This window comes from Mesoplodon densirostris, chromosome X, assembly GCF_025265405.1.
Source record: "Mesoplodon densirostris isolate mMesDen1 chromosome X, mMesDen1 primary haplotype, whole genome shotgun sequence".
Classification (NCBI taxonomy): Eukaryota; Metazoa; Chordata; class Mammalia; order Artiodactyla; family Ziphiidae; genus Mesoplodon; species Mesoplodon densirostris.
Genome location: NC_082681.1, coordinates 15,715,022 through 15,787,110, shown reverse-complemented (window position 1 = coordinate 15,787,110; position 72,089 = coordinate 15,715,022). Strand labels below are relative to the sequence as shown.

At 41.3% G+C, this 72,089-nt stretch overlaps 1 protein-coding gene and 1 non-coding gene across 3 annotated transcripts; both read left to right on the top strand.

Moving 5' to 3' along the window:
- Positions 1 to 39,507: 39,507 nt before the first annotated feature.
- Positions 39,508 to 68,007, top strand: F9 (coagulation factor IX). Of its 2 annotated transcripts, XM_060087266.1 has the most exons (8): positions 39,508 to 39,595; positions 44,810 to 44,973; positions 45,176 to 45,200; positions 50,052 to 50,165; positions 56,741 to 56,869; positions 59,096 to 59,301; positions 66,679 to 66,793; positions 67,460 to 68,007. In XM_060087266.1, the coding sequence occupies exons 1-8, from the start codon at positions 39,508 to 39,510 to the stop codon at positions 68,005 to 68,007; spliced, it is 1,389 nt and encodes a 462-aa protein (XP_059943249.1). The 2 variants fall into 2 exon arrangements, with proteins under 2 accessions (XP_059943249.1, XP_059943250.1); XM_060087267.1 differs by lacking the exon at positions 50,052 to 50,165.
- On the top strand, positions 58,531 to 58,603 carry TRNAK-CUU (transfer RNA lysine (anticodon CUU)). Its single transcript has one exon. It is a non-coding gene; the product is annotated as a tRNA-Lys (tRNA).
- Positions 68,008 to 72,089: the final 4,082 nt, after the last annotated feature.

Below are 72,089 nucleotides of genomic sequence, written 5' to 3'. Positions count from 1 at the left end.
CTACTGGACTTACTAGTATATAATCTGCCCTATGCTCTAGTTATTGATATATTGTGAACATCATCCCATGCCATTAAATCCCTTTTCTACAACACAGCCATCATATGGCTGCATCACAGTTTAATTAACCAGTTCTGTGCTGTTTGACGCTTGGGCTGTTCCCGAGTTTTCAGTGTTATAAGTAACACTGAGAGGAGAACATGCATGCCAGGGTGTTCATAAGAAGATCTGGGCTGTATGATACAAAAGGATATTGACTGTGTATACCCCACATTTTCTGAGCTTTATAGTAGAGTGTGCACTGGACTGCACTGAATCAGGCCAGAGTTAGGCCAAGGATTTGGCCCAGAGCTGAGAATCACTTTAACCACTCTTTCTCTTTCTCAGGAAAACACCTCATTATTCAGCTTCATCTCCTGCCACTCTCTGCCTCATGCTTTTTATTTTCAAGGGGGCGGGAGTGGTAACACAACTGCTGCCTCTTTTTAAATCTTATCTTTTATTAATGCTTACCATCTTATTTAGCCAAGCAACCTTCTTATTCAATGAAGTATAAATACAGCTTTTTATTTCAAGCTCCATGAATAGCACTGGAAAAATCGACCATGATTTTTTTTTTCTTTCTACACCTGCACTGAGCAATATTTGTATCTGGACTAGAATAAATGGAGGGTAGGAGAGGGGCCGTGGGTAAACTGAGTAAATATAGAGTTGTTTGAAAAAGCTATTCAGACTCCTGAGCAGCTAGAAAAGATAGCCCTCAGACTGATGTGAAGGGGAAGCCGATGTTTGAATTACAACAAAATCAATGCACAACCACCACAGAGTCTCATATAATAAGGAATACAAAGAGCCTGCAGACTGTTCATTAAAGAAAATTAGTGTTTGCTGAGGAAGCCCATTCTTCGACACAGCCAGCTGACTTTGTGAAATGACATAGGAACCAGCAAGTTACAATCTACCTACATTTGTGATTTCTAGGATTACTGCCATAGAATTTTGGCCCATAACGTGAATGCTCTTTCTGATTTGGCCTTCTGCATTCTTAAAGTGACAAACTGCTTTTTTTAAATGTCACTTTTGATGTTATCTCTGCATCTGAGTAGCACAAGTGAACAATTCTGATAATGAAATCACAGAAATGACAGCAATACCCAATCCTAGTGCACACAGTTCAAAAAGTATGTTGAAAGTGCGTTTTCATCACTCACTCAGGTTGACCCCAGTAGTGACCAAAAGTAATTTTTTTATACAGTCCTGGCAGGGGGTGCTGTTGAGAACTTGAGAAAAACACATTTCAGTGCAAACAATCAACGCATTAATAGCAGCTTCTGCCATCCTGCAGACTCATGTAGCTCACCGCTTTCCACGCAGAGCCTTAACACAATAGTACAAACACTTACCCTTGGATCGGCCAAGAATGCTTGTTTAGATTTGTCCCATTTAGTCATCTCTTCATTCCTGAAATATTTACTATGCCCACTATCAATGATCTCAGAATCTAATGAGAGAGGCAACACACCCATGAAAGTGCCCAACACCTATCCCGCTAAACTATCATCATGGTCTCGCTTCCAGGGTCCTACCATTTGGCTTGGTACCTTGGCTGCCCACTCAACCTCTAAGTTCTTCCCAGCCTGACTACAGAGCTAACATTTAGTTTTTATTTATATTGTGCTTAGTTGTAGGACACATATTTTACATGCATCATCTCATGTAATCTTCACAACCACCATATGAGTTAGATACAAATTCTATTTCATGGGTGTAGAGAAGGTGAATAAAATTACCCAAGCATTTGAGCCCAGCTTAGCCTAACTCAAGACCTCTGGTTTATTTCATCTCACCATCCTGACACTCAAATTTTGAAAAGGAAGGTGGCTAATGGGGCTAAAAAGTACAGACGGGTTGACCAGAGTAAGAAGGGGCCTTTGGCTTTGAGCCTTAGGAAATCATATTTGTGGCCATTGTGCTGGGGCTGCCATTAACAAAGTGCCACAAATTGGGTGGCTTAAACAACAGAAATTTATTGTCTCACAGTTCTGCAGTCTAGAAGTCAGAGATCAAGGTGTGGGAAGGGTTGGTTCTTTCTGAGGGCTGTGAGGGAAAATTTATTCCATTTCCCTTTCCAAGTTTCTGGTAGCCTCTAGTGTTTCTTGGCTTGTGGATGGTATTCCCCTGTATTTTCACATGGTCTTTCCTCTGTACATATCTGTCTCTGTGGTCTGTCTTTGGGTCCCCTGTTTATAAGGATACCAGTCATACTGGATTAGGACCCACCTTAATGATGTCATTTTAACTTGATTACCTCTATACTCTATTTCTCACGTTGAAATGTAGAGAAATAGCAAATTACTATGTTGTGTAACAGGAACTAACATAGTGTTGTAGATCAATTATACTTCAAAAACAAACAAACTCATAGAAAAAGAGATCAGATTTGTAGTGACCAGAGGCAGGGGGTAGGAGGAGGGGGAACTGGATGAAGGCAGTGAAAAGGTACAAACTTGCAGTTATCAGATAAATAAGTACTAGGGATGTAATGTATAACATGATAAATAGAATTAACACTGCTGTATGTTATATATGAAAGCTGTTAAGAGCAAATCCTAAGGGTTCTCATCACGAGGAAAAATATTTGTTTTTCTATTTCTTTAATTTTGTATCTATATGAGATGATGGATGCTCTCTAAACTTACTGTCATATCATTTCATGACATGCATGAATCAAATCATTATGCTGTATACCTTAAAGTTATACAGTGCTGTGTGTCTATTATAGCTCAGTAAAACTGGAAGAAAAAAAGACTTTCTAAAAACAAGACACCTTGGGGGGGCTTCCCTGGTGGCGCAGTGGTTGAGAGTCCGCCTGCCGATGCAGGGGACGTGGGTTCGTGCCCCAGTCCGGGAAGATCCCACATGCCACGGAGCGGCTGGGCCCGTGGGCCATGGCCGCTGAGCCTGCGCATCTGGAGCCTGTGCTCCGCAACAGGAGAGGCCACAACAGTGAGAGGCCCGCGTACCGCAAAAACAAACAAACAAACAAACAAAAAAACAAAACAAGTCACCTTCTGAGGTGCTGGGGTTAGGACTTCAACATACCTATTTTGGGGGAACACACTTCAACCCACAGCACCCACGGAAGGCGCACTTACAGCTCAGCAGTAAGTAAAGAAGGCAGACAGAAAGGGGATAAGGCCTGGGGCTTGGTGAGGTCACAGGAACTGGCTGGGAGCTGGAGGAGGCCTGAGACTCTCCTCCAGGTGAGAGCAAAGCCCCAGGAGAAAGGGGAACTTCCAGGACCATGGAGAGAGGATAACTGATGGGCAGAGTCAGGCAGGGAATGGGAGGGGGTGTGAGTCGTCAGAAAGAAGGTAGCCAGACACTTCGAAACAAAGGGGAAAGGGAGAGATTTAAACAACTGATATTTTTTTGAAGTATAGTTAATTTACAATGTTAAACAACTGATATTGATGTGCATTTCTGGAGACACCTTTATCACCTCAGCCCAAATTTCATCCCAGATTCTCCAGAAGCCTGCCTCATATTTCTTCAGTAACTTGCAGATACAGCTTTGTAGCTTAGACGCAGCTCTGTAATTCTCTGCTACTGCTTCCTACTTGATACAAAGTATCACAGGATCTTTCCCACAGTTATTTCTAGAAAGTGTTTGAATGATTACGGGAATAAATGAATGCATAAATATGAGGAGGAGACAGATGGTCTTGACTCTACTTACACCTGAACTCCGCCCAGCGTTCGGCATGACAGTTTAGCAGCGAGGCCCAGGCCCACGGGCGCAGGCAGGGAGGAAGCGCCCAGCCAGGGTGTGGACAAGGCCCATGTTCCAAGACACTGGGTGGGGGAACCTCCACGTGCAGCTGGCCACACAGCACTGGTGGGCACTCAGAGAACACAACCCTGACACTCTCCTCTTCAGGTCCTGCCAGAAGGAGCGGCAGTGAAGTGTGACCCCAAAGACCTTATCGTATAACAGGCAGCTTGAACAAAAAGGATGCCTTATTGCCTAAAACTCCAGTATTTCAACCTAGTTATCAGAATCTGAAGCTACTCAACAAAGGGCTAGTCCTACAAGTCGGTGCATGAAGGGCATTTTTGAAAATGGTGACCGACCAGCCCCCAAAGCTCCAGTGGTTCCAGCAGTGCTTCGTGGACTCGGCCCTGCTGCTGCTGACCTGGGACTTGGTAAAGCATGGCTCTCGCCATCTCGCCATGTTTCTGTCAGCAGATGAAGAAATCCCACTAGAGAATGCTGAAATGCACCCCCCAGAATCTTCCAGCAAATCAGTGCAAAGGGTGCAGGGTGTGACCCAAGAGCCCCCTGAGTGCCCAGCTGGTCTCCTAACCATGAACAACAGTGGCCCTCATTAAGTGGCCCTAACATTAAGAATAGAGTACAAGGCAAGTATGGCAGCATTATCAGTATTTCTCTCTCCTTTCACAATTTCTCTTGGACTCATACATCTAGTATATATTTATGGAAAGAGTTTATATATAGCCTACCCGCCTAAAAGCATGATTCCTTCCATATAAAAATGTGACATCTTATAATTGAGCACATACTGTACACTCTTCATTCTTTCACTGATTTGACAGTTCTCTTCTGAAATAAAAAGCTCTCATAAACCAGCACGCTTTGTGTGTGTGTGTGTGTGTGTGTGTGTGTGTGTGTGTGTGTGTAATAACCAAGAGAATATTTTGGTATTTAAAGCTACAGGAGCCTAAATTTGATAAGCCCATCTCAAAAAGAAAATTAAGGTTTCAGAAAACCTGACAGGTCTAAACATTAAGCCCACTCCCTTCGAGGTATGATTCACAGAAACAGATTTTTGAAATTTTATATCAAATTATAAAAATGATGATGGAGTCCAGCTACTACAGTACCTGTTTATAATTCAAACATTTTATTTTCAAAGTAGGGTTCACATGCAGAAACACACTGCAGAAACAATGTCCATGGACTAATTCAGTCAGGCCATTCACTGCTCTGCTTTCTCTTTTTCCCTTCCACCTCCTCCTCTGGGGAGCTAAGAGGCAATGAGAGCTGTCTCTACGTGCTCCGGTTAACCGAGGAAGAGCTCAATTCACAAAGTCCAAGTGTTGCTCACTCATGCTAATTAAAGGGCTCTGTGCTTAGATATGCTCCAGGCCATCTTTTAGAAATGAGTCTTTCTGACCAAAATTCTCCGATAGGGAAAGGCACTGAAAATTAATTAGTACTATTCCTAGGTACCAGCAAGGATGCTACAATGCCACTGTGCTTTAGGAAGGCTCACCTGGGACTTGAAGGGATGCTCAGAATTCATACCTGCTCACTAATTTTCTAAACTGATTCTTACAAATGACAGATGCTGGCAGGCAAGTTCAGGGAAAGTAAAATTCAGAGAGCAAAGAACCAAAAGTTGAGCTGAGCGTTCAATCCACAATACACATGGCCTTGACCTTCTGCCTCAGAAGAGATCTGTATCTCAAGGATGGCTGTTCAAACAAAGAGGAATATGGAATCAGCCTCCAACCTGTCACTGGTGACATGACATTTAATGGTCACAGAGGGGAAAAAGAGCTCCTGGGTCCTCTTTTGTGTGACCTGCTGCTGAATGTCATAATAAACAACATCAAATGTTCAAATGGTTAGTATCTCTTGCCTCATGCTGACCTTTCCATCTCTATCTTACCACACCCTACTCCCCAAATGAAAAATAAAGAAACTGACAAAGCACTAAATTGACCTGTCATGATGACAGAGGACAACAGTGTCTTCATTATCACACACTGCATTCGCTGTAACAAAGAGTGGTTCCATTACAATATTTGCTTTGACACATCTGTCACTGCCCAGTATCTTTGCCATCCTGTACCAAAATTATGAGGGGATTATATCCCGCCAAACTTTAAAAATAAGTGAGGGGCTTCCCTCGTGGCACAGTGGTTAAGAATCCACCTGCCAATGCAGGGGACATGGGTTCAAGCCCTGGTCCTGGAAGATCCCACATGCCACAGAGCAACTAAGCCCGTGCGCCACAACTACTGAGCCTGCGCTCTACAGCCTGTGAGCCACAACTACTGAGCCTGCAAGCCACAACTACTGAAGCCCGTGCGCCTAGAGCCCATGCTCCTCAACAAGAGAAGCCACCGCAATGAGAAGCCTGCGCACTGCAACGAAGAGTAGCCCCCGCTCGCTGCAACCCCGCACACAGCAATGAAGACCCAACGCAGCCAAAAATAAATTAATTCATTTTTTAAAAAAATAAAAAAATAAGTGAGAAGTCCCCTTACATACAGTTGACTCTGTCAAGTCCCTCCAGCTGAGGGAGGGTGCAAGGCCTAATAGGATGATGGGACTCTTGGAAACACATTTTTTTTTCTGCATTTGCTCGCACTGTCAGGCACACACTTGAGGTCTCTCAGATCACCTACCTGCATCTCTATTTTAGTCACCTTTACTAGCTCTTCCCCATCTCTCTGAGCTTTAGATGTTAGAGGGCCCCAGGGCCCAGTCTTTGGACATTTTTCTCTACACTTACTCCCTTGGTGATCTCATCATGTCCTTTTTTTTTTTTTTTTTTTTTTTTGCGGTACGTGGGCCTCTCACTGTTGCAGTCTCTCCCGTTGCAGAGCACAGGCTCCGGACGCACAGGCTCAGTGGCCATGGCCCATGGGCCCAGCCGCTCCGCGGCATGTGGGATCTTCCCGGACCAGGGCACGAACCTGTGTCCCCTGCATCGGCAGGCAGACTCTCAACCACTGCGTCACCAGGGAAGCCCATGTCCTATGCCTTTAAATTCCATCTGTATGCAGACAACTCCCCAATGCATATAAATGTACCTTCTGAAGCCCAGATGTATGTATTCAGCTGCCTCCTCAATAGCTCCCCCTGAATATCTAACAGGCATCTCAAATTTAACATGTCCAAAACCAAAGGCCAGACTTTCCCCTAAAGCCTGCTCCTCCTCAACTTTCCCCAACTAAGTTAGTAACAACCCCATCCTTCCTGCTGCTCAGGCAAAATTCTTCAAGTCATCCTGACTCCTCTTGTTCTCTCACACCCACACCCCATCTGTAAGAAAATCCTATTGGCAATACCTTCCAACTACGTCTAGAATCCCATCATCTCTCACCCTACCCCTGTTACCACCTGGTCTAGCCACCAGCATCTGTGCCCTAGGTCACTGCAACAGCCTCGTCACTGGTCCGCTCCCGCCCTTGGTGCTTTACATCGCTTTTCAACACAGCAGGCGGAGAGATCAGTGAATGCATGTCAGATCACCTCACTTCTCCGCTGGCTCCCAACAGCCCTCCATGGGATCTCCTACCAGGCTCTGCCTCCCATACTCAGTTCCAGTCACCTGGCTTTTCACAGACCTGGCTATGCACAGGTCCATCTCAGGGTCTTTGCACTTGGATGTTCTCCCTCTGCCTAGAATGTTTTTTCCCCAGATATCTGCAGGCATCATTCCCTCAACTCCTTCAAGTCTTCATTCAAATGGCACCTTGTCAATGAGGCCTCCCCTTGCCACTCAATTCCAAATGGCATCCTCTCCCATACACCACAGGACCCCTGTGCTCCGATTTTACTCCACAGCACTTATCACCAAGTTACTCTACATTTTATTTATTGTTTAATTCTGTCTCCCCTGACATGTGAGTGCATACTCTATGAGGTCAGAGATTTTTTTCTTGTCTTGTTCTCTGCTTCATCCATAGGACACAGAACAGTACCTAGCACACAGTGGGTGATCAATAAATATTCTCTGAATAAAGAATTAAAATCCCAAGGCAACCAGTCAATTCAGAATAAAAATAAGGCAAACGTATTGAAGTAGCTATACGCTGAATAAAATGTTCACTCCAGCTAATTATTTGGGGACTGTCCGTGTGTGTGTATAGACAGAGACAGAGACAGAGAACCTACACCAGTTACCAATGAAGCAATAGACACAGGAATTCGGGTGGGGTGGCTGAGCAGAGGTGCTCTCAGCCCCTAGGGCACGGCCAAGGCCAAGGCCAAGGCCAATTTTGTAGGCCTAATGCTTTATAAAAATAACTTCCAAAGCTTATGATGAAGTACTACTGACAATTCAATTAGCCACACAAAAAAGGCATATTCATCTAACCCCTGGCAGAAAACTTTTCATTTTGCTACATAAAATGGCCATACTCGGTTATAGATGTAAACAGAATTACTGAGTCTGATTACTTTTTTATCTGATAGTTCATCATCAATAGAAAAACAGAATAGACTCAATAGAAGGAAAATGACAGATGCTACAGGAGGAAAATGCGGTTTACTAATGAATTAATAATCATATTTGTCCTCTCTACTATAAAGTCTTCCCTGTCTCACCACTCATTTCTGTCATTTGAATGGGAAAGCTATCTTTGCAAGAATTTTTTTTTCAAGGCAGGCACTTCATCTCAACCTGCATTTTTTTTTTTTACCTTTTGATATTTTTCTTCCCAGATATATTTTACTGTGACAGGATTTCTCAGATGAAAGCAGAGTTCAAGGTAGGTTACTATATACAAGTCTAATTAAATATTTGAGAAAATAGGTCTTTTGATCCAGCAAGAATTCAAAAATATATTCATTTCCCTTCTAGTATACTAAAAACTGAAATATGGGGGGGGGTTAAGATGGCTGAACAAATAATAACTAATCTAGTCCCAACATAAACTTAGCTTCTGGGATGGCAGAGTGAAATAAAGGCAAGAACAGTGGCCAGGAACAGAGTCTTGGTTTCCTACCTATAAGACAGATATTAACTCTTTTCCCTGCCTAGTTCAAAGGATTACTGTGAGACCCAAATACGAAAATGAATGGGAGTGGGCTCTGCCAATTTTAAAATGCTGTCCCTGTGGAAGTCAAATGATTGGGAGAACTAGAAGGAACCTGCTTCTACCTTATGCCCAAGATGGGAGAGCAAATGGAATTGTTAAAATGCAGAAACTTTTGGCTCCTAAAGAAAATGAAATGCTTTAAAAAGCAAAAGAACACTGTTGTGTTGAACCACTCAGAAATTCCTTTTATGTTTCATCTGCTATGATGTATTATCTTTGGAGGCAATATGATGCTCCTCTTCTAAAAATGTCACAGCTTTGAGGATAATAATTTAAGAATTTCAGACAAGCCAATGAATTTCTCTTAGAACATCCTTTTTGAAAAATGACCAAGTATAAATCCTCTATTCACAATTTGTGTCATGACAATCGATAACCAGAGTGGCTGTCTGATGTATAATTGGCTATATCCTACCAATATGGCTCTTGATTCCAGAATGCAGGGGAGCAGCAACTACTTTTACAAGAACCTGAGATACACACTGAAAGCCAGATCCTTATATAACACTATTTTCTTTTTTTGTTCTCCCTACCCACCCTCCCACCACCCCCCACCCCCCAACCCCCACCCCGACCAGGACCCGTGCCATGCAGGATCTTAATTCCCGACCAGGGACCAAACCCATGCTGCCCCCTGCAGTGGAAGTGCAGAGTCTTAACCACTGGATCGCCAGGAAAGTCCCTAACACTATTTTCTTATATGTCAAAAACCTTGTTAATCTAACTTGGGTAGAATGGTGTCCTCCCTGCTGCCTTGCATCCATGTGGTCACATTATGTTGTACGATTGCACCTCATTTTCCCTGGGCTCCTTTGCTCATTTCCAGATTCTTACACAAAGAGGATGCTAAGTAATTATCATGGCATTCTCCAGTTGAATTCATAAATAGATTAAGTACAGCTTAACACACTTCTGCCACTGAAATATGACAGTGGTTACTTTACAAATCATTCACTGGTGTAACCCAAATCTCAAAACTATAGAATGAAAAAAGTCAAATCTTCATGCTGTCAACTACAAGCCTGAGCTCTAGTAAACCTGTATAAGTAGGTCAGCCAGTTGTGCCTCAACATCTCAGCTCTGTAGCCTTCCCTGATGCTTTCTCCTACTCCCTCTACTAAAAGGCAGGCAAAAATGTCTGATAATAGGTACAGATTTTAGCCTCCACCCTAGTATGATATAGAGTTGACAGGAATCAAAGAGTCAAGAGATAAAAGTACCATTAAGTTTATCAAGGACCTACAATGTGACCAGCTATTCAGAGATATTATCTCCCTTAATCATTCATTCATTTATTCACAAATAACCTATAAATGTCAGACAACCCAAAATCAGCAAAGCAGATAATGTTCCTACTTTCACGTAGCTTACAACTGAGTTCAAGAAAGAGACATTTAAAAATAATCACACAGGGGATTCCCTGGTGGCACAGTGGTTAAGAATCTGCCTGCCAATGAAGGGAACATGGGTTCAAGCTCTGGTCCGGGAAGATCCCACATACCACGGAGCAACTAAGCCCGTGTGCCACAACTACGGAGCCTGCACTCTAGAGCCCATGAGCCATAACTACTGAAGCCCGCGAGCCTAGAGCTCATGCTTCGCAACAAGAGAAGCCACCACAGTGAGAAGCCCGTGCACTGGAATGAAGAGCAGCCCCCACTCGACACAACTAGAGAAAGCCCTAGCACAGCAACGAAGACCCAACGCAGCCAAAAATAAATAAATAAATAAATAAAATTTAAAACAATAATAATAATAATCACACAACTTCTACTTCCAGGTAAAATGTAATAGATTGCAGCAAATAAATACTCCTGCTGTAATAACTAATTAAATATGGATACATTATTAAAAATCATATCTTAAATGTCTGAGAGAGCTTCGGTAACAATTAGGACTAGATGACCTAATATTCTAGAGAGTATACAAACATTCCAAGACCTGCACTACAACAAGAATAAGGGGAGTCCTTGCGACAGAAGAAAAGGATCCCAGACAGAAGCATGCAAATGCAGGAAGGAATGAAGAACCCAAGAATGAACTAATAAGTGGGTAAATGTAAATAAATATTGACTTCACAAAGTAATAATAACACTGCCTTGTAGAATTCACATTAAATGACAACAATACCAAAATAATAATAACAGAGAGGTGAATGAAGTTTATAGGTTCTAAGGGTCTACTGGTTATGAGGCCATGGCAAAACAATAATTTGTATTATAATAAAATAATTCATGAATGCATGTTATAATCTCTACAGTAACAACTAAAAGATCAAAAGTGTATGTAACTAACAAATTATCAGAAGAAAAAACCCAGCACAATATATTTTTATATTAATCCAAAACAAAGTATCAATAAAAAAAGGTGATAAAAGGAATATAAAACGGATGGACCAGGAAAGAAATAAATAACATGATATATCAGTAATTACAATAAATGTAAAGGAACTAACTACTCCAAGTAAAAGACCAAGATTATAAAGCGAGACAAAAACAAAACATGACTATATACATTATAAAACCAGACAAAGACTTCACAAGAAAATAAACCAACAGACCAATATATCTAATGAATGAATATAGGTGCCAAAATTCTCAATGATATACTAGTAAAGTAAATTCAGCAACATATAAAAAGGACTATACACCATAAGAGATTTGTCTCAGGAGTTCTGGCTGATTTAACATATGAAAGCCAATGTAATGTACCATATTAATATAATAAAGGAAAAAAAATTACATGATCATCTCAACAGATGTAAAAACAAAAAGCATCTGACAAAGTTCAATACTCTTTTCTGATTAAAAACACTCAATATACTAGGAATAGAAAAGAGCTTTATCAACCTGAAAAAGGACATCTATGAATAACCTACTCATCACGCTACTGAAAAAACTAATGTTTTCTCCCTAACATCAGGAACAAGACAAGGATGTATATATACACTCTCATTGCTTCTATTCAGCATTTTACTATCGATTCTAGCTATAGCAATTAGGCAAGAAAATGAAATGAAAGTCATCAAGTTGAAAAGAAAGAAATAAAACTATATCTATTCACCGATGACACAATCATATATAGGAAATCCTATGGGATCCCCACCAAAAAACTATTAGAACTAATCAGAGGGTTCAGCAAAGTTGCAGGTTAAATATCAATTTACAAAAATCAATTGTAATTCTATACTAATGCACATCCTAAAATTATGAGCACAATTCCATTTATAATAGTATGAGAAAGAATACTTATGAAAGAATTTTTCAAAAGGAGTGCAAATGATACATTAAACAAGAGGGACTTAATAGATATTTATAGGACATTCCATCCAAAAACAAGAGAATACACTTTCTTCTCAAGTGCTCATGGAATGTTCTCTAGGATAGATAATATCTTGGGTCACAAATCAAGCCTTGGTAAATTTAACAAACTTGAAATCGTATCAAGTATCTTTTCCGACCACAACGCTATGAGACTAGATATCAATTACAGGAAAATATCTGTAAAAAATACTAATACATGGAGGCTAAACAATACACAACAAATTAACCAAGAGATCCCTGAGGAAATCAGAAAATACTTAGAAACAAATGACAATGAAAACACAACGACCCAAAACCTATGGGATGCAGCAAAAGCAGTTCTAAGAGGGAAGTTTATAGCAATACAATCCTACTTCAAGAAACAAGAAACACTTCAAATAAACAACATAACCTTACGCCTAAAGCAATTAGAGAAAGAACAAAAAAACCCCAAAGTTAGCAGAAGGAAAGAAATCATAAAGATCAGATCAGAAATACATGAAAAAGAAATGAAGGAAATAATAGCAAAGATCAATAAAACTATAAGCTGATTCTTTGAGAAGATAAATAAAATTGATAAACCATTAGCCAGACTCATCAAGAAAAAAAGGGAGAAGACTCAAATCAATAGAATTAGAAATGAAAAAGGAGACGTAACAACTGACACTGCAGAAATACAAAAGATCATGAGAAATTACCACAAGCAACTTGATGCCAATAAAATGGACAACCTGGAAGAAATGGATAAATTCTTAGAAAAGCACAACCTTCTGAGAATGAACCAGGAAGAAATCGAAAATATAAACAGATGAATCACATGCACTGAAATTGAGACTGTGATTAAAAATCTTCCAACAAACAAAAGCCCAGGACCAGATGGCTTCACAGGCGAGCTCTACCAAACATTTAGAGAAGAGAGCTAACATCTATCCTTCTCAAACTCTTCCAAAATATAGCAGAGGGAGGAACACTCCCAAACTCATTCTACGAGGACACCATCACCCTGATACCAAAACCAGACAAAGATGTCACAAAGAAAGAAAACTACAGGCCAATATCACTGCTGAACATAGCTGCAAAAATCCTCAACAAAATACTAGCAAACAAAATCCAACAGCACATTAAAAGGTTCATACACCAGGATCAAGTGGCGTTTACCCCAGGAATGCAAGGATTCTTCAATATACGCAAATCAATCAATGTGATACACACCATATTAACAAATTGAAGAATAAAAAACATATGATCATTTCAACAGATGTAGAAAAAGCTTTCGACAAAATTCAACACCCATTTATGATAAAAACCCTCCAGAAAGTAGGCAAAGAGGGAACTTACCTCAACATAATAAAGGACTTATATGACAAACCCATAGCCAACATTGTTCTCAATGGTGAAAAACTAAAACCATTTCCTCTAAGATCAAAACAAGACAAGGTTATCCACTCTCACCACTATGATTCAACAGAGTTTTGGAAGTTTTAGCCACAGCAATCAGAGAAGAAACAGAAATAAAAGGAATCCATATCAGAAAAGAAGAAGCAAAACTGTCACTGTTTGCAGATGACATGATACTATACACAGAGAATCCCAAAGATGCTACCAGAAAACTTCTAGAGCTAACCAATGAATCTGGTAAAGTAGCAGGGTACAAAATTAATGCACAGAAATCTCTTGCATTCCTATACACTAATGATGAAAATTCTGAAAGAGAACTTTAGGAAACACTCCCATTTACCACCGCAACAAGAAGAATAAAATACCTAGGAATACACCTACCTAAGGAGACAAAAGACCTGTATGCAGAAAACTATAAGACACGGATGAAAGAAATTAAAGATGATACAAACAGATGGACAGACATACCATGTTCTTGGATTGGAAGAATCAACATTGTGAAAATGACTCTACTACCCAAAGCAATCTACAGATTCAGTGCAATCCCTATCAAACTACCAATGGCATTTTTCACAGAACTAGAACAAAAATTTTCACAATTTGTATGGAAACACAAAAGACCCCAAATCGCCAAAGCAATCTTGAGAATAAAAAACGGAGCTGGAGGAATCAGGTTCCCTGACTTCAGACTACTACAAAGCTACAGTAATCAAGACAGTATGGTACTGGAACAAAAACAGAAATATAGATCAATGGAACAGGGTAGAAAGCCCAGAGGTAAACCCACACACATACGGTCACCTTATTTTTGATAAAGGAGGCCAGAATATACAGTGGAGAAAAGATAGCCTCTTCAATAAGTGGTGCTGGGTAAACTGGACAGCTACATGTAAAACAATGAAATTAGAATACTCCCTAACACCATACACAAAAATAAGCTCAAAATGCATTAAAGACCTAAATGTAAGACCAGACACTATCAAACTCTTAGAGGAAAACATAGGCAGAACACTCTATGACATAAATCACAGCAAGATCCTTTTTGACCCACCTCCTAGAGAAATGGAAATAAAAACAAAAATAAACAAATGGGACCGAATGAAACTTAAAAGCTTTTGCACAGCAAAGGAAACCATAAACAAGATGAAAAGACAACCCTTAGAATGGGAGAAAATATTTGCAAACAAATCAATGGACAAAGGATCAATCTCCAAAATATATAAACAGCCCATGCAGCTCAATATTAAAAAAACAAACAACCTAATCCAAAAATGGGCAGAAGACTTAAATAGGCATTTGTCCAAAGAAGATATACAGATGGCCAACAAACACATGAAAGAATGCTCAACATCACTAATCATTAGAGAAATTCAAATCAAAACTACAATGAGGTATCACCTCACACCAGTCAGAATGGGCATCATCAAAAAATCTAGAAACAATAAATGCTGGAGAGGTTGTGGAGAAAAGGGAACCCTCTTGCACTGTTGGTGGGAATGTAAATTGATACAGCCACTATGGAGAACAGTATGGAGGTTCCTTAAAAAACTAAAAATAGAACTCCTGTATGACCCAGCAATCCCGCTACTGGTCATACACCCTGAGAAAACCATAATTCAAAAAGAGTCATGTATCACAATGTTCACTGCAGTTCTATTTACAATAGCCAGGACATGGAAGCAACCTAAGCGTCCATCGACAGATGAATGGTTAAAGAATATGGGGCACATATATACAATGGAATATTATTCACTCATAAAAAGAAACAAAATTGAGTTATTTGTAGTGAGGTAGATGGACCTAGAGACTGTCATACAGAGTGAAGTTATTTAGAAGGAGAAAAACAAATACCGTATGCTAACACATATATATATGGAATCTAAAAAAAAAAGCAAAAATAGTTCTAAAGAACCTAGGGGCAGGACTAGAAGAAAGACGCAGACGTAGAGAATGGAGTTGAGGACAGGAGGAGGGGGAAGGGTAAGCTGGGACGAAGTGAGAGAGGGGCATGGACATATATACACTACCAAATGTAAAGTCGGCAGCTATTGCGGAGCAACTGCATAGCACAGTGAGATAAGCTCGGTGCGTTGTGACACCTAGAGGGGTGGGATAGGGAGGATGAGAGGGAGACGCAAAAGGGAGGAGATAAGGGGATATATGCATATGTGTAGCTGATTCACTTTGTTATAAAGCAGAAACTAACACACCATTGTAAAGCAATTATACTCCAATAATGATGTTTAAAAAAAGAGTGCAAAAGCTGTATACTGAAAACTACAAGACATTTTGAAAGAAATTTTAAAAGACCTAAATAAATGGGAAGACATCCCATGTTCTTGGATTGGACAATTAATATTGTTGAAATGGCAATATTCCCCAAATTTATCTATAGATTCAATGCAATTCCTGTCAATCACAGCCAGTTTTTGTGCAAAAATTGACAAGTTCATCCCTAAATTCATATGGAAATGCAAGGGACCTAGAATAACCACAACACTCACAAAAAAGAACAAAGATGGACGACTCATTCTTCTTGATTTCAAATTTTACTACAAAGCTACAAGAATTAAGACACTGTCATACTGACATATGGATAGACATATAGATCAATGGAACAGAATTGCGAGCTCAACAGTTTTGACAGTTTCTGAACGTATTAAACATAATTACCATATAACCCACCAATCCCACTCCTAAGCATATACCAAAAGAACTGAATACATATGTCCATATAAAGCCCTTACATGAATGTTCAAAGTAGCATCATTCACGATAACCAAAAAGTGGAAACAACCCAAATGTCCATCACCTAATAAATGGGTAAAGAAAATAAGGTATATACATACATTGGGATATTTTTCAGCCATAAAAAGGAATAAAGGATTCATAAATGCTACAACATGGATGACCTTATAAACATTATGCTAAGTGAAAGAGGCCAAACATGAAAGACCATATTTTATATGATTATGTTTATATAAAATGTTCCCATTAGGCAAACCCATAGATACAGAAAGAGGACTATATTTTCTAGGGTCTTGGGGTGAAAAAGTATTGGAAGAGACTAATGGATGCAAAGTTTCTTTTGGGGGTGATGAAATTATTTTAAAATTAGTGGTAATGGTTTCACAACTCTGTGGATATGCTAAAATCCACTGAGTTGTACACTTATAAGCAAGAATATTATAGTATGTAAATTATATCTTTGTAAAGCTGTTATAATTTTTTAAAGATAACTATAATACACTTATAGAAACACTTTTAAAAAATATAAGGACACAGAAAGGCCTAAATTAAAAGGATAGATAAAATACATCATTCAAACATTAACCAAAAGAAGGCTGGCATAACTACAGTAATATCAGGCAAAGTAAATTTTAAGGTAGTAAGCATTATTAGAGATAAAGAGCAACATTTTGTAGTGATAAAGAGGTCAATAACCAGGATTGGAACTGCTGGGTCACATGGTAGCTCTATTTTGAGTTTTTTTGATAAACTTCCGTACTGTCTTCCACAGTGGCTGCACCAATTCACATTCCCACCAACAGTGCACAAGGGTTCCCTTTTCTCTACACCCTCACCAACACTTGTTATTTGTGGTCTTTTTGATGACAGACATTCTGACAGGTGTGAGGTGATATTGCACTGTGGTTTTGATTTGCATTTCCCTGATGATTAGATGTTCAGCATCTTTTCATGTCTGTTGGCCATCTGCATTTCATCTTTGGAAAAATGTCTATTCAGGTGTTCTGCCCATTTTTTAATCAAGTCATTTTTTTTCTGATGTTGAGTAGTATGAACTGTTTATATACGTTGGATATTAATCCCTTATTGGTCATATCATTTACAAATATTTTCTCCCATTCAATAGGTTGTCTTTTTGTTTTGTCAATGGTTTCTTTTGCTGTGCAAAAGCTTTTAAGTTTAATTAGGTCCTATTTGTTTATCCAGCAATTCCACTCCTGGGTATATATCCGAAAAAAACTAAAACACAAATTTGAAAAGATACATACGCTCCAATGTTCACAGCAGCATTATTTACCATTGCCAAAATTTGGGAGCAACCTAAGTGTCCATCAACAGATGAATGGATAAAGAAGATGTGGTGTGTGTGTGTGTGTGTGTGTGTGTGTGTATACACACACACACACACACACACACAATGGAATATTACCCAGCCATAAAAAAGAACAAAATAATGCTATTTGCATCAACATGGGTAGACTTGGAGGGCATTATGTTAAGTGAAATAAGTCAGACAGAGCAAGACAAATACTGTATGATATCACTTATATGTGGAATCTAAAAAATACAACAAACTAGTGAATATAACAAAAAAGAAGCAGACTCACAGATACAGAGAACAAACTAGTGGTTACCAGTGGGGAGAGGGGGGCGGAGCAATGTAGGAGTGGGGGAGTGGAAACCACAAACTATTGGGTGTAAGACAGGCTCAAGAATGTATTATACAACATGGGGAATATAGCCAATATTTTGTAATAACTGTAAATGGAAAGTAACTTTTAAAATTGTATGAAAATTTTAAAAATTAAAAAATAAAATTAAAAAAAAATTTAAAGAGGTCAATACCTCTTCAATATCTTTATAATGATAAAGAGCTCAATACCATCAGTAAAAAGATATCACTATCCTAAAACTGTACACACGTAATAATATAGCTTCTAAGTATATTATATATAGCAAAAATCCTGATAAAACTAAAGAGAAATAGACAACTCCACAATCATAAAGGAATACTTAGCCATCAATATTTTTAATTGAGGTATAGTTGATTTACATGTTAATTTCTGCTGTACAGCAAAGTGACTCAGTTATACGTATATATACATTCTTTTTTATATTCTTTTCCCTTATGGTTTATCCCAGGATATTGAATATAGTTCCCTGTGCTATGCAGTAGGACCTCATTGTCCATCTCCATCAATCTTCATAGCTAATAAAACAGGCAGACAAAACTATCAGTATACACATAAAAGTTCTGAAGAGCACAATTAACAAACTCGATGTAATATTCATTTATAGAGCTCTGCATCCAAAAAAGCCAGAATTCACATTTTTTTCAAGGGCACATGGAGCAGTTATTAAAATCCACTATATGCTGAGCCATGAAAAAATACTCAACACATTAAAAATATTAAAACCATTCAGAATATGTTTTCTAACCAAAATGGAAATTAATAATGAAAATATAAACAGAAATTAATAACAGAAATAAAATAATAATAGAAATTTAAAACAGAAAAAAAAAACCAACTGAGCAGAAATTATATAATACAAACAAAATAAACATGGCCCATGCATGACTGTGGTTTAACCATCAGTTCAAGTCTTTAAGCCTTTGCTCTGCTCCTTTGAGTCTGCTCTGTAACTATATGGTTCAAGGGTCAGCGTGAGACTTTCCTGGTGTTCATACACAGAATTAGGAGATCCCTTTCTCCAGCTCTCCCCTCTGGGAATTACACCTCACTCTCTAGTCATGATTGCCTGGATTTCTTTCCCTGGTTCTCCTAGCCAGAAAGCACCATTTCTATCAGAATTGAAGCTGCCTTTGCTGCCCTGTCTCACAGAACAACTGATGCCTGCCCTTGGGGCAAAGCCACAAAGACAAAAACAAATAGCACAAAGCTGATGCCCATGCACATTGCTTCTGCGAATTTCAACTCTCCTCCGCAGTTTGTCTGCCTATATTTTTAAATCAGAATCCTCAGGTGGCTGTTTTTTGTATTCTGTTAAGTAAATAGTTACCTCTATAACCCCTCTATTGAGGGGTTATACCACTACTTCAGAAGTTACAGGTCCCACACTGGGATTTTAATTTGCATTTATCTGATGACCATGAAGCAGGATGACCATAGATTTCTCATCAGAAAATATGAAGACTATAAGACAGTGGAATAGCATACTGAAAGTGATAAAAGAAAAAAAGACAGGTCACCCACAATTCTATATCCAGTGAAAATATCCCTTAGGAATGAAGGTAAAATAAACAAATTTTTAGAAAAAGGAGAACTAAGAAGGCACATTGCAGTGTTCTTTAGACTGAAGGGAAATAGTACTGGAGGGAAGCTTGGATCTTCAAGAAGAAATGAGAAGCATTAGAAATGGTTTACTTCTTGGGGCTTCCCTGGTGGCAACAGTGGTTAAGAATCCGCCTGCCAATGCAGGGAACACGGGTTCGAGCCCTGGTCTGGGAAGATCCCACATGCCGCAGAGCAACTAAGCCCACACACCACAACTACTGAGCCTGCACTCTAGAGCCCACGAGCCACAACTACTGAAGGCCACTGCAATGAGACGCCCACACGCCTCAACGAAGAGTAGCCCCCACTCACCGCAAGTAGAGAAAGCCCGCGCCCAGCAACGAAGACCCAATGCAGCCAAAAATAAATAAATAAATTTTTTTTAAATGGTTTACTTCTTAAATTCTTTAAAACATAGATGATTGTTTAAAGAAAAAGTATAACAACATTTTCTTTTCTGATTTTCAAAGTAGGTAGATGTAATACACAGGTAATTATAGAGGATGAGAATGGGGATTACGGGGACCTATATGGTTAAAAAGTTTCTACATTTTACATGAAATGGTATGATATTAATTCTAAATAGATTGGTAAAGTTTAGGAATATATATTTTAATTGCTAGTACAACCACTAAAAACTAACACATCACTATAGCTAAAAAGCCAATAGATAAAATAGAATACTAAAATACGTTCAAATAATCAAAATGAAAGCAGAAACCAGGATAGGAACAACAACAAAAAAGAAATAAGAGACAAACAGGAAACAAAAAATAAAATGGTAAACCTAAATCCAACCATATCAATAGTTACATTAAACCATAATGGTATAAGCATTTCAATTAAAGAAAGATTCTCAGAATGGAGAAAAAAGCAAAACTGAACCATATGCTGGCAACAAGAGACAAACTAAGAATAAAAACACTGACAGGTCAAAAGTAAATGACTGGGAAAAAATATACCATGTAAACAGTAAGCATAAGATTGCTGGAGGGACAGAGGTATAGTGACCATATATATCCTGTTTGCTTGGGATAGTCCTAGCTTAGGCCTGTTATCCCAGATTAATAATTAATATCACCTCCTTTCACTCTAAGAAGAGTCCTGGTTGGGAGAGGAAATCATATGGTCACCACAGGCAGAATGACACAAATTCTAAGATTCAAAAGGTCCAGCGAATTCCAAGCAGGGTAAAGGAAAATAAATCCATGTCTAGATACATCATAATAAAACTGTACTGAGATAGATTTGGGGTGTGTGTGGTTGGCAGGGTAGGGTGGGGGTGGAATGAATCTTAAAAGTAGAAAAAAAAGACAAATTAACTTCAGAGGAATAACCAATAGATAGCTGACCTCCCCAAACCAGCAACAGAAGCCAAAAGACAACAGACTATTTCAATATGTTGAACAAAATAACTTTTATACTTTATTTTTTTGGCCACACCACACAGCTTGCAGGATCTTAGTTCCCAGACCAGTGATGGAACCCCGCCCTGACAGTGAGGCGCCAGGTCCTAACCACTGGACCGCCAGGGAATTCCCCCAAGTAACTATTAACCTAGAATTCTATAGCCTACAGAAATATTTTTTCTGAATCAATGCAAAACAGAGACAACTACAGGCAATTATAATAATAATATTAATAATAATTGCCATTATTAGCCTATACTTTTACTAAAATGTATTTACTAATAAAGACTTATTTAAAGCCAAAAATATATATACCAGATGGAATATCTGAGGTGTAAAAAAGAATGAAGAATAAAGTAATAAAAATGTGGGCAAATATAAATGAACACTGACTAAAAAGCAATAATAATAATGTCTAGTGGTATTAAAAAGAGAAATGAAACATGACAGATTTTAATACCAGGCAATAAAATATATAAGCTTTAGGTGGGGAGGAGAGGACAAAATATGAGTTCCAAAATTCCTGCAGTATCTGGGAGTAGGATAAAGGTTTTGACTCACTTTAGACTTTCATAAGTTATTTATCCATGTTAGAATTTACAGGCTAACAGCTAAATAAATAGAGTATATAACTTTCTAAGTGGTAAAGAGAAAATAATAGAATGATTAAAAATAATTAACTGAAAGAAAGGCAAGGAAGAAAACAAAGAACAACACAATAAAAATAAATTTAATCCCAAATATATCTGTAAATACATTAAATATAAGTGGGCCAAATGTTCCAATAATAGACAAAGACAGTCAGATTGGGGTTTTAAAAAATCAGTAGTTTGGGGGTGGTGTTATTGTGATGAAGCTGACATTCAAAAAGGTTAATTAATTTGCCCAAGTTCACCTAGCCATTAAGTGGCTAAACTGAGACCTGAACCCAGGTTGTCTAACTAAAGCCCATGCTCTTTTCACTACTACACGCTGCCTCCTCATGCATGGATTTGGCTGTAATCACATGTGTAATGTTTGATTTTCTATGCACTAAGTCACGGAGCCACAGCTTAACCTAGCATATGAAACTCCACTATTTGTCTTAAAAGCATCGATCAGTTGGTGGTCAGACTTTTTGGCCACCAGACGTCCTGATGCCCTGATGCATTTCTTCACATGTGAGAAATAGAACATAAAATTCTATTCATAAAATTTTATAACTCACAAGGTTCTCCCCTACAGGATAAAGAGCATTTCACAAAACATTTTCACATCCATTCTTTCATTTAATCTTCTCACCACTATCATGAGGTATATAGCCATTATCACCCCCATTTTTATAGATGAGGAAACTAGGATCCAGCAAGGTGAGGCATCTTACCCAAGGTCCCACACAATTAATAACAGATCTGCAACTTGAACCCATGTCTTCTGTCCCAACAGTCTGCCCTGAATTCACTACTACTCCAAAAGTTGAGACCTGTCACTACGTGGCATGTAAAAGAGAAGCTGTTCCAACTCACACAAAAGGTGTGAAGAAAAAGACAGTTGCTAGCTGTAATTAGACAAATCCACTTCTTCCTGTTCTCTCCATGATACCACAACACCTCCATCACATCACAGAGATGGCTGAATACCTGTCTATGCAACATGACCTATAAGCAGTGCAAGTTCAGACAGGAGCCATACAGGACCTCTACAGTGAGCTAGTCGAGGGGAGAAAAAAGCTGTGAACAGGCAAAAGTCTGGTCTCTGGACAGAGAGGTGGACAGTCCACCACACATAGCCCAAAGGCTCATGATTCTCAAGTACAGCCAGCCTCCATAGGCCAATGCAGCTGCAGCACACATCAGCACCTCAGAAGTGGAAACTGTGAGCACCTGAGATTATAAGGGCCAGAGCCAGCCTCCGGGGAAAGAGTGGGTAAAGGACTACAGACTGGTAGAAGATGGTTTAGAGGAGTGTGGAGAACTGGTGGGCCAGGTGGAGGGAAATGAGGCAACAGCCCAGTCACATGGCCTGGTTGGATGGGTTCACCTCAGGCATAGTGGATATAAGCCTGGTAACAAAAGTAGGTCCAGACCTCACCTGATGGTAGGGATGGGACGACTTAATATCCTTTCTGCCTCATGGCGGACTGGGGCTGAGTCCATGGGCTGGAGGCTGGAGAAGGCAGAGGCTGACAATCAGAGCTGTCTTTGGGCAGAAAGAATGCTCAGCAGTTTACTGAATAGAAGGAAATAATATGGTTTCCCTGCAGAGTTTGATATATGGGGTTGGAACAATTCTGTGACCTACTGTTTTGCCCCTGTAACATAAACACATCTCTAAAAACCAGTGCAATGACTTCTAAGACATTCCTCCATCGTTTCTTATGGCTGCTTCTCTTGGAGAAACGCAGGAGGGTATTCTAGGGGACACCAACAGAGAGAGAATGCTGGAGGCTTTGTCTCCCTGAGTGAGGCAAGACCCAGAGAGAAGTAAAAAGGATGAGATTAAATTCTGCCAGCGAAGCCTCTGGAGAGTATCCTTGGCATGAGATTCCCTTGCCCAGCTGCGCAGGCCCACTCTTTGGGCTTTCACCTCCCAAGTACACTGGTTTGTCTTGCTAACCAGGAGGCCATTTGACAGCAATAATTATTTCCCAGGTATATTGCAGCATGTGGCTTATTCTGTGGATGGCTAAGCGAATTTGGGAGGATAAACCCAGCACCATTTTTTCTTCCTAGTAACTCAGTTGTTCCAATACCATTTTCAGTAATTGTTTTTTCAACCTCCAAATACAGGGTACTTTCATTTATTTTAGTATTCTTTGTATATTTAACCATCATTCCCATTCCATACACCTTGGTGAAGAAAAGTAACTATAGTTACCAACTGTTTCTATTCAAAAACTCTTCTTTATGAGTTGATTATAACTGCTTCCCTTTTACAGGCCTCACTGTTCAGGACTCTGAGTTATCTATATCATGAAAGTGTAATGTGGGAATTTCTCAGGATCACACTTCGATGTATCCCCCTTTGAACCCTGAGCATGCTCTTGAGAGCTGTGTCTACATTAAATTCGGAAGCAACTTCTGATCCCATTTTGCAGCCAGAGATCAGAACTGGTGGTTAACAAAGACTTAGAGCATTTAATAACCCCAGATTTCCACCCACTGATTATGCCACTGTATGGAAAAACTGAACAAATCAGTTTCAATAAAAGTTACTACAGACCTTGGAGATTTGTGGTCACAGCCAAAACTCTTTAGCAGGAACTCTGGATGGATCCATTTAAATCATGGCCTAGTGCATGGAGAGTATTATTTCTACAGTACAACATGTGGGTGAGGTACAGAAATAACTGCAGGAATTTGGTCTTACAGGGAGGCAAAAAGGTGGAGTGCAAAAAGCTTAGGTTTTGGAAATCATCCAAACCTAGATGCAAGTCTCTACTTCTGCTATATCCTACCTGTGATTTTAAGCAACTTACCTCATCTCTCTGAGGCTCAGTGTCATCTGTAAATTGGGGAGAGCAAAAATACCAACTTTATACAGCCACCATGGAGAACAGTATGGAGGTTCCTTAAAAAAACTAAAAATAGAGCTACCATATGATCCTACAATCCCACTCCTGGGCATATATCCAGGGAAAACCATAATTTGAAAAAATACATGCACCCCAGTGTTCATAGCAGCACTATTTATAATAGACAAGACATGGAAGCAACCTAAGTGTCCATCGACAGATGAATGGATAAAGAAGATGTGGTACATATACACAATGGAATATTACTCAGCCATAAAAAGAATGAAATAATGCCATTTGCAGCAACATGGATGGACCTAGTGATTATCATACTAAGTGAAGTAAGTCAGACAAAGACAAATATCATGTGATATCACTTATGCGTGGAATCTAAAAAAACGATACAAATGAACTTATTTACAAAACAGAAATAGACTCATAGACATAGAAAACAAACTTGTGGTTACCAAAGGGGAAACAGGGGGAGGGATAAATTAGGAGTTTGGGATTAACAGATACACACTACTATATATAAAATAGATTCTACTGTATAGCACAGGGAGCTATATTCAATATATTGCAATAGCATAATGGAAGAGAATGTAAAAAAGAATATATTTAAATATACATATAATTAAATCACTGCTGTATATCTGAAACTAACACAATATTGTAAATCAACTATATTTCAATAAAAATTTTTAAAAAATACCAACTTTGCAATGTTCTCAGATAAAAAGAGAATAAATTAGAACACTTGAGAAAAGACTCTGACATATGGTTCACATTCAATAAATGAGCATCACTAATACAGTTAAAACTATCTTACTTATTCATAGGTCCTGCAGGGAGTTGTTCACACATCCTGTATTCCAGTCAACCTCAACTACTTGGAAAGCAGAATAGTAGTGGTGGTGGTGATGCTGGTTATAGCAGTTGCCCTTTATTGAGCTATTTATGTTTACCACTCTGCTAAGTATCTTACATGTATTATCTTATTTAATCTTGACAACAACTCTAAGAGGTAGGTATCAACATAGAGATTAACCCAAAGGGTTTTGAAATCAGAAAGTGCTGGATTTGAATTGTGGGACCCCCACTTAATACCTGTGTGGTCTTGGACAAGCTATAGAGCCTGTCTAACTATGGAGTGTCAATTTCCACATCTGTAAAACATATCATTCCTACTTCACGGGTTGCCAAGGTTTAAGGAGATAGCGTATATAAAGTTCCTGGCACATAACAGGTGTTTAATGTTACACTTCCTCCTTCCTTTAAATTTTTTTTTTTTTTTTTTTTTTTTTTTTTTTTTTTTTGCGGTACGCGGGCCTCTCACTGCTGTGGCCTCTCCCGTTGCAGAGCACAGACTCTGGACGCGCAGGCTCAGCGGCCACGGCTTGTGGGCCCAGCTGCTCCGTGGCATGTGGGATGATCCCAGACCGGGGCATGAACCCATGTCCTCTGCATCGGCAGGCGGACCCTCAACCACTGCGCCACCAGGGAAGCCTTTCCTTTAAAATTAATAAGTAAAGGACAAATGAGTGAGTTTGTATATTATCTCATCACTCCTTAAATCTGAAAATTAAACCAAGATTTGTAGGAAGCAATGTAGTAGAGAAAAAAAAGAATAAAAAACCAAGCTATCTTGGAAGAAGTGTTGGAGAGGGGGATGGAAAGGAAGCTGAAAGGAGATTTTTATTTTAGCTTTTTCCAGTACTAGTCCTGAAAATAGTGCTATTTGTATTTGAATTATGTGTTATTTCTCAATTTTACTCACTTGACAACTGCTTCAATAGTTCTTCATTTGGTTACTAGAAGAAAGCATATTGTGACATTTGCATAAGCCATTTTTAGCGGCTTCATTTTGGCCAAATGGAGATAATGCAGATGTCAGGCAGAGTCAGAAATCAATCCAGTGGCTAACTCCATCTTAATGGTAACAAGCCACGACTGCCAATTCCCAGAAAGTCTCTACCTGGCCTTTTCCCAGGAAGATGCAGGGTGCAGCCCTGTATAGAACTGCAACAAGCTGCCCCTGCCACAATCTGCCTCATGTCCAGTGTGCACAAACTCATTTCCTCAACACTCCATCCTCCCTCACTCCATACCTTGTTCCTCACTCTGACTTCATTCATCCACTGGCCCCTGACCATTCCAATTTCAAATCACCCCCTCAGCTGGACAGATAATCTAGTCCATCCAAACTTTCAGCCTTGGCTTCCCTCCTGGCCAAATGTTTCTATCATCTCTCCCTCTGGCACATGTTGATAACTCGTAGGGTAGCGCCCTTTTTGGACCAATCTGGTTCCACAGAAAAATTCTATCCACACACTGACCTTGCACACAGCTTTGCAAACCTCTTCCGCCACAGCTTGTGCACCGCCCTGGCTTGACAGGGATGATTAAGAGAGGGAACCCAAGGGACTTCCCTGGTGGTCCAGGGGGTAAGACTCTGTGCTCCCAATTCAGGGGGCCCAGGTTCGATCCCTTGTCAGGGAACTAGATCCCACTTGCATGCTGCAACTAAGAAGTCCGCATGCCACAACAAAAGATCCCATGTGCTGCAATGAAGATCCCATGTGCCGCAACGAAGACCTGGCACAGCATAAACAAACAAACAAATAAATAAAACTTAAAATAAAAAAGAGAGAGGAAACCCAAGAATGATTCTCAGCAACCCAAGAATCATCCCTGCAAAAAGGCTGAACTTGAGGACAAACAGGATTCTTCTGAAATAACCCTTCCTCCCAGGGCCCCTCCACCTCTGTTTCCCCTCCTCCTCCTGCGTTGTACCAGTTCTAGTTCCTTTTAAGAGCAATCCCCACCACCACCCAAACTTCATGGCTCCTCTCTCTTACTGTCAGCACCTAGCCATGTGGCTTGCTATTCCCATGAGCCAAGGCAAGTGACAGCCACAGAAGAACTACCTTTGAGTCACTACTGAACACACCATCTCTTCAGTAGGTTCAAATGGTTCAGCACAACACCTACCTTTCCATCCAAGAAAAATGCTTCAACTTCTACAGGCACAGCTACAAGGCTCACTTTGAGACTCACGTAGCATTCAAATAAGTTATTTATACTCCTCCTTGCTACCAACAGGATTTAAGGTAGCTTATTATATGATACGATATATTTTTATTTATTTTATTTCATGATAAAATTAAAAGTGTAAATAAGAAGGTAAAAGGTCAGGAAATCAAGGCAAGGTGAAAAAAATGGTAGAGGGCTTCCCTGGTGGCACAGTGGTTAAGAATCACCTACCAAGGCAGGGGACACGGGTTTGAGCCCTGGTCCGGGAAGATCCCACATGTGGCAGAGCAACTAAGCCCATGCGCCACAACTACTGAGCCTGCACTCTAGAGCCCGTGAGCCACAACTACTGAGCCCGTGCACCACAACTACTGAAGCCCACATGCCTAGAGCCCGTGCTCTGCAACAAAAGAAGCCACCGCAATGAGAAGCCAGAGCACCACAACGAAGGGTAGCCCCCGCTCGCCACAACTAGAGAAAGCCCACGTGCAGCAATGAAGACCCAACGCAGCCAAAAATAAATAAATTAAATAAATAAATTTATATTAAAAAATGGTATAAAGGTAAAAACAGGGTTAGGAGTAAAGTTAATACACAAAACATCTACTGAAAGTACGGAACACATGCTAACAGCAAGCCAGCCATAAAATCGGCCCGTGTGAAGGAAGAAAAGCAGCGACATGGTGCCTCCAGGAAATAAACCAAACAAGAGAAGCACAGGTATTTCTGATACTGAGACCAGACATTACATTACATGATCCACAAGCAACACGCTTCATAGTGCTGTTTCCTATAGGATCACTCGCTGTACACTGATGACTTCAGGTCAAAGCACTTCTACAAGGAGCCAGAGAGATGGGACCCAGGTAACAAGCTCTACCAAGGTCTGGCTTACAGAGAGGTTTTAGCATTTCTTTAGGAATGGACAGATGACATAACTTATAGGCCATTCTCCATAAATATGTTACCAACAACTGAGTTTTGATTTTTGGCATCAGCAATTCCTAGGAAATGTTCCCTGACAAGTCACTGAAATGGAGCTCTTTTAGACAACCAGCTAAGCATGTGCTTTAGCAGTGAGTTCAGCTACAGTAAGTCAAATACTCATGTTAGTTATTTTAAAAACATAAAATAATCATGAAATGTCTAATCTAAGACAGTATACATTTCTGGTATATAATTTAAAATAAATCACAAGTGTGGCTGATAAATAAATCATAAAGTTCCCCATGATGCCCTCCTCCGAGTAGCCACCTTCTTATATAATCCCTTCACCCTGAGTGTGGGTGGGACCTGTGACTTGTTTCTGAATAACAGAAGGGGCCAAAGTGATGGAAGGTTGTGCCTGTGATTAGGTTTCACTGTAGAAGACTTCATTCTGTCAGCAGTTGGGCTTTAGAGACTCCTTACTAGTTTGAAGAAGTAAGTAGCGGGGCTTCCCTGGTGGCGCAGTGGTTGAGAGTCCACCTGTCGATGCAGGGGACACAGGTTCGTGCCCCGGTCCGGGAGGATCCCACATGCCATGGAGCAGCTGGGCCCGTGAACCATGGCCACTGAGCCTGCATGTCCGGAGCCTGTGCTCCACAACAGGAGAGGCCACAACAGTGAGAGGCCCGCGTACCGCAAAAAAATAAGAAATATAAATAAATTAAAAAAGAGAAGTAAGTAGCCATTTTGGGGGAACTCACAAAGCAAGAAACTATGAGCAGCCCCTAGGAGCTGACGGCGGCCAACATAAAGCCAGGGGACCCTCTGTCCTCACATCCCAAAGGGAATGAACTTTGACAACCACCTGCATGAGCTGCTTGGAAGCAGATTCTTCCCCAGTTAAGTCTCCACATGCCTACAGGGTCTGGCTGGGACCTGTTCCTGACTGTAACCTGGTAAGACCCTAAGCAGAGGATTCAGCTTAGGTATGCCTAGACTTCTGACCCACAAAAACGGTGAGATAGTAAATGTGTGTTGTTTTAAGCCATTAAGTTTGTGGTAATTTGTGGTGCAGAAAAAGGCACTCAATATAAAAAGATAAACTTGTTTTAAAATATGTGGCAAAACAGCAGTTCATTTCTTAATTATAAAACAGTTAAATGGTGGGGGCCACCTGCCAAAGATAAAACCTTTGGTTTTAGAATAAAATACAGAATATCTTTCTGGCTACCTATAGATAGCAGGGCTATCTGATGATTGAAGTCTCTCCTGGATTCTGCCAATTCAACCATTTCATCCACAGTGGCTGTGTCCTTGCTGTGTGCGAAGCACTGTTAATGGGCTCTGGGAGAGCAAGAACAGGAAGAAAATCCAAGATCCCATGCCCGGGGTTGGTGGGGGGGTGCTTACAAGGGGCTCCAGGACAGCAAACATATACAAATGAAACAACTTGTGAACAAATGCAAAACAACAGGTCACTTGTACTAATGCAAATTAACGAGGATGTAGGGAATTCGATCAGACAAATAATAGGCATTGTTAAATGCATTTCCATTCAGCTTTAGGTGCTTGGGATGCTTTTACATTTGATCGTGGATATGCCTGCTGTTCTGAGAGTTCACCTATAAATAAAAAGAAGCGCCACCACACTGTGCCTGTTACCCGTCCCCCACCCCCGCCCCCCCCTTTCCCCCCTCCAATTCGGGACAAAGAGTAGGCTCATTCTTTCCTATCAATGATGCAAGCTCTGGCTACCCTCACACTGGTCCTGGAACCGAGGACACAGATATTCAGGGGAAAAGCTGAAGTTTGATGGACTTTTTCTCCTTCCTCAGTGCCACTGGATCTGAGCACAGAAGTGTTAGCAATTTTCTTAATTTAAAAAAAGTACATGCTCATTACAAAAAAAAAAGAAAAGAATTATAAACGAGGAAAAAAGGAAAATAAAAACCTGTAATCGAGCCCCAGGAAAAAAACACTGAAAATTCTGGAGTAATCTACTGTGCCTATAAGTGTGCATGCATGTGTTAACATCGTTTACACACACAGGAACACATACATGAGAATACAATCACACTAACATGCTGCTGTTTTCTACTCACATAAGAATTGACAACACCTGTCCATGTCAAACACACTTCCCCATCATTGTTTTCTAAACCCTAAGCTTTGTTTATTTTAAGCTTTGGTGAAAATAAAACACATATTCCAGTTTAAAATCACTGTAAACCACATTATTTTTTGATCTAGTTCACTTGTTTTCATAAGCTGACTGAGATATAATTCACATGCCATACTATTCACCAGTTTAAAGTGTACAATTTAAGTTTTTAGTATTTTCACAGAGTTGTGGAACCATCACTACTATCAATTTTTTTGAACAGTTTTTTATCACTACAATCAGTTTTAAAACATTTTGATCACCCTAAAAAGAAACCCTGTACCTATTAGTAGTAACTCCCCATTTTCCCTTTACCAAAGCCCTCAGCAACCTGGATTTACCTATTCTCATTTCATATAAATAGCATCATATAATATGTGGCCTTTTTTTTTTTTTTTTTGGCCACACCACACAGCATGTGGAACTTCCCTGACCAGGGATCGAACCCGTGCCCCCTGTGGTGGAAGTGCAGAGTCTTAACCACTGGACCACCAGGGAAGTCCTAATATGTGGCCTTTTAATGATTGGCTTCTGTCAGTTAGCTTAATGTTTTCAAGGTTTATCCATATTGTAGCACGTATGGATGCTATATTCATTCCTTTTCATGGCTGAATAATATTCCAGTATGTGGATATACCACATTTTTCTTAGGCATTCATCTGCCAATAGCAATTTTTGGCTATCATGAATAATGCTATTCACATTCATGTACAAATTTTTGTGTGGACATAAATTTTCATTTCTCCTGAGTATATACATACCTAGGAGTAGAATTCTTGGGTCACATGGTAACTCTGTGTTTAACTTTTTAAGGAACAAAAAAATTGTTTTCCATAGAGGCTGTACCAAGAGCAATGTACGAGGGTCCCAATTTCTCCACATCCTCACCAAACTTATCTTGTTTTGTTGATTATAGCCATCCTATTGGGTTTGAAGTTGTCTCTAATTGTTAATTTGATTTGTATTTCCCTAATGATTAATGAAGCTGAGCATCTTTTCATATCCTTATTGGTCATTTGTATACCTTCTTCAGAGAAATCTCTACTCAGATCTTCTGTCAATTTTTAATTGGGCTATTTGTGTTTTTTATGTTGAGTTGTAAGAGTACTTTATATATCCTATTAAAAATCCCTTATCAGATATGATTGGCAATTTTTTTCTCCTATTCTGTGGGTTATACTTTCGCTCTTTTAATAGCACCTTTTGATGCAGAAAAGTTTTTAATTTTGATGAGATTCAATTTATTGCTTTTTTTCCTTTGGTTGTTTGAGCTTTAGGTGTCATATTTAAGAAACCATTGCCTACTCCAAGATCATGAAGATTTACACCTATGTTTTCTTCTAAGAGTTTTATAGTTTTAGTTCTGTGGTCAATTTCTGAGTTAATTTTTGTGTATGATGTGAGGTAGGGATTCAACTTCATTCTTTTTCACGTGGGTATCCAATTGTCCCAAAACCAATTCTTGAAAAGACTGTTCTTTACCCCATCAAATTGTCTCAATACCCCTGTCAAAATCAATGACCATAAAATTGAGGATTTATCTATGGACACTCAATTCTAATCCATTGATATATATGGTAGGCTTAATACTGGCCCCCAAATATGCCCACATCCTGATCCACAGAAACGATGAATATGTTACCTTACATTTGGCAAAAAAGACTGCAGATGTGATTAAGGATCTTAAGATGTGGAGCTTTTCCATGATTAGTCAGTGGGCCCAATGTAATTACAAGAACCCTTATAAGGGAGAGGCAGTAGGATCACAGTCAGTAGGAGATACGATGATGGAAGCAAGAGCTTGGAGTAATAAAAGGAAGGGGCTATGAGCCAGAAATTCAGGTGGCATCTAGAAGCTGAAAAAGACAGGGAAATGGACTGTTCTCTCTGAACTTCCATAAATAACCAGATCTGACAACACCTTGACTTTGACCCAGTGAAATCGATTTTGAACTTCTGACCCCTTCAGAAGCATAAGATAATAAATTTTTTATTTTAAGCCACTGAATTTGTAGCAACTTGTTACAGCAGTAATAGGAAACTAATTCAATCTGTCTATCCACGTGCCAGTACTACCTTTTCTTGATTACTATGGCTTTGTAGCAATTTCATTTATTATTACTATTACAGGCATAATGATGTACGGCTGAACTCTAGAACTTATTTTTCATGCATAACTGAAACTTTATACCCATTGAACAACAATTCCCCACTGTTTTTGCTATTCTGGCAAGCTGTATCATGTTACAGTTCAATATACCATTATTTAATTGTTACCATAATTCTTACTGTTGGATATTTGGGTGATTTTCAGTATTTCACTATTATAATAAGTGCAAAAACTATAGTTTGAGGTAAATTCTTTGTTCATTTATAATTATCAGCTTAATTTCTATGTCAAAAGAATGAATTTTTGAGGCTTTTGATAAGACCTAAATGACCTCCAGATCTCTGTACACCCACCAACAGTAAATGTGAGTACTCTTTCCCCACACTCTCATCAAGCTTGTTATCAAATTTTAGACACAGATTAGACTATAAATTTAGATGTGAAAGATAAAGCTATAAAGCTAGTATAAAACATTTAAGAGAGGGGCTTCCCTGGTGGCACAGTGGTTGAGAGTCCGCCTGCCGATGCAGGGAACACGGGTTCGTGCCCCGGTCCTGGAGGATCCCACATGCCGTGGAGCGGCCGGGCCTGTGAGCCATGGCCGCTGAGCCTGCATGTCCCAAGCCTGTGCTCCGCAATGGGAGAGGTGACAGCAGTGAGAGGCCCGCGTACCACACACACACACACACACAAAAAATATATATATATATATATGAGAATATTTTTTTGACCTAGGGGCAGGGAAATATTTCTCAAACAAAACTTTAAAAACACAGATTAGAAAAGCAAAAACTGATGAATTTAATAAATTCAAATTGAGGATGTCTATTCAACAAAGTATAAGAAAATCACAAAGTTAGTTGACATATGACAGAAAGGGAAACGTTAATTATTTACAATGTCTAAAATGATAATGGATTAATATCTAGAATATTCAAGGAAAGTCTTCAAATTAACAACCCCAGAAGAAAAATGGGCAATAGTCATAAGCAGGCAATTTATAAAAGGGGAAATTCAGAAGTCTGAAAAGTATACAGAGACATGTTCTAACTCATAACAATAAGGCAAACATCAATTAAAACAAGATAGCACTTTAACTCTTTTAAATTATTAAAAATTATAAAGGGGAGCTTCCCTGGTGGCGCAGTGGTTAAGAGTCCGCCTGCTGATGCAGGGGACACGGGTTCGTGCCCCGGTCCGGGAAGATCCCACATGCCGTGGAGCGGCTGGGCCCATGAGCCATGGCCGCTGAGCCTGCGCGTCTGGAGCCTGTGCTCCGCAACGGGAGAGGCCACAACAGTGAGAGGCCCGCGTACCACACACAAAAAAAAATTATAAAGGGATAATTCCAAGAATTGACATGAATGTGCAGGTATAGAAATCTATACGTACTGCTGGTGGGAGTGTAGATTGGTGCAGCCAACCTGGAGAACAATCTGTCAGTGCTTAGACAAATCAGGAATAGGAATACCCTAAGACCCAGACATTCTGCTCCTGAATATATATCCTAAGTAAATTACCACATTATTCCATAAGGGTACTCAAAAGAAGGTGTCCACTGTGGCAATATCTGTGGAATCAGAGTGCTTTAAGCAATCTAGATGTCAATCACTGGGAGAAAAGCTAGGAAAAAATGTGGTACATATACACCAGGCAGCAGTTAGAAGCATTAGACTAGATGTGTGCATAGCAATAAAAATGGATCTTAAAATGATGGGTTTGAATTTAAAAATTAAAGAAACACAAAATATATAATATACTCCCATTCATATAAATTAAAATGTATGCAAACTGAACAGAATTGAGAGTTCAGCAACAAACTCACATGTACAGAGCCAACTGATTTCTGACAAAGGTAGCAAGGTAATACGATGGGGAAAGAATAGTCTTATCAATCAACAGTGCTGGAGAAATCCATATTCATAAAGAACAAAAAATTAACCTCAAATATTAACCTCACTTCATATACATGATTTATCCAAGCTATATCACAGACTAAAACATAAAAGCTAAAACTATAAAGCTTTTATAATCTTAAATTAGTGTTCTCAAGACGGTATTTGTTTACCCTCCCAGAGGTACCAACAGTTCAAACAGAATTTCAAGAAGAAAGCAATGTTTTCAAACGAAAACACTAATGATGGAGTGTTAGTTTTCTACTGTCACGTAACAAATTTCCACAACCACAGTGGCTTAAAACAATACCCATTTATTATGTCTCAGTTTGGTAAACAGAAGAGCAAGTGATCTCAAGTGAGATCTCAGCTCAGTGTCTCCCAAGGCTGAGGTCAAGATATCAGCCAGCTAGGCTCCTATCTGGGGGCTCTGGGGAATAATCCATTTTCAGACTCATTAAGGTTGTTGATAGGATTAAATCCCATTTGGCTATAGGTCTGAAATCTTTGATTTCTTGCTGGCTCTCAGCCAGGAATGGCTCTCAGCCTCTAGAGACCACTCTTTCCACATGCCCCACCACCTCCCATGCAACTTCAAAGCCACCAATGCTTCATCAAATCTGTCATGTACTTTGAACATCTCTGACTTCTCCTTTTGCTATCAATTGGAGAAAACTCTCTGTTTTTAAAGGATATGCCTGACTGGGTCAGGCCCACCCAGATAGTCTCCATATCATAATATCAACTGACTTGGAACTTTAATTACCAAAATAATCCCACAAAGAATCTAAAAGTTAAACTGGAATTGGAATCACAGCCCAGAAAAATAGGCCAGGACCTGTGTGATAGGTCTAACAGAGTGACTGCCTGCTAAATAGGACCCAGAGTCTACTAACATAATAGACAAAATGTCCAGAATACTACTGAAAACCACTCATCATGCTAAGAACAAAGAAAATCACAATTTGAATGAGAAAAGATGATCAAGCAACACTAATACTGAAATGAATCAGATGTTGGAATTATCTGAGAGGGATATTAAAGCTGGCATCATAAAAATGTTTCAATAATCAATTACAGATTATCTCAGAAAAAAAATTTAGAAAGTAGAAAACCTCAGCAAAAATGTAAAAGCTATTTTTAAAAAAAGAAGAAAATGGGGGCTTCCCTGGTGGCGCAGTGGTTGAGAGTCCACCTGCCGATGCAGGGGACACAGGTTCATGCCCCGGTCCGGGAGGATCCCACATGCCATGGAGTGGCTGGGTCCGTGAGCCATGGCCACTGAGCCTGCGCGTCCAGAGCCTGTGCTCTGCAATGGGAGAGACCACAGCAGTGAGAGGCCTGCGTACCGCGTTAAAAAAAAAAAAAAAAAGAAGAAGAAAATGGAAAATATAAAGCTGAAAAGAATAACTTTTAAAAGAAAAACCTCTCTGGAGAGGCTCAATAGCAGAGTGGAGATGACAGAAGATCAACTCAGTAAACTTAAAAGAGAACTCAACAAAAATCACCAAACAATAGTGAATTCACAGAATTTACTTAATAAGAGAGAAAATACAGACTAATATAAATGAAAAGAGACTCAGAGACCTGTGGGACAATAAAATACATGCAACACTGGTGTCATTAGAATCCCAGATGGAGAGGAAAAAGAAAGTGGGGCCAAAGATATAATAGCTGAAAATTTCCCAATTTTGGCAAAACACACAAATTTACAGATTCAAGAAGCTGAGTGAACCCCAAACAGTATAATGCCAAAGGAATCCATGCCAAAGCACATCATAACTAAACTTGTGAAAACTAAAGACAAAGAAAAAAAACTTGATAGCTGCCAGAGAAATGTGACACAATACCTGTAGAGGAGGACCAATTTGAATGACAGATTTCTCATCTGAAAACACGGAGGCCAGAAGAAAGTGGTACATTTTTCAAGTACTGGGGGGAAAAAACAGTCCAACACAAATTCTATATCCAGTAAAACTATCCTTCAAGCATGAATGGGAAACAGAGGCATTTTCAGACCTATCTTAAAAGAATGGCTAAGGGACGTTCTTCAATGAGAAGCAAATGATAAAAGAATTGGATAGGAAGATCTAGCAATGCAAAGAGAAGAGATACGGATATATTCATTAGACTACCCTTCTCCTCTGAGTTTTATAAATGATATTTGATAATTAAAACAAAAAATAGCACTATCTGGTTATCACAACAATGATATTTAAAAGTGGAGAAGGTTAATGGACCAAAATCAAAGTAAGGCTTCATACTTCACTTGAAGTGTTAAAATACTGATACCAGTAGACTGTGACAAGTCACATGTGTATATTGTAAAACCCAGAGCAAAAGCTACAATAATTATACAATAAGATACACTTTTTTTAAAACGCTATAAATAAATCAAGATGGAATTCTAAAAATTTTTTCAAGTAACCCACCAACAGGCATGTAAAGAGAACAGAGAAATGAGAACAAGAGGGGGGAAAAAGAAACAAATAATAAAATGGCAGACTCTTATAAAGCAGAAACTAACACACCATTGTAAAGTAATTATACTCCAATAAAGATGTTAAAAAAATGGCAGACTAAACCACTAACATATTAATAATTATCTTCAATATAAATGGTCTAAATACATACCTATCAGAATGTCTAAAATAAAAAATAGTGATAACACCAAATGCTTGCAAGGATGCAGAGAAACTAGACCACTCATCCATCGCGGTCAGAATGTAAAGTGGTGCAGCCGTCTTGGAATATAGTTTGGCAGTTTATTTTAAAACCAAATATTCAACTCTCACATGACCCAGAAACTGCATTCCTGTGCATTTATCCCAGAGAAATTAAAAAGTTACATTCACATAGAAACCTGTACATGAATGTTGAAAGCACATTATTGCAATAGCAAAAAACTGGAAACAATCAAAATGTCCCTCAGTAAGTGAACAGTTAAACAGACTGGCATATCCATACTCCTCAGTGAGAGAAAGCAACCACTAAAACATGCGGCGATCTAGATGGATCTCAAAGGCATTGTGCTGAATGCAAAGAGCCAATCTCAAAAGGTCACGTACTCTATGATTCCATTTATACAACATTCTCACTATAGAGACCGAAAACTGATCAGTAGTGCCAGGGGTTAGGAATAATTGGAAGGAGGGGGAGGGGTGTGATTATAAAATAGCAGCACAAGGGAGACCTTTGTGGTGACATAATTGTTAATTATAATTGTTCTGTATATTGATTGTAGTGGAGGTCACATAAATCTATGCATGTGATAAAATCACTCAGAATTATACACATACAACAGACCAATCAATGTCCACTACCTGGTTTTGATATTATACTACTATATTTATGTAAGATATAAACATTGTGAAAGGTATATGGGACTTCTCTGTATTGTTTTTGCAATTTCCCATAACTGTAATTATTTTAAAACAAAATTTTGAAAAATAAGATCCAAGAATTTTCCTAACTTTAATGCCACAGATCCAAGAATCTCAATGAACCCCAAGAATACTTTGGCTCATTGTAGTCCAACTGCTGAAAAGAAATGATAAGAATATCCACTGCCTTCTCATCAGAAACAATGCATGCCAGAAGGCAACAGGATGACTTCTTTAATGTGCTAAGAGAAAAAAAAATGTCAACCTAGAATTGTATATACAGCCAAATTACTTTTTTTAAATGAAGGTAAAATGGAGACATTTTGAAATAAACAAAAGTTGAGAAAATTCATCAAAAGATGACCTACGCTATCAAAATAATTAAAGAAAATTCTTCACAATGATGAAAAACTGTTAACAGACTGAAATTTGGGTCTACACAAAGAAATGAAGTATATGTGACTAAATATAAAATATCTTTCCTCATTTTTAAATTTCTTTGAAAGACTGTTGACTGCTTGAGGCAGAATAAGGTAATATAGGGTTTACTGGGAGATCAGGATGGACATATATACACTACCATGCATAAAATAGATAGTGGGAACATGCTATAAAGCACAGGAAGCTCAGCTCGGTGCTCTGTGACTACCTAGATGGGTGGGATGGGAGGGGGAGGTCCAAGAGGGAGGGGATATAGGTATATGTATAGCTGATTCACTTGATTGTACAGCAGAAACTAACACAACATTGTAAAGCAATCATACTCCAATAAAAAAAAACTTTTTTAATTTAGAAATAAAATGTATCACAACAACAGCACAAAGAATGGTAGGTAAATGTTGGTATACTATAATGAGTTTTTTATATTACATGTGAAGTGGTATATCCATATGAACTATTACATAATAATATTTATAACATTTATTTTCTATACATAAGTATATATGCATATACATACACTCATACATACATGTATTCTGCGACAGGGCCCATATGTTTCACCATATGGGTACACAGCACAACAAAGTTTATAAGCTCCTTGTTATGAGGAGGAACATAAAGGATCCACCAGGTGACTCAAGAGATATCAGCAGTGGAGACGTTTTAAGGTGGGTGACAAAATGACTTCATTCTTTCCATCTCTTTACCTTTCAACTATATGACATTAATGCTCCCTGAGAAGGATAAAATGGATCCTATGATGAATTTTGCTGCCACAGCAACTGCAGCCATTATACCTCCCCCTATTCTAATGATGGGTCACTTCCTGTTTCAGCCTCAGATCAGCCACAGTGACAGAAGCCCATGGAATCAGAGGTGAAGTTTAACAATGGCCACTGCCTCCTCTCTTCATTTAACCAAAGAGGACGTCGGAAGCAGCCGAAAGACCCACTGAGGGAGATGGACATTGTTTCCCAGAAGTAAATACAGCTCAGCTTGTACTTTGGAACAATTGTCAACCTTGCTACTTGCACAATCTACTAGCAAAGGTTATGCGGTGCCTGAACATGATCATGGCAGAATCACCGGGCCTCGTCACCATCTGCCTTTTAGGATATCTACTCAGTGCTGAATGTACAGGTTTGTCTCCTTTATAAAGATACATTCAATGTGCTTGGCTTTTAGATATAGAAATGTCTGGGGCTTTCTTCTTCATTAAATAATGATTATAGGATTTGACCACAGTGTTTAAGATTCTACTAATTAGCATGTGGGTTGGTGAGTACTAGTTCTCTGGTACCGGTTCTTCCTCATTTTTAAAACTAAATAGATTTACAATGTTTATAGTACATTTTTTTTAATGGACACTATTGGGCTTATGATTTGACAATGTAATTCCTTAGAAAAGTCGTCTCCTTGGTTAAAAAAATAAATAAAAGGGGGAAATGTTTTAACAAGGAAACAGCTGAATGTGGAGAAAAAATTAACTGTCATTTTGTGGGGTTTTAACTCATTTTGAAATCAAAATGGGAAACATTAAAGCAAAAACAATGGTTTTATTTACACAAAAAGTTTGATTTTAAGACATGATGTGATTCAAAATTTTAGAACTATTTAATGAGTCATGCCTCGAATTTTTAGTCTATAAAATTATATACCTTCAATTGTAAGTTGTAGTTAAAATACAAACTTTTCATTAGTAAGTTGTTATTTATCACTGAAGTTTTCCATGGGTGAGGGAGAAATTATTTTGTCTGATTCTAAACATCTCAGAGTTAATACAGGGGGAAACTCAATACTCACTTGAGCTCTTAGGACAGCAAAGCAAGTCCAAGAATTGATGTCGAGTAGGAACTTAGTTAAAGCAATTTACATCACTTGGTTTTTTTTCACAACTTTAGTGACTTTATGCATTCCCCAAAGGCAGGCACATAGGGAAGAAATTACCCCATTTAGATAAATAGCATGTTCTCACAGGAAGCATTTATCACACTTACTTGTCAACCTATTATGATCAAATCTAGTAGTTGACAGTGGAGGATCAGGGGTGCCAACCCTAAGCATCCCCAGAGAGCAGACTGGCCCGAGGTTCCCACTCCAGACATGATGTCACACTGAAATGCAGAAATAATGGTACGAGAATGCAGAGGTTAAATCAAGCCAGCAAACTGGCTAGAGTCAAGCCATAAAGAAATTCAGCATGAACACTCACAAAGTAGGATAGAATGCTAAGCCTTTACACACATCTCATCAGTGTGAAATCTAGGAGGACAAAGGATCCAAACCCTTCCTTCAAGATAAGTGCTGAGATGATGGAGGTTTTAAGAGGACTGCTGCCCCCCTGAAGACCTCAGATGTAGGAAAAAGGATAGATTCAGAGAAAAAAAGAAGGACTAAGATTTCAGAGCTTGGGAAATAATGACTAGAAGAGATAAGCCCGAAGGGAGGTTAAAAATATGACCCTCAGACAATGGTGAGGAGAAAGGCAGTGTGATTCCGGAGTCACCTTAGTCAGAGATAATAGGTCCTTGAGCAGAGCACCAAGGGGCCTTCCCTAAGGACGGACAGTGTTGATGCAGTGCTCTCCTGTACTGCTGAACCACCACTGGCTTCTCAAAGCAGTTTCTACGAATTATTTTCTGAGATGCTGCATTTTCATGGCTGCTGCCCTTAGATATTATTGCATCAATTTAGAATTTTGAAATCAAATGTGTTCCCTAAAACCAATTCAGTTTTGTAAAGCATATGGACCCAACCTGTCTTTCATTTAGAATGAATGAATGAAATAAATGAAAGACAGCTTCAGTCCACACGCTTTACAAAACTTTATGAAACTAGGTGACTAATACGGTGCCAGGTACTGTGGCAAGGTACTAGGGGCTTGGGGATAAACCAGATTCCCTCTTTGACCTAAAGCACCATGAGGTCAGCTGAGAGATTTCAATATAACATGAGCAGATGTATACCAGCTGCTAAAGGGGCACAGAAAAAGGAACACATTAACTGGGGAGACACTGACAGAGAGACAATATTTTGAGCTGGGTCTTAAAAAATAAGTAGGCACACCCTCCTTAAATGACTGATCTAGGTCATCCTGTGAAGAGAGGATCACTCACGTGCAGAGATCCAGATCCACAAAGAACGTGAGGTCTTTCAGGAACTAAGTATGTTTTCAATATTGAATATGACAGGTGAGGCAGGGTCAGGTCATCAGATAAGGAAGGCCCTAAATTAAGGAGTTTGGACAAGAGAATGGAATGTGGAGTCATCAGAAGTGTAAACATGAATACCACTGCTCGGCCTGGCAACATTCTCATGAACTGTGTGAGGAAGGGGCGGCCAGACAAAGGGAGACCAGTCTTGAGGCTACTGTAATCATCCAGGAAAGGCAGGAGGGCCTGAACCGGGACATTAGCTGTACAGACAGAGAGGCGGGAATGGAATGCAAGTGACACTGAGGAAGCAGAAATGATATGACTTAACCACCTAGGTATGGAAGGGGAACGGGTTTAGAGGAAGTGGAAAGACCATGTCTTGAGCATTTAGGATCCAGCACAGTGCCTAAGAGCATGGACTGTGCGGTCTGACTGCCAATGTCTAAATTCTGGCTCTGACACTTTAATATATCACTTGGGGCAAATCACTTAACCTCTCTGAACCTCCGTTGTTTTTTGATTTACGAAAATGAGATGACAGTACCTCTCTCGTGGGACTGCTGTGAGCAGGGAATGAGATAATGGATGCAAAGCACCAAGCACATTGTCCAGCGCATCAGAAGCATTAAATAAACATCAGCTCTTATCAGCCACCTGACGATGGACAGTTACAAAGTTGGAAAGACAATCTGGAATTCCGAACATATATCTGACTAGAGATGGATATTCAGAACTCACTGGCGTATAGACAGTAGTTACAACCACGTGTGTGAGGATCCAGGGAGTGAGCACGGATCCTGTGGCACCTAGTACAGTGCCTGGCAGTAGTGAGTGCTCAGAAAATTGTGTTGAGTCAGGGCTGGACTAGGGTGAGGCAAGCAGGGCACACAGGGCAGAGACATACTTGCACACACTGAGAGAGAGGAACTCCTTATATTCTGTGCCCTAGGGGCCTTGTTTACCTCACCCCAGTCCCGGCCCTAGCAAGGATGTATGGAGTGAAGAGGGACAAGGCTGAGGCTGGAGGCTGGAGCCGGGGAGAACTCTGAACATATAAGGGGCAAGCAGAAGAAGGGGAATGAATGGATGCAAGTGGTGGATGAGTAACAAGAATCAGAGCGAAGAGGAGAACCAGGAGAGAGTGATTTCATGAAAAGAGCACCCTGAAAAGGGAAAGATCAACAATTAGAAATGTTTCAGAGCAGGCAGGAAATACAGAAGCTCAAAATTACCCTTTAGGAGGTCACTGCTGATCCTGACAGTACTCATGTCATTATATGGATCGCGGTAAAGAAGAGAAAGAGCCACAGAAAAGTGCAGTAAATAAAAAGGGAATTGAGAAAATTAGGAAGGCAGACCAGACAGAGGAGTAGAAAGGAAGAGAGAAAACCAACATACACCAGCCTGTACACATTATCTCACCGACCCTGTCAGCAATGCTGGGAGGTAGACAGTCTGATGATACTACTGTTATACCCATTTACACTTGACAAAGTTAACCTGCAGAGATTATGTGACTTGCCTGAGGTCTCATTGCCAATAGCTGGTAGACATATGATTCAAATCCAGGTGTGTCTGCTCTGACTCCAAACCCCTATTTTTCCACTAGACTGCACTGTAAATGGATAGACACAGATGCTACTGTAGGAGCACCCAGGGCCAAGCACATGAACTGGCAAGCAGAGAGCAGGGCCTGGTGCAGGCTGGGAGGTGTCGATATGCCATGGCACCCATTTGCAGCTTGTGGCTTTCTCCCAGGGCGCCTGGCTGCCTGGCAAGGGAAGGAAGAGGCAGCTAGTGGCACTGACCTAGTGGTTGGGATTGCGGGGTATTGCAGCACTGAAGAAGGGGTGAAGGGAACTGAGAAAGTTGGCAAGGGAAGAGTTGAAGAGAAAAAGTCTAAGCTAAATTCAGGGAAAAAGTAAAGCCCAAGGGGACTTGAACAGAAAGAAAAAAGTGAGAGGCTGTGAAGGGACTAGAAGGCTCCATAAAGCGAACAGCTGCAATGGAAATAAGGAACTTCGGTTTGTTTCTTTCCCTTTCCTTTTTTTTTTTTTTTTTTTTTTTTTTGACGCTAATGAGAAAACAGTCCCAAAATGCCCTGGAAAGTTCATGTTATAAACACCTGGTCCTGTTGAGATGGTATCAGACAGTCTAGAAGAAAGGAGTAACTCCAGGCAACTTCTTGAGTTCCTGTTATTAGTTATAGATATAGATACTACATCTATATCTGTCTACCTAGAGAGAAACACGCACAGAGAGTGAAACAGAAAGAAGAGACTGAGATATGGAGAGTGGCGGGGAGGGGCTGGGGTGGAGAATTAGGTTAGAGACCTCAATCCTCCAGAGTTCAGGAGTGTGTTCCTAACAGGCTAGACAGTCAGAGCTAAAATAAAACACATCCTGAATCCCAGAGAAAGACTTATGTCACTGGTATTCCTAGAACACATGCCAACTTAAGGTGCTGTGAGTCTGAAGGTTAAAAAAAAAACATGAATGCAGTGGTTTTTCTTTAATATCTAGTGAGAGACAGCAGGGTTGCATTTAGGCTTCTGCTCTTCCGAGGGAAATGTGCTCCAAAGGCATTTGGGCAACTGCATCCTGTAAACACAGCCCGGCCAGCGTGATGGATCACCTTGCAAGGATCCGCAATTAGTTATTTTCAAATGATGACCAAGTGTGAAGTTAACTGCTTATCTGAGAACTTTCTCTTTCATCCAGAGTAAATTCAAATATGATTGAAAATCTGAACTTTCATTACCAGAGTTCTCTTGACTAAGAGTAAAATTGAATTTTAATTCCTAAATCTCCATGTGTATACAGTACCATGAGAACATCACAGATTTTGGGTCCATGTCCCGAAGATAAATTGGCTTTGGGATTACTTGGATTAAAAAGAAAGCCTTTCGGGCTTCCCTGGTGGCGCAGTGGTTGAGAGTCTGCCTGCTGAAGCAGGGGATACGGGTTCGTGCCCCAGTCCGGGAAGATCCCACATGCCGCAGAGGGGCTGGGCCCATGAGCCATGGCTGCTGAGCCTGCACGTCTGGAGCCTGTGCTCCACAACGGGAGAGGCCACAACAGTAAGAGGCCCGCATACCGCAAAAAAAAAAAAAAAAAAAAAAAAAAAAGAAAGAAAGAAATCCTTTCTTAAGAGATGTATTTAATTTTCATGATGTTTTCTTTGTCTTTTAAATTTCAGTTTTTCTTGATCGTGAAAGTGCCACCAAAATTCTGAATCGGCCAAAGAGGTATAATTCAGGTAAATTGGAAGAGTTTGTTCGAGGGAACCTTGAGAGAGAATGTATAGAAGAAAAGTGTAGTTTTGAAGAAGCACGAGAAGTTTTTGAAAACACTGAGAAAACTGTGAGTATTTCCACATAACATCCTTCAGATGCAGAGCAAAGAATAGAAAACCCTTTAAAAAGAAAAGGGGGGGGACCATACTTCTCTTTGGAATTTTAAAATATCTATACATACACGTGTTTTATAAATGTTATAATAGAGAAGGAATCAAAGCAAAAACATTTTAAATAGTACCATTAACTTTTCTTCTTTTTCGTTATAGACTGAATTTTGGAAGCAATATGTTGGTAAGCAATTCATTTTATCCTCTAGTATACGAAACATTTGAGAATTATGTATTTTTTTCTTCTGTGTAAACAGATAATATATTAAACTCTGTCAAAAGGGCTCAGAAAAATAAGTCCAACTCCTTTTACCCAAAATTGAATGGTGAGAGACTCCAGGTTTATGCCAGCGTGGGAGATATCCGCCAGCAGATACGCTTACTTCTTCCTAGGGCTTCAAAAGGAACATCATTCCACCCCAGGAATCTGGAAGGGAGAGACCAAAGAGAATTGCATCTGGGACTGAATGAGAGTTTACCATCCTCAGCAGAGAATCAGAGAATGCTGACTGACTTACATGTATACTGCTTAAAAGTGCTCCTCGTTCTGGCGGCCTGCAAGGCCCTCCTGACTGACCAGCCCCTCCCTCCCTGCTGCCCCTCTGACCTCCTCTCCTCCTCACACATCCTGGGTTGTTGCTGCTGCTCCTTGCATGCTCTAGGAATGCTTCCATTTCAAAGTCTGAGACCTGATTGTTCCTTTAATGTGGAAGGTTCTTCTGCCAGGTTCCCCTAGGCTCACTCACTCACCTCCTTCAGGTCTTTACCCAGATGTCACCCTCTCAATGAAGCCTGCCTTGATCATCTATTAATACTTCAACCTGCCCCCCATAACCTCATCTCTTTAGACACCATATCCTGCTCTATTATTTTTCATAGCACTTTTCACCACTGAGGTATCATATAATGGTCTTATGTATACTATTTATGTCTCCCACCTCACTAGAATGCAAGCTTCATGTTGGCAGAGGTATTCAACTGTTTTGTTTATTGATATAGTCCTAGTACCTCGAACAGTATCTGGTACAGAAGCACTGAGTAAATATTTGTTGAATGAATTGACCAAAAGGAGGAAAAGTCAAAACTTTAATGACAACTAAGTTTTAAAACTAATTTAAAATCCAGGGCTTCCCTGGTGGCGCAGTGGTTGAGAGTCCACCTGCCGATGCAGGGGACACAAGTTCGTGCCCCGGTCCGGGAGGATCCCGCGTGCCGTGGAGCAGCTGGGCCCGTGAGCCATGGCCGCTGAGCCTGCACATCCGGAGCCTGTGCTCTGCAACGGGAGAGGCCACAACAGTGAGAGGCCTGCGTACCGCAAAAAAATAAATAAATAAATAAATAAAATCCAGCAGAATTTTGAGACAGTGTAACTTTCCCAGCTTGATTTACCTAAGACCATTTGCATGGACAGAAACTAACCTGGACAGCCAATGCACTGAATTCCATCAGTTCTATTTTCCCAGATTCTATTCTGCAGACACTAATGGACTTATTCATATTCTTGTTAACTCATAATTTCTCCACTTTGTTTTTAAATCATGAGGGAAGAAGAGGTCCATTCCGTTACATTTGCTTTATCTGCCTTTCCTTGTTCTTAGTAATGAATGCTACCACGCCAACTCTCTACTAAGGTATTGCCCTACAGTTAGTCCAAACAAGTCTTTTTATTCTCTATTTCTAATCTATTTAAAATTTTGAATCTTGTATTTGAAAGCAAATCAATTTCCACCTTTCCTCCCAAAATATTCCTGGCTATATTTAAACTCCCATGGGTCCCTTCATTGCCCACCCCCCAACCCAGCTGGCCCCCCACCTGTGAGTAGGGGTTCATCAGTACCTCTTAAACACCATATTTTGAAGTTGGCCCCCTACCTTCTAGGTCACAGGCTGTGTTGTTGACTGTAACTCAGGTAAAGATACCTGGAAAACATCAAGGGCATGATTCTGTTGTTGACCTGAAACAAACAGACTCCAGCAAAGATGGGTTTATTCAGGATCAGCAGAGAATTGCAATTCAGGGTCTACAACCACCATGAGCCACGTGCAAGTCCCTGCATGGTAGGGGGCAGACAGCTCCTTTAGAGAGGGGAAAAGGAAGTGAGGAGGGCTACAGTAAACAAAGAGTCCCTGGCTTTTCATTGGCTGAGTCCTTGCCAAGAGAGAAGAGGAGTCTGTCTTCTTCGTGTTGGGCTCTGCTATCGTCATAGGGCATGAGAGCTCTGCCTTCCAGTCTCTTGACTCTATTTTTTTAATAAATTTATTTATTTATTTTTCGCTGCATTGGGTCTTCGTTGCTGCGGGCAGGATTTCTCTAGTTGCGGCGAGCGGGGGCTACTCATCCTCGTGGTGCGCGGGCTTCTCACTGCGGTGGCTTCTCTTGCTGTGTAGCACGGGATCTAGGCGCGAGGGCTTCAGTAGTTGTGGCACATGGGCTCAGTACTTGTGGCTCACGGGCTCTAGAGTGCAGGCTCAGTAGCTGTGGCATACGGGCTTAGCTGCTCCGCGGCATGTGGGATCTTCCCGGACCAGGACTCGAACCCGTGTCCCTTGCACTGGCAGGCGGATTCTTAACAACTGCGCCACCAGGGAAGTTCCTCTTAACTCTATTTAACTGAGGTTTCTGTTTATTAATTTTTTACACTGTCACTACTGCTTTGTCTGCTAAAAATAAAACAAAAACAAGAAAAGAGAAAAAGAAAACCCAACTCCACGGCTTATTTTCACTTTGCAGTCGAGATTCCCACCCCCCCACCCCCAAAATAGCCTATGCTGTTTCTCCCTGTATGGGCTTTCTCACACGGTAGGGACGCAGGCCCCTCACTCCTGCCCTACTCTCTTCCATCATCTCACCAAGTAAGGAGCCTGGTGAAGAGGAAACATCGCCCAACCACATTAACCAGCATCTGCCCAGCCCTTTACAGAGTGCCTGTCACCTTTAATCCTCACACCAACCCTGTGAGCAAAGCACTATGAACCTCATTTTACAGAAGAAGAAACTGAGATTTAGGGAGGTTAAATGACTTGTCAAAGGTCACCCAGCTAGGGAGTCATGGAGCCCAGAAGAGCAGCCAAATTCTCCACTGCCCAATCCCCACTTTCTCTATTACCCCTCCCGGCCTTCAAATCTACATGCAGTTATTCATTAAACCACCACCTGGTAGGCTTAAACAGGAAGCTCTCACTTGGCAAGGTCTTGTCCCTTGTTGTCTTTGACCCCTACAGTCTGTGGCTTTGCTTCAGCCCGAAGTACACACAGACAAGCACCCAAAGGAGGACTAAATGCAGGATGAAATGACACTCATTTTAAAGATATGTCTCAGCAATTGAGTTGCTGTGTAGCTGGCTGCAAGCCCAGAGCCTTTCAGTGAAACATCCTAAATAATTCAGCTCCGTTGGTCTGTAATATAAAGTGCAAATGTGGCTCATTTTTTTTTTTTTTTCTTTTTGCGGTATGCGGGCCTCTCACTGTTGTGGCCTCTCCCGTTGCGGAGCACAGGCTCCGGACGCGCAGGCCCAGCGGCCATGGCTCACGGGCCCAGCCGCTCCGCGGCATATGGGATCCTCCCAGACCGGGGCACGAACCCGTATCCCCTGCATCGGCAGGCGGACTCCCAACCACTGCGCCACCAGGGAGGCCCGTGGCTCATTTTTTTAGACCAGTTCTGAACATCAATAATAATAAACCAGAGATAACGTATTTTGTTTTCATAGAATTGGAACAAACGAAGTATCTGTGCAAAAGCACACTGGATCAAGGGGCAGAGGGGACAAGGTCTAATTTGTACAACAAGCAGTTTTCCAGAGAGGGACTATTCCTAGGAAAGGGGTGCTAACCCCCAGCCAGTGGGACCTGGACACATGCTCCTGACAGCGAGCACGACAGACACTCTCCTGCTGTCCCCAGAGCAGGCAGGGGGCCACACACTAGATGTCACGGAGCTTGGCTCTAAAATATGAATGACCATTAGAAATTTCTCTTAAATTGCCCCCTTTCGCTCCCTGTTTTATTCTTACATCATCTTTATCACTTACTCTTTTGTTACTCATACATTAAGCCTTGCTGATCGCGCTCCTAGTTTTCTTCAGGGCTCTCTCTCAGCTCACAGTGCACACCAGCCTCCCTTCTGGTTCTATTCATCCCTTTCTCCTGAAGCTTCCTTAAAAGTACAGATGGAGGCAGAGCTCTAAGAAACCAGACTTAAAGGCTCCCTCCACATCCTGACCCTTCCCCTCTTACCTATTCCTTCCTCCTGTTTTCTGATGACCAGTATCCTCAAAGGCTCTCTAGAACTCTGCAAATGTAGAAACTTAAGGAAAGGTGGGAAGGAAACATAGCCAATCTATATATAAATAAAGCACATTTTCAGAACTTTTTCTTTTTTAATTCTTTGTATTGAAAGTTGTTTCTCACTTTACCAAACCATTTGGGACCTAAGCACAGACAGTAGAATATCTTTCAGGAGTAAAGCATCTTTTGTACTGTTTGGAACCATCACTGCATACTCTGCTTAAAAGTGAAGTGATAAGATGAGGAAGTGGATGCATGTGCGCCATGCCTAGGCTGCCAGGTCCCTGAGTAGAGTTGCTATCTGTTACCTAGCTCAGCTTGATCTACAAGACCTGTGACAGAGCAAGCCTTGTACAACACACAGATGATTGTTGAAGCAATGTGATTTGATTGAGAATTAACTCCATCATCGTTCGATAAGGAAGGATTGAACATTCTTCTCACACTCTGCTGATAGAGTACATCTCTATACTCAGACATTCTTTTCCCTCTTCCTCCTCCCTTCAGTTACATAAACAATGTAAATGCCTTCCTTGGGGCCATTTCCTAGGACAATGTTAGCCTAAAAACCTTTACTTGTTTTTAGAAACTTAGGAAGACAGGGGCATCCCATAAGCAGTTGGTTTCCAGGTCAGCAGTTTTGCTCTGACCCTAAAATCAGGCTCCCCTCTCCATGAGTCTGTGCAGGGAAGACTAAGCATTCTAAGCAATGGATCTGCTAATTCAACTTCTTAATCTATCTCGAAGATGGAGATCAGTGTGAGTCCAATCCATGTTTAAATGGCGGCCTGTGCAAGGATGACATTAATTCCTATGAATGTTGGTGTCAAGTTGGATTTGAAGGAAAGAACTGTGAATTAGGTAAGTAACTATCTTTGGATTACTCGTGGTTCAAAATTTCCCTTTGAAACCAGATGCAACTGGAAAATGCAATGTGTATGTATCATAATTTTCTCTTAAATTATGGTAAAGAACCATTTACATGAGATCTACAGTCAACAAATTTTGAAGTGTATGATACAGTACTGCGAACTCTAGGCTCTATGCTGTACAGCACACATCTAGACCTTACTCCTCTTGCATAACTGAAACTTGATACCTGCTAAACAACAACTCCCCATTTTCCCCTCCCCCAAGCCCCTGGCAAGCACCACTGTACTCTCTGCTTCTATGTGTTGGACTATTTTTAGACACCTCATTATAAGTGGAATCATGCAGTATTTGTCCTTCTACGACTGGCTTGTTTCATTTACCATAATGTCCTCTAGGCTCATCCATGTTGTTGATTATGACAGAATTTCCTTCTTTTTGAAGGCTGAATAATATTCCATTGTATAAAACATACTTTCAAAGCTTATAAATATTCATTTTATCTGCAGTCATAGTTTCCAGGATGTGCTCAAGAAACTACATGAAGAACAATAGTAAGATTTGGTAGCTAGTAGGAAGTGGTAATGATGTTCCGCTAGCATATTCATCCTCAATACAACCACATGTAGTCAGCACAATTATCATCTCCATTCTACGCAAATGAGAAAAGTGCAGCTCAAACAGCTCAAAAATCACAGAAGCAGTAAACAGTTGAGCCAGGACTTGAATTTCAGTTGGTTTGGCCAAAACCCATTCTCCTAACTGCTACCCACAAAACACAAAGAAAACTGACCCATAAAATTGTTAGAACTCGTGACTAAATTGCTATCAACAAAAGCAGTGGAAGTCAACTAAGTAAAGAACTGGGGTATGAGAAGACCAATTCTCCCATATACTAGGCACTTCTCCATGCATACAAACCACTTCACGTATGAAATTTGTTGACAAAAATCAAAACTCATTCCTGAATTTGACTATACTGATTACGCTGAAAGAGTTACACAACAGAAAATCTAGGATCACTGTGCATCTTTTCTTTGCATATCCTAGAATTTTTTTGTTCTGAGATTTTGGCAATTGGAACAGTAAACCCCAAAGTCCTTTACCTACTTGTTTATTACCTCTGGATGCAGGATTACTGGTATCGTGATTGTGAAAAGCATACAGTGCTAATGACGGATTCTCTTTCTCCTCTGAAACTCCAGAAGAATAGAGATGCAGTCCTAGAGAAAGAATTTAACACCACAGGCTACATGACTAACACCACAGGCTACATGACTAAGGGCAAAGAGTAGAAAATTAGCAAGACTCTATTAAGGCGTTATGGCAACCCGTCTGACACACAGATGAAAAGGGCATAAAACAAAATGAAACACAGCAGCTGCACTTGTCCTATTGAGAAGGGAAAAAGTCATCTCTAATGCTGTTCAGAAATCCTTTCAGTGCTAAAGAGAAATCCATTGATCATCTTCCTTTGAGATCCAAAAGATAAAAAGGAATAGAAGATAGGAAAAAGAAAAGGTGGCAGGGCAAAAACATTAAAAAAAAAAAAGAAAAAAGGAGATGCAGGTGGATGAACTCTACCTCAGGCTTGGAATCCCACTCCTGCAGGCTTCCCAGCATGGAGACAAACCGATGTCTGGGTTCCCTTTCCTATGGGTGTGTTCATTAGCTCAACACCTCTGAAGTGCTACTTTCATCTGAAAGGTTATAATTTCAAGTTCAGATTGACCTAGATAAATCCGATCCTGCTATTATGGAAACCTACAGAAACTGATGGAGTATCAGCTTAAATAATATAACTATTGGAGCTGAGGGAATGAAGGACTCAACTGGTCTCCGTTAAGAATGAAGGGCATGGGGGCTTCCCTGGTGGCGCAGTGGTTGAGAGTCCGCCTGCCGATGCACGGGACACGGGTTCGTGCCCCGGTCCGGGAAGATCCCACATGCCGTGGAGCGGCTGGGCCCGTGAACCATGGCCGCTGAGCCTGCATGTTGGGAGCCTGTGCTCCGCAACGGGAGAGGCCACAGCAGTGAGAAGCCCGCGTACCGCAAAAAAAGAAAAGAATGGAGGGCATGTGGTAGCAAAGTATAACTGAAAACAGTGTTTAGTATTAAATATTCCTAAATGTCTTTAGTTTAAAAATAAAGACACTTTAAAAGAGGCAAAGAGCCCTGAGGAATGTAGCTATAAGCACAAAACTGCTATAACAGGTTTTGCTACGTGTGTGAGGCTACAGTCTACACAGCAAAAGTGCTAAGTCTACAACGGGCACCATCTCAGGCCTCTTGGGTTCCCCACATTTTGGTTTGGTCAGGGCTCTGCAGTGACACTGCAGCCACCACTACACCTGGCCTCTAGGGTGTCTTGAGCTCCCCCAGCCCATCTGATCAAGTTTTAGAAAAATCCTCCCAGCTTGCTTAGTTCAGAAACAAAGTGGGAATTCTCTCAAAAAGCTCTTTATCTCAGACACTAGAGGAAAGCAAAAGCATATACAAACTCCCATTTAAGCTGTTGCTTCAAACTGAACTAAGGACTAATCTCAAAAGCTGCTAGAAAAACAGCACAGTTTATGGAGTATCTGGGCCCCAAGTCCCTTGCCTCACCCTGTCTCGGAAAAGGAAGGAGATTTCCATTGTTAAATTCTTGTTGTTTTCCTCTTCTGTTGTTCATCAGGCTCCTCTCCAGGGGAGAGAGGTGCAAATATTCAGGGCACACTTTCTAGTTAGAACAATTAATTGGCTATTGTGTCCCTTTGGCTGGAATAAAGACCACTGTATGTGCCCAGCTACACATCACATCTGAGTCCTTTTCAGATAAATCAAAGTCTGTAAGAACTTGGTCATTCCCGTCCCTTCTAAAGAGTACAAGAGGCATTTCCCCACAGTAACAGAGGATGGAAAGAAAAACAAGCATATAAACACTTTATTTTTCGTTTTGCTAACACGTCACAGACACTACTAATTTACTGCGTATTTCTGTGGAGTAGAAAAAAGAAAATATCTTGAGTTTAGCTGAACAACAACATATTCTGTGATACACTGGTTAAACAGAACATCTTTTGTCCAAGCTTTGGTTTTTCCATCCCTGAATATATCAGGGAAGATGAAGGCAGAGTAAAATAAAGCAGAACACGATAACTTTTGTAGTAGGCATGAGGGGAATTAGAAAGAGGTATTTGTGCTAACACGGAGGGAGAAGAACAGATGCTCTGACATGTCCTTCCACAGATATTCTAGGCACTGAGATCAGCCCCAGGACCAGGGAGAACCCACACCCAACACAGTGCCTGACGTCCGAGTGCTCAAGAAACAATTGATGAATGAGGCCCACCCACGGTGACTGTCCCTGAGGTCCAGGACTACAGACCTCTCAACTGGAACTCCTCGTGCTGTTATTCTCTTTCCAGACTCGAGTTCTTTACCTGAGGTCAAAAGACTGCTGGTCGGACAGCAATATTTCCCACTGCGTGTGCAAACCAACCCAGAGGACAGCAACAGCGGCAACACACTGGGCTGCAAAGAGCAATGACGAATGAGGAAAATGACAGAGAGGTCTAGTTACCTAGCCAAGGACGCAGCATCAGAATTGGGAAAAGCACCCTGGCTTTACCCATTCCCGTTGTGCATGGCCTGGACCAAAGTAGTCAGCACCTACCACCCACCTCTGTGAACTTAGCACAATCTCATATTGACTGAACACTCCCTGCAGGTGGTATTTGATTTGGCTGAACACTCTAGTATTGCTTTGTAGCGACAAAATGATTGTTAGTAACATGAGAAGAGCCAGGGATGTAATCACCAATAGTGAGGAGAAAGGTCTTTAAAAAATAAATAAATAAATAAAAAGGACCAAGTGCCACCTTTTTGGATCATGCACTTAGTGGATTATTGGTAGCAAAGGTTAAGGCTCAGGCTGGTTCCTTTGTCCACCTAGTAACAGATGATTTGCCTCCCCTTATTTCCTGAAGTATCAGTAAGGAACATGAGCGAATCATTACATTAGCCTATGCTACCTATGTAAAATGTAATTAGAAAATTTAGATCTGTCACTCAAAAATCCATAATATACTCCAAAACCATACAGTCACTCGGTTAGCCTGGAATCCCCCAGGAAAAAAGAGTCTGTGACACAAGCTTATCTATTAGAGTGTGCAATTCTAGGGGGGCAAGAGTAAGGGATGGGGGAGTGAGGCAGTGAGGAAAGGAGAACCAAGAGTAAAAGGAGTCATCTCTCCTCATCTGCAGCTGATTGTTTGAACTCCGGGGACTGTTTTCCCAAGAAGCCACGTGAGCTGGCCTCAGGAGAGTCAGCCTCGGAGGGAGAAGAGGTGAAAGAATCTGTCCATCAGCACCCTTCTCCAGATGGTCAACACTTCAGCCTGTGGGGCTTTAACTCCCCTGCATCACCAGGCTGTACACGCTGGGGGCCCCTAGAGGTCACGTGGCATCCCAGGCCTCAGCATCAACCCGGGAATGCCAAACTAAGAGGCGAGAGGCACACAGTGCAGATCTAAGCCCAGGCCATTCAAGGCCGCACCTGGACGAGACCAGCGGAAGTCCATGTAGAGCTGATCACCAGGGTGCTGGGGACAGACGTGGGTGAGGCTGGTGGGGACTAAGGTGGTGCACAAAGAGGTGGCTAACACAGTCGCTCATGTTCAAACTCTCCATGTTCTAACTGCACTGACAAGTGAGCATTTCTCTTGAAGGCTGTACTGCTGTTGAGCCTGTAGGTAAGGGGGAAGGTGCCTTCCATTCACTGTGCTCCTATGCTGCTCTAGAGACAGAAATAGGCCCAAGGGCAGAGCCTGTCTCTTTTAACTCAGCAGGTCTCAGCCAGCAAGCCCTAAACCCTGCTACTTCCTCTTATTGAGATCGCATCAGAGAAACAAAGGGAAAGCACGCAAATTAGAAAATGGAAAATAAGATGGCAGGAACAAGCCAAATATATCAGGAATCACAATTAATGTGAATTGGGGTTAATGACAATTTTCAGTCTGGAGTTAAAAATCTAATTGTATGCTGTTGATAAAAGAGATAACCTAAAATAAAACTCTACCAGGAGACTAAAATAAAAGGATGTGAAAACATTTGCCAGGTAAATGCTAACAAAAATAAACTGGCAAAGCTATCTTAATATCAGGTAAAACAGAATCCCAACAAAAAGCATTATAAGAGACAAAGAAAGATATTTTATATTAATAAGGGAGATTGTATAGGAGAGTAAAGAAAATATGAGCCAGTAGAATGCTTATCATTGTCAACACATAGCATTTCTGGCATTTAGCTCCCTTAAAGGACCCTATTTCATTCTCTTGTGTTGACACATACTCACTTCAGCCAGCTTCAAGTTTGCTTAGAAAAACTGGATTATATTAAAACCAGACACTTCTATTCAGCAAAATATACTATTTAGGGTGAAAAGGTAAGTCACAGAGTGGGAGAAGATATCTGCAATACATATATCCGGTAACTGGAACTCTCATACGCTGATGGTGGGAATCCAAATTTGTACAATTATCTTAGAAGACTACTTGGCAGTATCTACTAAACCTGAACACATGGTCCAATCATTGCACTCATAAGTATATATCCAGTAAATATGCACGCATATGTTACCAAAAGATATGTACAAGAATGTTCATTACAGCATTATACATAAGAGCCAAAAACTGGAAACTCAACTCAAATATTCACTCACAGTAAAATGGATGAATGAAGGTAGTAATATTCATACAATGGAATATACTACACAGCATGCAGATGAACTATAGCTATACAGAACAACATGGATGAAGCTCACAGACAAAATGTTACCTGAAAGACACAGAGGAGTACATATTGGGAGCTTCTCCTTGTATAAACTCCGTGCACAGGCAAAACTAATTCCCTGTTAGAAGTCAGGTAACGGTAACTTTGGAAAGGAGGAAATAGTGACAAGAAGGGGGAATTAGGAGGGCTTCTGGGGCTTTGATAACGTCCTATGTACTGATCTGTTTACTGTTTAAACAAGCGCAGTCACCTTGTGAAAACTTATTCCAAAATTCTGGGTACTTTTCGGAATACGTTATACTCTAATAAACAGCTTTTTTCATTGCACTCTATGACTTTGTGAAAGTAGTATATCTACAACTTCAGTTTTATGTCAAATCACATATATTGCTGCCACCATTTTTATGCCTTATTAAGATTTTTATCTTTTTTTTTTCCCTACTCTTAGCTCAAGGTTCACACACTTCTCTCCATGAATGCCCCCAGTTTATATCTGACCTGTACAGGAGTCAGTAGTTTCATGTACTTTTTAGAAATGCATGTTAAATGATGCTGTTGCTGGTACTTCCCTGGCGGTCCAGTGGTTAAGACTTCCCCTTCCAATGCAGGGGGTGTGGGTTCGATCCCTGGTCAGGGAGCTAAGATGCCACATGTCTCGTGGCCAAAAAACCAAAACATAAAACAGAAGCAATACTGTAACAAATTCAATAAAAACTTTAAAAATGATCCACATCAAAAAAATCTTTAAAAAAATACATGATGCTATTGCTGTTGATTCTGCTTTCTTTCAGATGCGACATGCAGCATTAAGAATGGCAGATGCAAGCAGTTTTGTAAAAAGGGCGCTGATAACAAGGTGGTTTGTTCCTGTACTGCTGGATACCGACTTGCAGAAGACCACAAGTCCTGCGAACCAGCAGGTCAAAATCTAAATAAGTTTTTTTTAAGCTCGGCAGATACATTCTCCAAATCCATATTTGAACTTTTTGCGTTATAACTAACCTACATAATTTTATGCCCTACTTGTTTCTACTTCCTTTTGAAATCATAGAAAAGACTAGCAGCTTGGACAAATTAATTTTTCAAAATGCATCATCATTTTAAATAGAAATTCTGCAACTGTCTTCAGTCTGAGTTCTTTTCTGTGTCTGATTTTTTTCTCTGACCTTTATATCATGAAGCAATCGATTTGTGTGATTTCTGTATGCCTATTTGTAATTCGCCAAGTCAAATTAATGTAGTAATCCCATAACATAAAAGATACGTACGTGATCGACTGATAGGCTTCTAGTACAAGGATAGTGAATTTTAAGCATGATCTGTCTGGGTGTGGCTGGCTTACTCCAAGAAAGTTATTTCCTATCCTTGGGTCTCAGCTGAGTTTACACGCTTGGCATCACAACAGTTCCGACAACCATCTGTTTTAAGTTGTGTCAGGCTGATCAGCACAGTCAGTCTATACAGCAGTGGACAAAGCAATGTTTCCCACTCATGCCAACCATGCCACCATGTTGACAGCTGACTGGTGTGTTCAGAGCATCTCCACTCCAAACTCATACTGCTCTTCTCTGAAAAAGAAGGCAGTAGAAACTTGGATTTTGAAAAAAGCAGGTTCTGTGGGATCAATTACATTTGCTAAATGAGGGGTCTTTTTGAAGCAAACTAGATATAATTTCTTTTGCATTTCCAAAGCCTGATATCTTATTAAATTGGTACATTAAATCACGCACCATTCCTCTGTAACTGGGTTCGATACCTATCTCAGCAATGCACCCGGCAGAGGAAATTAAAGGCAGCATCAGAAGCCAAGAGTATACATGCTACACTAAAATGAAGAGTCTCTAATGCTTCAGGGACCTGCCTGCCTCCTGTTCTTCTACCTGGTTCTTGACATACACTGCTTCAACTTAGCCTACCTAGGGAGAAGTGTGTGCACATATCTGTTTTAACCTTCGAAACCTAACTTCCAGTGTAGACAGATAGCATAGTAGGTAAACCCTTATAAGCCCTTCTCTGTTATAAGAGAGGAAAAAAATGGAGACCCACCTCCAACTATTAAGTGTTATATTTGAATATAGCCTTAGCTTTAGCAGAATAAATAGGCCAAACCTAAAATAAGCTTTTCTGCCTTTCAATAGTAATGGTCCCTTTTCTCTAGCTATTGTTGATGATTTATATTTATACATAAGTATTCTGAACTAATTTCTTGTTTTCCCAACCACATGCTGTCTTCATGATACTCTGCCACAGCTGGTTGCTATAGAAATGTCTGTTATAAGGAATGTGGATAGAAGGAAAGTGAGAAATGAAATGTGAGGTGACTTTGCTGGACTACAAATTTCCATTCGGGTTGTCCCCAGTGTTTCAGTAGATGATTTCTTTTCTTTAGGAAATAAACCAACCCAAGGTAAAAGGTGGCCAGTGCCCAGGTAGATGTGGCTGTAATAATCATATCAATAACTTATTTGGTTAATACTCAATAGCCAGGTAATTAAATCACGATGATCTCTCCCCAATGGATACCTAAAGTCCACCTTGGAATCTAGAAGGCATTCTGGTCTACAAAAGAAACCCTGAGAATTCCCTGGTGGTCCAGTGGTTAGGACTCTGCACTCTTACTGCTGAGGGCCCGGGTTCGATCCCTGGTCGGGGAACTAAAATCCCATAAGCCACGTGGTGCGGCCAAAAAAAGAAAGAAAGAAAGAAAGAAAGAAATCCTGTTAACAATAAGCAGCAGACATTCCATTTACCTAATTCTAAAATCAAAGTCACATGGCACCAGATTTCCATTCAGGGACAGTACTTGAGAGTAAGACTTTTTAGCAAAGAAACTAAACAGAAAGTCATTAGACTTTATAAAAGTCTTAAAAAATTCAATTCTGGAACACCTCTTCTATTTCCATAAAGATGATGGATTCCTGAGCCAAATGTCCTTTTCATGAAGGGTTTGAAAACTTTCCATGAAAATAATTCAATTAACCTTTTAGTTTTAGACTATATTCATTGATTTGATTTTTTTAAAAATATCGACAGGCCTACTTCTCAGAAGTGACAAGGATGGGCCTCATTTTCGATTTTTGTAATACAAGTTCTGCTTGCCAATGAGAAATACCAGAACACTAATTTTTTTTTTCCCATTTGTCTAGTGCCATTTCCCTGTGGAAGAGTTTCTGTCTCAAACCCTCGTATGAAGTTCACCCGTGCTGAGACTATTTTTTCCAATATGGACTATGAAAATTCTACTGAAGCTGAAATAATTTTGGATAACATCACTCAAAGCAACCAATCATCCAATGACGTCATTCGCATTGTTGGTGGAGAAGACGCCATAAGAGGTCAATTCCCTTGGCAGGTACTCTATATTTATGGTGTGTCAAAACCGGAGCCCAGTGGGCAAGGGCCAGGCCAGGTGGGAGGCTGAGGCTAGGACATCAGACAGACTTATTGGGATGAGGGAAGTATTTAGGCAAGTTTCAACACTAAGCCGGAGGAGGAAGCTGGTGAGAGAGAAGTCCAGGGACAGCTACCATACAAGGTCAAGGAGAGTTTGGCATCAAGGAAATAGCACAGCAGGATTTCAGACAAGCAACAGGGAGGTCTGGAAGCGAGGTCACTGGTGCTGGGGTTCTGGGTATTACTTCAGCTTCAGCCCCTGGGAGAACTGGTGAGAGTCAGAAAGTCACTAGATCCAGAGAAACTGAATTATTTCGAAGGCATTTTTAAAAGGACTCAGGAAGGATTAAGACAAGAACTGGGTTACTGGAACCAGGGCATATGAGACAGGGGTTGGTCAAAGGCTGTAGTTCTCAAAGTGTGGTAGCATCAGATTCACCTGGGAACTTGTGAGGAACGTAAATTTTCATGCTATGCCTCAGACCTACTGAATCAGCATCTCTGAGGGTGAGGCCAGCAATCTGTGCACTAACAAGCCCTTCAGGTGATTCTGACGCACTCTACAATTTGAAACGCACTGGTCCAAAGGAAACAAACTTTTTATAGAAGCTAGGCTCCAAAACACCAAACAGTAGACTCGTGGTCCCTAGTCCCACATTTCTCCAGGTGTGATCTGCAGACAACCCACATGAAAATCACCTGTGCACATTTTTGAGGTAACAGCCAAGGGCTAGATTTGATACCCATTATTTCAAATCTTTTCACATCCTCCTCGCTGCACACTTAGTGTACCTGTTGTCTCCTTCCTATGGAGCCCAGCTAAGATCATTAGGAATGTTCAAGATCACTCATCCACACCTGTGCACATACACGTTCACTCGCTATTTCATCCATATGAAGTAAGATTACTGACTGTAGAGGTACCAAGCGCTAGGTTTTAGTTTTTTCCAAAAGTGAAGAGCTGTGCTACTTGCTAGGATACTTGAGAAAGACCCTGCCATACTTTCACACTGATGCCTTCCTCACCAGAGAACCGTCTCTCCACACCCACCTCCACCCAGTTTCTCACAAAAGGTTACTGGGTTTCAAAAATAGGAGACAAACTGAGTGTGCAAAAGTCACTTTTAGACAAAATAAGAAAGAAAACCAACCAGAATCTCTCCCCATTTGTGGATGAGTCAGCTCGACCATGTCACCGTCAATCTGCAAGGTGGAAATGCTTGATCTGATTGCAGACAAGACTGCAACACACCTGCTGCAGCCCAGGCATCAAGAGAAAGCTAGCAACAGCTGGGGTTTCAATGGCCAAACTAGATCTGTGGCTCTAACATAGGAAATACTGTGTAGCAATGTCACCTAGAAAAAAGTGATTCAAAATGCTGATGCGTCAATAAAAGGGGATGGGAAATAACGCGACCACGTGGGTGAAGCAATCCCACAAAGCAGCACAGACAGAGTTCACTTTCCTCTGGAGTAACAAACAGTTTGAACGAACTGGAAATGTCTAGTCTGTTAAAGAAAAGGTTTAGGTGAGCTGTTTGCAAGAGTTAAAGGGCCACAAGAGAAAGGGGACGCCGACTTTTTCTTTGTAGACTTACGGGTGAAAGTTCCAGGCAGGCAGGTCGATCCTGGCCCCGGTTAAGAAAGCCCTTTCCGGGCTTCCCTGGTGGCACAGTTGTTGAGAGTCCTCCTGCCGATGCAGGAGACACGGGTTCGTGCCCCGGTCCGGGAGGATCCCACATGCCGTGGAGCGGCTGGGCCCGTGAGCCATGGCCGCTGGGCCTGCACGTCCGGAGCCTGTGCTCCGCGGCGGGAGAGGCCACAGCAGTGGGAGGCCTGCGTACCGCCAAAAAAAGAAAAAAAAGAAAAAGAAAGCCCTTCCCAACCACTTGGGCTGGCCACGTGAGCTGGGCAGCTCGGGGAGGAGATTTGGTTCAACAGATGTTCGTGGAATTGTTGACTCGAGCTGCTCTGTCACTGGGACAGCAGCAGCGGGACAACCCCATCCCGGAGAGCATCGAGGGCTCGGGCTCCCCTGGTGGGAGATGAGACAGGACAGGCTAGGGACTGCAGCCACCCCGTGCAGCTCTGAGACCCTAAGGAGCGAGCTTCACCTTCGGCGCAGCTTGTCCGCGGCCGCGTGCATTTCTTACCTTATTCTAGGGCTTTCGTCTCCGCTTCCCAGCTAGAGGAAACGCCGCTGCCGCCGCCGCCGCCGCCGCCGCCGCAGCCACAGCCGCACCGGGTCAGCCACAGATGCTTCCCAGAAGCCCCTGTGCTTCCGGCCGCCTTGACCCCCGACCCCCAAGGCCAAAGGTGAAGGCAGGCTTGCCTGACCTATGACCTCTGACCCTACATCACAGTGACAGAACACCCAAGAAAGGAGCTTAGGGAGGTGTGAGGCCAGTTTCCTTCATTTTCCCTCCAGATGCCCAGGGTTGGTCTCAGAGCCCCTGGAGAACTCTGGGGACGGGAAGCAGGGACTCTGCAGGGCCACTTAGGAGCGGAGAGAGGAAGCTAGAGGGTTAACTCTTATATAGGAACAGAAAGGCTATTTCCTAGAGTCGGTATATCCTTAGCGGAGTGGGAAACTAAAACAGAACTCGAATTTCATACGGCTACAAAGGGAAACAATGAAAGATGTGAACATTAGAGTTGGGAAATTGCAACACCTGTACCATGAGACCACCTTCATCAACAGCTTAATAGTGAGAGATTTGAGGAAGTAGCACTGTGTTTCCGCTTTCTAAAGCTTTAACTGGGTTTTGGTCCCATGCACTTGACCCTGCCAGCCCACAATTCTGAGCATGCGCAAGCCTGCCCCCAAGAGTTCTGTCCTCCTCTTCTGCTTTGAGTTAGGATCCGACTGGCCCTGTGCGTGAAGTACCAGATCTTTCTCTTTTGTTTTATCATGGGCCTCAGGTTCTGTATTAGCCATAATTATTGTACATTTAATAATTTGAAGATCATTCTATGAGATTGATAAAAACGGAATACAATGGAAACCAAGTAGTTAAGCTTTCCTTAATCCTTTATATCGGCTGTATCATATGCAATTGCCTGTATTTAACCATTTTACCCAACAAAATATGTCTTGAGAGGCAGTCTGTCTATCCCTTATTCTATTCTTGGCCTAAACAATCTTTAAAATGTCTTAGCATTTTCCCCAGTCTTGGCTTTCCTCAGCTTTGGCCTGAAGCTATCCTTAAAGGCACCTGAGCACTTGACCTATACAGCTACCTACACAGACCCAATCCTTTCCATTTGATTAGGATACACCCCCATAGCAGACAACATGCAGTTACCATCTGTACGAACCAGAACTTCTCTTTTTTTGCGGGGGTTGGGGGGGGTGGACAGGGGTTGGGAGGAAGATGTTACAGGAAGGTCCTAAGACTATAGATATATCTTCACTTGGAAAGGTAATCCTCTATTTTTCCTAGCTCAGATGATACAGCTCCAATTAGCAGAAATGAAAACATAACATATGTAATATCATCTGGCCTCACAAAACTATTTTGAACAGAACATTTATACAATTATTCTCTAGGATGGTTAGATGAAGTCTCTTTCAATGACGAGTCTAGTTAACCATTAAAAGCCAAAAGTGAGCATCCCCTCTGTGCCCAGAAAAATGAAGTAGGGCCAAGGGCTGGGCGAATCACACCTGTGGGCATAATAAGCTGTGCATCATGTAGAAATGGTTTTGCTCTTCATATGAAAGAGAACAAATGTGCAAAGAAAAAATGTTATTGTAAAGCTGGAGGTGGCTAAGTAGGGAGAGTGAGGGTTTACTGAAATCACAGGGAAAGGCCAAGTTTGAGTTAAAAGGTTAGGAAGGGAACAACAGGGCAGCAGCTTTTATTCTAGGCTGGCATTGTCAGTGAAGAACATCAAAACAGATATGTGAATGTGTGTTTTGCAGATGTGTGTGGGTGTGTGGGTATGTCTGAAAGAGAAAACAGGCTCCTGTTAGGATGTGACAAACATGAAAATGTTTGACAGATCAGAACTCTGACATCCTTGCTCAGAACATATGCTTTCCCATTTTTCCAGCATTCTCCAAAGTGATGCCATACAAGAACTTGTCCTTCGCCAAGCAGACAGCTCAAACCCAAACAGCTAATATTTAGATAGCTGTGATCCTGAGGTAGCCAAGCAAACATTCCAAAACCAAGTCGCTTGTAATATCTTTAAAGGCAAATGTATTTTAGGGCTTTTTCTTGGCAAAGATGTTTGCTAAAATTTCTAATACCAATCAGGAATGGGCAAAAAAACACTCTTCGGGCTTAGAAGAACACAACTGTATTTCTCAGCCATCCACCAGAACAGTGTAGAAGCTCCGGGCAGCAAGTCTTTGGCAGGAGTCAGACTAGCTACATCAGATTAGTCTCTGTGCCCAGGCGCTGTGGCTATCATTCACTCTGGCCTAACTAGCCCATTAAGCTGAGAGATGTCCAATTCACCTCTCATATAGAGGAGAAGCACCATTATATCATTGCATGTGAATGCTTAACTCCAGTTACTTGAGCAAATGTATTCAGTTGTAATCATTAGGCCCAGTAAAGAACAGTTACGCAAATTTGCTTGGTGATGAAACTCACCTGAGGTCTGGGCCAGCTTCATGAGCTGGTGACCAGTGCACTTGCACAGGGCCCTGTCTTCAAAAGGTTCCCGCATCTGTAGTTCAGTGCTTTGCATTTGTGTTTTGTAACTCAAGTTCAATGAGACAATGGAGCATGCATGTGCTGGGGACCTGGAACCTCAAGTCACCACACTCTTACTTCTCAGCACCACCCAGGGATGGATTCTTGACCTCCCTCTCCCCTGTCCTGTTGTGCCTTGGCTAGCTCTGTCTCCCCTTTCCACAGCTGCCCAGTGACCACTACCACCCCCAACCTCTGGCTCACTGGCAGATGCCACCTCCTCACCCTCAACAGCTACCATTGTCATCATCCTCCGGCACAGGCACAGGGAGGGTTGAGGCTGGGTGCACAGACTCTATGCCATTTGGGGACGGGGCGTGGCCACATCGCATCTCAGGACCAGAAATGCATCATAGCACATTTGGAGGGTGAATGGCAGGGGCAAACCTCTTGTCCACCTTCATTCCAGGGCCTGAACATATCCTGGCGGGGAAGTTGAAATCCCTTGGGAGTCACTGTTTGCTGTTGATTGCTACAGTGGACCAGTGGGAAAGACTGACTTACCCTTTCCCCTGCTGGGGCACAGGGCGTCGGCACAGGGCGTCAGCACAGGGCTGGCGGAAGAGGGGACCTGGCAGCTGAGGGCTGCCTTTGTGCTTGCGTGCTCGATTTCAGGCTGTAGTCCCTGGGCACCCGTGAGGATCTGCGCACGGCCAGCGAATATCCCCCATACCCGAGGAAGCACAACTTTGAATAGTAAATTCAAAACACCATGATAGGTTGTGAGACACCACAGAAGAAAAGAAAAAGTTTTGTTTTTTAGGATCTTCCGTGACACTTTTTCCTCGCTTTTGAACAAGAGGCCCTGCGTTTTCATTTTGCAACAAGCCCTACAAATTATGTAGCCAGCCCTGCCTGGAGTGAGCACTTTTAAAACCTTAAGAAAGGTCACCAAGCCTTGGGAATTCTGAAACCGAATTTCTCAAATTTAATTATGCATAAGGATATTCTGGAGATCTTCATTTTCTCCCATCCCAGCCACCAAATATTCTGATTAAGTCTGGGTGGGCTCCCAAAGCTGCATTTTACAAGCATCCCAGATGATTCTACAGCAATCGGCCCACCAAGCACGCTTGGAGAAATACTGGGTGCTTAGAAGCCTAGATTCTGAAGCCAGGCTGACTAGGGTTTGCAACCCAGCCTCACCACTAACTAACCTTAACTAACTAACTGCATATCTAAACCTCAGTTTGCTCGTCTATATATGGATATGTTACTGTCACTCCACAAAGTACATAAAACACTTAGCACAGTGATTATCCATAGTTAGCAATCAATACAGGTTCAAAAAAAATTAAGATTGTTAAGTCTGGGCGATGGGTACACTGGTGTTTATTATCTTGTGTGAGTTTTCCTATATTTTTACTTTTCAACGTAAGAAGAAACAGCTAGAATGAGAGGGAAACCTGAGTATGGAAAAGAGGCTCAGAGGCTTGCAGTGAGTCAGGCCCATAGGTCTCCAGGTAGGAGGCTAGTGCTTTGGTGTCTAGGATTTAGCAAGTGCTTTAGTGTCTAGGGCTTAGCAAGTGTTCCATAAACTGAATTCAGGACAAAAAGAATCTTCACTAGAATATGCCCCCAAGGACCTTCTCAGACTCACACTTGAAAGGAGTGACCACACCCCTTCCCTAGTTTATTATGAATGGGTTTATGCCTGGGACTATGTGTGCTTTAGTAAAAGGTCAGCAGCTCACAAGGGCTAGTCAGGGCCCACACAGGGTTTACCAAATGTTAGTGTGCCCTCTAGTGTTCACACTTCTCAGATGGATCCAGGCCCTTGCATACACAAGAAGTGAAATTCTCCAACTTGATCTAGACATTGAGGTGGTAAAAATATTCATGAACCACTCTGGCTATACAATGAACGTACAGATGAAAGGATGGATTGGCCTCTTATCTAATAATGTCCAGGCTCAAAGGAGCACCCAAACACCTTTGTCTGCTTTGTCCCCAAATCAAACATAGCTTAATAGACCTTTTAGGACAGAGGCAGCTTACGGATCCAGTTGGGGGAGGAGAATAGAGCTGGGGGAGACCGGAAGGAGTGGGTGAGCTCTGCTGTTGCTCACTGCCTGGATGGCCATAGAACAGCCCTTAGGGAGGCCATAGGTCTCATTTCATATCATTCTGGCTTAGAAAGAGCTTGAAAAGACCTCCTGGAAAAATCAATAGTTTTTCTCTTTCAAATGATCTGTAGCAAGGAGATTTCCTCGTGCAGAGACAGAAGACTGGGTAATAACTATTGATCCCCAGGAGTCAAATAAGTGCGTTTCTGAATGTACCTGCCATATCCCCGTGAAGCAATTCATGCTATCAGAGAACCTGACTCACCTGGAAAAGGAATCCAAGGGCCCTGAATCATCAAAAGAAGCCATTTCCTCATAGTTGCCTCATCTAGTGCTCCCCCTGGCTATCACTGCTCATTCTATTCAAGAGTTTCAGAAATGGCTTTTTTGATTGTGCTCCAGAAACACTAATTCATCTTCAAAGCTGACACTTTCCAGAAACACTCTACTTCTGCCAGCACCTAGAAGCCAACATTTTGCCCACTCCTCTAAACAGCACACATGGGTTTTTTTGCTCTGGATCAAATATATTATGTAGTAATATTCATAATTTTGTTTCCACAGGTCCTTTTGAGTGATGAAATTGATGGGTTCTGTGGAGGTTCCATCGTTAATGAAAAATGGGTTGTAACTGCAGCCCACTGTATCAAACCTGGTGTTAAAATTACTGTTGTCGCAGGTAAATAAAGAATGATAGACGTCTGCAACATCCCTAGATCTTCTGCATGACTGCTAGACCATACTTTACTAAGGCCTAATAAGCTCATTGCTAAATAAGTTGAACTAGTGGTAGAGGGGCCATCTTTTCAAAATCCAATGTGTTCCATCCTCCAAGCCCCCCATCGTTCTTTTGGCGGACCTTTCACGTCAGTGCAGTACAATTATCTATTGATGTGTCCGTTTCCCCACCAGACTGCGCCTTCCCAAAAGTCGTGTCATATCACTGATTCTTGTATCCTTGCACCTGGCACAAGCTGCAACCTGCCCTCAGATAACATTGAATGAATGACCAAATGAATGTATTATCTGTGCTCAAAGAAGGGGGTCAGAATCTTTGAAGTTGGGAACGTCTAGGATAATTCATAACAAGTCGATTCATTATCACCTGTGAACCGTGTAAGACTTGTAACAGCATGGGTGAACAGATCCATCTATCCGATGGTCCTGAATGGCTTTTTGGTCTGAAAAGTATGCATCGGCCCTCATTACATTTTACCAAAATCGTAACAATACAAGATCTTTGACACCTGACTGCCAGGTAATTCAATGATGCTAGGTGGACACTTGGAAAACGTGTTTCTTTGTGGGAAAGACTGTGATTGAAAAACAAATTTCTTTTCAATAGGTGAGCATAACACCGAGGAGACAGAAACTACAGAGCAAAAGCGAAACGTGATCCGTGCTATTCCTCACCACAGCTACAACGCATCTGTTAATAAGTACAGCCATGACATTGCCCTTCTGGAACTGGATGAACCCTTAATGCTAAATAGCTACGTAACCCCTATTTGCATTGCTGACAGGGAATACACAAACATCTTCCTCAAATTTGGATATGGTTATGTGAGTGGCTGGGGGAGAGTCTTCAACAGAGGGAGATCGGCTTCAATTCTTCAGTACCTGAAAGTTCCACTTGTTGACCGAGCTACATGCCTTCGATCCACAAAGTTCACCATCTATAATCACATGTTCTGTGCTGGCTTCCATGAGGGAGGTAAAGATTCATGCCAAGGAGACAGTGGGGGACCCCATGTTACCGAAGTGGAAGGTACCAGTTTCTTAACTGGAATTATTAGCTGGGGCGAAGAGTGTGCAGTGAAAGGAAAATATGGAATATATACCAAGGTATCTCGGTATGTCAACTGGATTAAGGAAAAAACAAAGTTCACTTAAAGAAAAATGTATTTCCAAGGCTGATATATTTGGGATTGAACATGGACAAGGTCCTTTCCTAAATAATCACTTTCCCATCTCTTTAGATTTGAATATATACATTCTATGAATACTGCTTTTTCTCTTTACCAGAAGAAGTCTAGCTAGAATTCATATTTTACTAGAATAAGTAGATTAGAAAATGTAATCACTAGAGAAATATACTGTGGTGGGAAATTGTGCCTATTCCTCCAGGTCCAGCCCTTGACAGAACTGTGAAGTTAAGTTCTTCATCCTGCGCATCAGGCATTATGTTTCTCCACTGGGGCGACTCCCTGCTTCTCCGTCCTTAGCAGCATTCCATGTGCCAGATCTTTCTCACCTCTCCCATCAAAACGTTAAAATTTATTAGATCTGTATCTAGGATATTTGGTCTAGTCCATCACAAGGCCAGCACCACACTCATACAGGAAGAACACAGGAGCAGCTGACAGGTTAAAACTCATGGGAAACACTACTTTTTTTTCAGTACCCTTATTCCTGCATCCTTTGTCCTTGCCAACTCCTAATCCCCAAATCAGTTCTGTTCTTTCTCTCTCCCTCTCTCCCCTTTTCCTTACATAGGCATTAAAGGAGGGAAGGGGCGCATCATACTGTTTTACTGCTGTACACAATTATATATACCTATCAAACCCAGACTTGCTCTCAGTTTGGTCTTGGACTTGCTTTTCATTGCATAGGGATGAAGTAAGGTGCCTGAACTTGGAGGAAAAGTTCCTCTCAGACAGTCACATTATTAAAATGCATACATAATGGAAGGAACGACCCATCAGAATAGTTTCCTAAGAGCTTTAATTGTGTTGTTATGGAGGTTTCACTAGACATGCTTCCATGAAGGCAAACCGGCGTGTCATTGTAACCAAGAAAGCTGACATCAACCCAGGTGTTTTGTCCCCTGTCAGAACAGTCAGTTTGCAACTAGAGCTAATAGAGTCTTCAAGAAAGAATTTGTTGGTGTGTCTCCAGTGTTATCCAGGGCTAAGGAAGAAGTTGCTCAGACCAGAGAAGATAGGCATCATGCCTCCTCAACTGGTGTATCACCACAGTGAAGAGGGATGCACTCATTACAATGAGCCAACCAACTCCCTTTTTCTGGTTCATGCTCCCCAAGCCACTTTTTGATTATAATTAGGCCTTCTATATTGTATGTTCTAGAGGGTTACTGACCAACCAACACATCAATCACATCAATAGTTCGATCTGTTAGACTATTTCCCTTTGTGAATTAAACTGGTGTTCTGCTTCAGACCTTGGCTTTTCACGAATTTGGGTGATGTGAATCATTTACCGTGCATGTGATTACATGTGGAACTACTGACAACATCATGTTTTGGACCACTTTGACCCCACCAAGCTGCTGCTGCTCCTGCCCTCATCTCACCCTCCGCCAGACCTCACACTTGCTGATTTCTTTCAAGTTACTCTAGTTAATTCCTTTTTCCTTTAGTCTTTCAAACATAAGTATCAATAAAGGTAGTTTTCAATTTCTCAAAGTGTTTCTTGTTGAATCATTCCCAGAGAGAGGTCCCAAACCCTACATTTGGCAGGACACCTTATACCTCCTGCGATTGGTCTTCCCTGTGGCAGAGGGAGGAGCTTCTGGGCCCATCAGTCTCAAATCCACAGCCTTTTTCCCCATAAGCTCAAAAATGACTGGATTCATTAGGACCCACATATGGCATGTTGCCACCACTAAACATACGGGGCCTTTAAGCCCACCTAAGAGCCAGGGGCTTTGGATCCAGGCCCTCGCTAGATTCTACCTAGAGCATTTGCAGTCGCCATATAAGAATCATTAATGCTTTCAAAAATCGCTGTAGCTACTTAACCTAAATTGGCTGAAATATGCTGCTGCAACAATATTGGGAGTGACAGATTAAAATAGAACTCTTGCTGAGTGAAGAAAAGTGTGTTAATGTAGTGCGGTCATTTCAACTTGCTGTTTAAGTATGACTGCTTTGGGTTCTTTTGAATATTGTTTGCTAAATGCTGACAGGAACAAAGTGTCCAATTTTCTCTGCCAAGGGAGAAAGAAAGGTTTTCTCCCCAACTTTCCTGTACCATGACAGACCAGTTCGCAAAATTGCTTAATTATAATTTCTAAACCACTTCTGAAGGTTTACAATCCAATCTAAGAATGTCTGAGCTGCAAAGGCCCTTAGACACCATCCAAACTCCTCTACCCATTTAACAGATGAGGAAATTGAGGCCAAGATAATGCCAGGCCCAAAGTAATACAATGTCAAGAGCCAGGACTAGAACTCAGGTGTCCCACTGCACACTGTGAAAGTACAATGCTTTCAATTAGAGCCCTGTCTATATTTTTAGGGCCGCTGGGGCATTCTGCATTGGTGGCTATCCTTTCAGCAAACCTGGGAGTGAAAACTGCCTGAAATTCTTACTAGTGATGCTCTAATTGACAAACAGGTGACCAAATCAAGAAGACCAACAGGTAGCGGGGAAGGCAGAGTGGCGGTCGAATAGCAAACTGGAACCACAGTCCTGGACTCAGAGCAGCACATGTGGAATGAACCTGCAGTGCTGGTGCCTGGCTTTTAGCCCAGCTGTGAGCACTGGGCCTTCCAGATGTGACATTTGACTTCTAGAGCAACTTCATCAGTGTCATCTGGCACACAGTCATCCTGGCAACATTTCAACTCGATTCATTGCAGCTGCGCAGGGTAAAACATAGGCAGCACGCCGAGACAGCAGCCTACCCCAAAAACTGCTGTTTGAGAGTTGAAGGAATGTTTCAAAGGCCCGCCGAATCTGGGATGCTAACAATGCCGCCCAGCCCTGGGTGTCGGGAAAACAGACTTCAGCAGCTGACAGGCCTGTCTGAGCAAAGCACTCAGGAATCAGGGCTCTTTTTGAATCTGAGGCTGATGCCATTTAGAAACCTCAGGGTTTAAAAAAGAAAAATGCTAGGATCCGTGGATTAATACAAAATTAAAACTTGGGGGGAAAAAATCTCATGGTTAAAGCCACAAAAACCATGTTCTGGAAACTATGGAGTCACAGCAGGCAAAAGACTATGGGACCCCTGCCCTTTCCAACCAATCCAGGTACACAGATCACTCATTTTCTCCAAGAGTACTTTCAAGGCAGACCTCTTCCACCGTGTCCGTGGGGTTATAGCTTGCCTTGAGATTTCCAGAGTTAACCTCAACCTCTTGTATGGAGAAAGGTATCAGAAGGGAAGAACAGCAAGCAGACACTTTCTTATAGATAAAGAGGCAACAGCTTCTGGAAGACAGCCAAGACCCCCTCACAGAATGAGAGTACTATTTCGAACTCCTGGCCAGATCATTTCACCTTGGAAGGAGACTGACCTCTTTTTTGCCCCCCGAACCCCACCCCCACCCTACCCCCAAGAGCTACCTCTTGATTGGAGAAGGATGGAAATAGGAATATTTCCTATATTTCGAACCCATGTCCCCTGCATTGGCAGGTGAATTCTTAACCACTGCGCCACCAGGGAAGCCCTAATGCAGCATTTCTAGAACTATAAGAGTGACAGCATGCAGGGCTTCTCTGGTGGCGCAGTGGTTAAGAATCTGCCTGCCAATGCAGGGGACACGGGTTCGAGCCCTGATCCGGGAAGATCACACACGCTGTGGAGCAACTAAGCCCGTGCACCACAACTACTGAGCCTGCTCTCTAGAGCCCACGTGCCACAACTACTGAGCCAGTGTGCTGCAACTACTGAAGCCCGTGCGCCTAGAGCCCATGCTCCACAACAAGAGAAGCCACCGCAATGAGAAGCCCGCACACTGCAATGAAGTCCCAATACAGCCAAAAATAAATAAATTAATTAATTAATAAATCTATTTTTTTTAAAGTTTAAAAAAAAAAGAAATGCTGCAGTAGATAGCTTCTCCGGATCAATAACCGTGTAGTGGCTTAGGTGCTGACCTCATAAAGTTAAGGGGTCTCGAGATTTACACATGACATGCTTTAGTGAAAATCTATATATAAAAATCTATTTTCCTCTTGGAATATATTACAAAAATAAACATGCATTTTCATGACATTAAAACTCA

Excerpts from the sequence above, each read along its gene's own strand:
- F9 (XM_060087266.1), top strand. The coding sequence starts at position 39,508 with ATGCGGTGCCTGAACATGATCATGGCAGAATCACCGGGCCTCGTCACC. Across the intron at positions 44,974-45,175 it reads TTGAAAACACTGAGAAAACT|ACTGAATTTTGGAAGCAATA; the intron begins GTGAGTATTTCC and ends TTTTCGTTATAG. Across the intron at positions 56,870-59,095 it reads CAAGTCCTGCGAACCAGCAG|TGCCATTTCCCTGTGGAAGA; the intron begins GTCAAAATCTAA and ends CCATTTGTCTAG.